Source organism: Piliocolobus tephrosceles, chromosome 9 (assembly GCF_002776525.5).
Source record: "Piliocolobus tephrosceles isolate RC106 chromosome 9, ASM277652v3, whole genome shotgun sequence".
Taxonomy (NCBI): Eukaryota; Metazoa; Chordata; class Mammalia; order Primates; family Cercopithecidae; genus Piliocolobus; species Piliocolobus tephrosceles.
Genome location: NC_045442.1, coordinates 44,805,586 through 44,877,674, shown reverse-complemented (window position 1 = coordinate 44,877,674; position 72,089 = coordinate 44,805,586). Strand labels below are relative to the sequence as shown.

Sequence of the window (72,089 nt, the reverse complement as noted above, 5' to 3'; positions counted from 1 at the left end):
CATTTGGTGGCATTTATACTGATAGAACTTTTTTTTTTAAAAAAGTTTAATTTTAATTTAAATTTATTTCAGAAAATTTATAAATTAAAGAAGCATATACAAAGGAAATTAGATCATGTGTAATCCTTCCATCCAGAGATAACTATATGTACTAACATTTTGGTGTATTTATTCCAATTTTCTCAGTATTATATCACTTTTACACAACTTTTAATCCTTCTATTTTACTTAAGCTATAGTAAGAGATGACTAACATTACTGAGGGGTTTTTAAATATATTTTTAATGGCTACATAATAATAGAAATTGTTTCATAAAAATCTTTACAGCATAAATGAATATACACTTTTTAATGCCAACAGAAAAATTAGAATTCCACATGAAAGTTGACTAAGTATTACCCAACATTGAAGACTTGGATCATAAGGCATCTTTTTACATATAGCTTTAAGACATAAAAATATGTAGACTCGTTTAGCACTGTACTTTTAATTAATCCTGTCACCACTTTTCTATTCTCATAGCCAGGGGCTTGGCTTATAAGTATGAACTAAACAAATTAAATTGTTTTAAGTATTTTCCCAGGCTATCATATTTTAAGCTATTTACTAGTGCAACTATAGATCAATTATTAATAAGTTGTTTCTGAGGATCAAAACAATCAGACTAATCAATTTCTCAGTAATGAATTGGTCTGTTAGAGGAATAATTCTACCAATCCTTAAAACCACTACAAGAGATAGACCATGTATATTTTATTTTTAAAAATCACTTGAAGACATGATTTACATATAATAACATTACCAATTTTATGTGTCCCATTTAATGAGTTTTGACAAATATATCTATTTGTGTAACCACACCACAATCTAAATATAGGACATTTCTATCACCCCTAAAAGTTTTTTCCCTGCTGCTGACACTATTTTTAGACACAAATGCATGTATTTGCAAATGCTTAGAAAAGGTCTAGAAAAAAAAATAAATGTTAAAGTCGTTATCTTCAGAGAGGAAGAAAGAAGAAAAGAAGTGGATGGACATGAAACAGTAAGGGACTCTCATTTTGGACTTCACATATGTCTGTTTTCTTCCATTATTTTTAATAAACATGTTATATTTATAAATTGTTTACATTTACAAGAAACTGAAACAAAATAAACACACATATTCAAGATCATTATGGTCAAGTACTAAAGTATGTGTGAGTGTTAATGTCCTTAGAATTTATCCACAGTTAGCTGGTCCTGCTCTGCTCCAAGCCAGTCCTATTTTGTGAATTAATCTTAGTTGATGCCGATTTTTATTACATTCCCTCCAAAAAACTAGTCTCAACAGTTTGCTCTGTCCTCAAGTTCACAGCATTATCTCTGTTCCCACAGTGGTGTCTGACTTTTCCTTCTGTTTGTGATTGTTGCCTTTGTCCCAAGCACTGGCTACTCCTCCTCTCACCACTCTGAAATGATTAGCATTCCCGGAGGATTCTTCAAAACTCTCTTTCCTCCTTGGAGAAGTCAGCCATCCCAATAGCTTTAATTTGGACCATTTCTACTACTCATCTAGATTTTTTTCAGGACTTGCCTTCAACCTGTTCTTTCTTTAGGTGATTCCATTAACTGTTGCCCACACGGTAGTCTGAAGACAGACCTCTGAGAAATGACCCTACCTTGTCTCCAAAACTTCCAAAATATGTCTAAATTTCCTAGCCTGACATTCAGACCTTGACTATCTGCCTCCAAGTTTATGTCCTATCATATCCCCTTACATATTCTGTTCTCCAGGTACATTGGGAATCTTGCCATTCCTGATCATAGCCTACAAACTCTTCCTGCCTCCCACCCACCCTCATCTCTGCTGTCAAAATGCAACCTTCCCTCAAGAGTCATTTCACAGGACCCCTCTTTTTATGAAGCCCTCAAGTGGAAATAGTTTTTTGTCTTTACTTCCATTTTATTTTGGGAGTGTTTATGGCATTTAACATACCTTACTTTGTATACAAATATTTGCTTAGCTATCTTGCCTTTCTCCCTCTTTGGCAAATTTCTTGAAGGTAGAGACCATTGTATGTTTTCTTCCTATGTCACTGGTGCCTAACACAACTATGGCCATCGTCCATATTCATTTAGCAGGCTTTGTAGTTATTGCTTTGAGGAGCTTCCTCTCATGAATGCCCTTGCTTTCTCTCCCACAGACTCATCCGCCTATATATGACCTGACTGCCATGAAAGTGCCTACTGCTATTTGGGCTGGTGGACATGATGTCCTTGTAACACCCCAGGATGTGGCCAGGATACTCCCTCAAATCAAGAGTCTTCGTTACTTTAAGCTATTGCCAGATTGGAACCACTTTGATTTTGTCTGGGGCCTCGATGCCCCTCAACGGATGTACAGTGAAATCATAGCTTTAATGAAGGCATATTCTTAAATGCAGTGCATTTACTTTTCAGTTACAAGTTACTTCCAAGCCCATAAGGGACTTTAGAAAAAAATAGTAACCAACAATGATGTTGTCCCCCAGCACCCTGGGGAAGATGCACAATGGAGTCTGTTTTCCAAGTTAATTGTGTTAGTGTTATTGATGTTTAGAGACATCTTTGCATGGGACCATCTACAGGTCCTTATAAACAATGAGGTAGATTGGGCAAAAAAATAAATAAGTTGCTACTCTGATATTTAAGTCTAATTAAATTGTAATTTTTAGGGCATACCATGAAGTATGGAAATGTCTAAAGCTTCAGAGGAACAGTGAAATTCCTTTAAGGTCCTATATGGAAACCTCTATTGTCATTTTATTTATATGGGTTGCTATGGCAATGGACAGAGTGTGGGATTAGGAGGAGGGCCTGTAACTTCTTTATAAAAGTTTCTTAGCTATCCTGAAGATATACTAGACATTTTTACTTTTTAGGTATTTTCAACATCAGAAATTCAAAAAAGTCCCCAAAGATTCTTCCAGAGAAGCCATTTCCTCTTATAATCTTATCCCTGGCTATCTGGGTAAATGGAATCTTGAACCCATAATAGGATACATGCATAAAATCTTTCTTATTTAAGCAGAAATAAATTCTACAGCATCGATATCATTTTATAATCATAGGGAGGCTTCTTTGTTTAGCATGTAATGCCCCCTTTACAGGCTTTTTGTTCTTTGAGGGGTTTGAACATTCCATGAAAAACTGACAGATAGGAAACTGACAATAAAAAATTAAGCTAAAGATAGAAGCAGAAACTACTAGGCTAGTTAGTCTCTAAACATTAAGCATTTTCTTCCTCCATATTAAAGGCAATGAGAAGCCACCAAAATATTTTACCTAACGGAAACCTGATCGCCATATTTTTGTAACGATCACTTTGGCTGCTGCATAGAAAATGGATTAGAAGATGCCAAAAAAGACTCTGAGCAAGTTTGTAAATCTGATCAAGTGTTCTGATGCAGGCCGATATCCTTCTTCTGTGCTCTCTAACAGAGATGATCCTTGGAAAATCCAGAGCCAGCTCCATAATACTGCCCTGCTCTGCTGGCAAATCCACAAGCTGCTGGCCCCTGGAGCCATTCTTCTCTCAAAACTAGCATTCATCAATTTAATGTATATGTATTGATGGGGAATAATGGTCACTATGAAAACCATGTGATAATATGGAAAAATACCCATGATATAATGTTATGTGTGAAGAGAAGAAAATGAAACTGGTAGAACTATGTGATTGCAAATATATACAAATATTAAAACAATTATATGTCTTTATAAAATATTTGTATATAATGAAAACTGAAGCAATATAAAAAATAAAATTAGTTGTGTCAGGGTAGTAACATGAGTGATTTATTTATACTTTTTAATTTTTAATATAGTAATGATATAATGTTACAACTTGTCTAAATCTCACAAATGTAATATTCAGTAAAGGAAGATAAACATAAAAGAATACATATTTTATTATACATTTTTATGTAGGCTAAATAATTGATGGCTCTCGAAGCCTTAAAAGGCTTACTTTCAGGAGGAGAATCATGACTTGGAGGACTCCAGGGTGCAGAAAATGTCCTAATACTAGAGCTAGGTGCAGTCAGATTAATTATAATACATTTCATTATTTTGTCCAGAATACCAAGATAACTTCCAAGCAGGAATGGAGTCTAGCAACACTTTACTGATGGGGAACTTGGCCACAGACTTGTAATACAAATTTTTAGATATGTTGACAATGTTTCTCCTTATTTTTCTTACTTATACAAACCAAGAAATTTGGCTCACAACCTTGAAACAGACTCACCAGGTTACTCTAGTTTCCCAAGCCTCAATATCCCATTGCATTTTTAATAGAACAAGGTAAATAATAACATTAATGTCATTCAACACAAATTTATGTCAAATGTAAATTCTGACTCTGAACTTTGGTGAATTTCTTGCAAACGGTATAATCAGTTTCAGAGAGGCAAAGTCTTGCTCAAGTGACGGCCTTTCTGAGACTCATTAACCAAAGAACAAGGCACATGTTTCACCATCAGGGCTTTGTTCAACTTTGATCACCCACAATACCACCATTTCTGAAATGTTTTCCGTGAACTATATGCCCTAGAATTACCGTTCCTTCTTCTAAATCACTTGGGTTTGTTGTTGTTTGTTTGTTTGTTTGTTTGTTTTTGAGATGGGGTTTCACTCTTGTTGCCCAGGCTGGAGTGTAATGGTGCAATCTCAGCTCGCTGCAACTTCCGCCTCCTAGGTTAAAGCAATTCTCCTGCCTCAGCCTCCCGAGTAGCTGGGATTACAGGTACCCATCACCATGGCCAGCTACTTTTTTGCATTTTTAGTAGAGACGGGGTTTCACTATGTTGGCCAGGCTGATCTCAAACTCCTGACCTCAGGCAATCCACCTTGCCTCGGCCTCCCAAGATGCTGGGATTACAGGCACGAGCCACCACGCCCAGCCTACATCACTTTTTATTATGCTTCCAAATTATCTTTTTGGAGAGTTTTGTGTAAGTCTACCACCCTAAAACATTTTAAGTAGCTTGAAAACAGAAGCAATTAAGACATAGAATTATCCATTACCACACTAAATTCACTCTTGCTATTCCTTTATGGTCAACCACCACTACCACCATGACCAGCTCTCCTTGAACTTGATCCCTGACAACTTATCTGTTCTCCATCGCTATAATGTCTTATAAATAAAATCATGGAGTATGTGGCCTTGATATTGGCTTTTTTCACTTCGCATGATGTCCTTGAGATCTATCCAAATTGTTTCGTATATCGTTTGTTCCTCCTTATTGCTGAATAGCATTCCACGGTATGCATGCCACAGTTTGTTTAACCATTCACTCACTGAAAAACATGTGGGTTATTTCCAAGTTTTGGCTTTATCTTTTTGGCTTTTCACTGCTTAGTGACATGTCTTGAAAATAAAAAGAACACTCAGTTCAGATTCTTTAATTTGAATTAATTTCATGTCCCACTCAAAGCTAAATTTTCTGTGCTAACACATTCTGTAATCTGTACACTGCCTCAAGGGAAAATATGTTACTCAAGCCAGAGTTCCCATTGACTTGACTACACAATCCCTGATTCATATTTTAATTTGACATTTAGAGATTGCAAAACAGTGACCCGGTTCTCATTACATTTTAGAGTTCTAATGTGATTTAAGAAGTGATTTGGAGTACAGTGAAAACAGATTGCTAGTATTTATACCTTGACTGACTGCGAAGGCCTTCCTCCAGCCATTGTCAAGATGTGACATGTGACATGTCTTTAGCTCTGTCCAAACCGCCATCGGTATCATCATATCTCCCACACAACCAAACCAAATGAAAATAATCATAATCATAACAATAGTGTACCATCATTAAAAATCTATGTGAAGTATTGATATAAATAAAAGCATGAACAATTTTTAGTATACAGATATAAAAAGGTAAATTCTATAAAAACGGTGTGCTTTCTATGGAATGCACCTTCAAGAAAATTTCATCATTCTCCTGCATTCTATTTCCTATAAGATTGTCCATAAATTCCATTTATGGAGAAATTCTGGAGTCAAACCTTTCTTCTTTTTGTACCCTCTATGCATATTTGCCATTTTAGTTTGTGTGTGAATTTCTTTCCTTATCAAAGCAGTCAACTTAGCTAAGAAAGATTATTTATTTGGGATATGATGTGGTCTTAATAAGTTTAATCAAAATAAGCAGTTTTATAGTTTTTGATGGCACAACAGGATGACTATAGTCAATAGTTTAATTGTACATTTAAAAATAACTAAGAGTATAACACAAATAGTATCCTTTGTGTTACAAAAGACAAATGCTTGAGGTGATGAGTACCCTATTTACCCTTATGTGATTACTACATATTGTATGACTGTATCTAAGTATCTCATACATCCCATAAATATATACACCCACTATGTACCCCCACAAAAATTAAAAATTAAAAACAAAATAAGCACTTAAAAATATCTTCTACATCCTGCCACTCTACCCCTACCTCAAAGAAAAGATCCCTGGAAACTCTAGGTAATGAAAATCTGGTCCCAGAGTCTATGAAAATATGACATCAACAGTATGTGGTTCAAAGCATTCTGAACATTCAAAACAGAAACAAACAAATCAGTATGGGGGTGAAGCCAAGGGAAAATTACTGACCACCTACTCCACAAGAGTTGTCTCAGGTATGCATGGAACCAGAGTATGTTTAATGTTATAATGAAATATGTATTCATATCACAAAGTTACACATGTGTATTTTAATTATTATAAAATGCACATATCATAAGTATAGTGTGATACTCAGTAGCTTCAAGTGTGTTTTTTGGCATTGGCATAATACATATGTATATTTCCATAGTTATTTATCTAATTTTAAATTTGTTTTCCACTTTTTTGATATACCTGTTAGCTATTTGATATATTCAAGGAATTTTTTTAGGAAGAAATGTTTTAAATATTGTTTGCACCCTTGAATGTCTGAGAATGTTTTTTGTTGCCTTAACAGAAAAAGTTAAAACATCTTTCCACCACAAGATTCTGTAGACATTTTTCTATTTTCTTCTGGAGTTTAGCATTACAACAGAAGTGTGTAAAGTCACCTTCATTTTTATTTATTTGTAGGTAACCTGTTGTGGTTTTTTAGAAAATAATTAAATTTCTGCTTATATACTTGTTTTATATTATTATAGTTTTGTTTTCATCTGTATAATGAAATGAACTTAGCGAGCACAGTTTTGCAAAAGTATCCCCTTTAATTTTGCAGTGAACTCTTTCAATCTGCACTTACATGTTTCTTTAACCCAAGTTTTCTTCTATCATGCCTTTGAATATTGATGTGTCTATTCCTTTTAGTCCTTTGTTTTAATCTAGTCAATAATCTGTTACCTATATGTTTCTTCAATGTCTACCATCTTCTCTGTCAAAAAATTATTTTTATTTCTTTGTCTTTTTCTCTGATCTGTGGGCTTGGTAATCAAGTTTTTCTTAGGATTACTAACGTACTTCTATGGAATTCTGTGCTTTACAGTTTCCAGTGTGTTTCCATTTTTAGTTTTCTTTCAGTTTTTCTTTATCCTGTCCGTCTTTCTTTAGCCACCAAACTATTGCGTTTTTATTATGAACAATTGCAGACCTGCAAAACCGTACCGAATACACTACATTGAACATCTATATCTACTACCAGGGTTTGGAAATTAAACATTACAAATGAAGTTTGTCTTGTTGCATCAATTTTGATATATTTTTTCCAGGATATTGTTTCACCTATATTTATGTATCTTTCTATGTATGTATATTAAATATGTATTAAATCATACATATCTATGCATGTATTTCTGGATATATGTGTTTGTGTGTGCAAAATATTACATAGGAAAGCCACTTTTTTAACTTTTCCTTTTTATTTCATACAATATTCTTTTTATTTCAGTATATTCTTGTTTCTTATATTTTATTCTGAGTTTAAAAAAAAAATCTTAGCATTAGCCGTTCTAAAAAATGAAAGTACTCCCCGAAGAAGATGCAATATTTTTAACAGCTGTGATTCACATGTGGCCAGGCTTTAGTGGTAACCACATCCTTCCTGAGTGACCTTTGGAGATCATCCACCATCTATCTCACCATAGGCTGGTAACCATATTTCTCAGCTTACTCCACATGTTTTCTTCCCTTTCCAGAATGTGAAAAGCTTGTGAATGGGAGTCAGGTATCTTAATTTCTAAAACCAAGGATCTATATCTGTTTAGTTCAATTGATTTTTGGAGGATTATTTTGTTTTACCTTGAGCAAGTTACATTTTCTGGGCCTCATTGTCTTCTACCATAAGATAAAATAATTTGATTAGATGATTTTTTTCTGTTATCTGCAGATAAGCACCTTATTATCAAATAGTTCAGCATCAGAACAAGATTCCTAATTCCAAAGGAGTTTTATTTACATAATATTATATTGTGAGATACATATTAGAAGAATCTGACACTATGTTCCATTCCAGTTTCTCTTTTGCAATTGAGTGACTTGTTTTGATCTAAAAAGTATAAATTCTCATGCCTGTAATTCCAGCACTTTGGGAGGCCAAGGCAGGTGGATCACTTGAGGTCAGGAGTTCAAGATCAGCCTGGCCAACATGGTGAAACCCCGCCTCTACTAAAAATACAAAAAATTAGCCAGGCATGGTGGTGCATGCCTGTAATCCCAGATACTCAAGAGGCTACAGCTGGAGAATTTCTTGCACCTGGGAGGCAAAGGTTGCAGTGAGCCAAGATTACACTGCTGGACTCCAGCCTGGGTGACAGAGCAAGACTCTCTCTAAATAAATAAACAGTATAAATTTATCTTATTCTTATTAATGCGGCCCATGAAATGTAAGTATTAGTTCCTTTTCAGATAGTACTTTATAATTATACTAGTGCCAAATTAAAAGACCTATTTTATAGTGACGTGAAAGTCAACTGCAAGAAAAATACATAGTCATTTTCACTTACAGAGGCAAATCACTCAACATAGAGAAAAGTAAAAGACTTTATGTCAGGATGTGAGGCAGACCAGTCCAGGGATTTCATTCAGAAATAATACTTCATACTCAATAATCCCATTTGAGAATTTAATGACTCAGAGTAAACAGAAAATCAAAATTAGCACTTGAATCTTGGGTAATTTAATAGCCAAGGCCTTTTGGTGAATTGTAATTAATGCTCTAAATTAGCCACTATTTCTCAGAATCATGTACCAGAAGAATAAGAACTTCAATAATTAGAGTATTTTAGATTTACTTTGTGCAAGTTATTCCTTCATCCAGTACTCCACCACTAAAGCTATTATCTGGGCATACTGAAGATTTAGAATAAATTGAGTGCCTACTATATGCAAGGCACCATGCTGGGTACTGACAATGTGGTAGGAACAGCACTCCTTATCAGGCTGTCTATGTGGAATCAGCCAGCTGAATAACAAAATGTTTGGGCCAGAATAGCATATACTGAGACCAGGATACAAAAGGTATCCAACTTAAGTGACTCAAAAGAGGAAATGGTAAATAAGATATTTCATTTTTTTTTCCTTGACCTTAGTCACATCTGATCAGAGTATTCAATGCTTTCTACATAAACTCTGGATTTAGGCAGATGAAATTACTCACCATCATCCTTCTTTTGACAGATGCAAGTACTCAGCCAAATGTAACTCTTCAAACATAATATTAATTCAAGAGACATGATTATCTCTGACTTTTGCAGGGGAAACAGAAAGGTTCAGAAACTCCTTTTCTGAAGATGGGATCCATTTTTAAAGGCTTTAACTCTGCTTTCTTTTCTGAAAAAGTTCTTCAGGAGATCATGGTCCATTTATGCAAAACCTGAAATTTGTTACTATAGTCAGATGGTTTATGCAAAACCTGAAGCAGAATTCTTCCAAATCCCAGGCGTCATACTTCACAGCAGTCGAAAGCAGAGTGACTGCACTCTCCTTGCAGATGCCTTGATTGTTGGCAGAGCTTTCTTCAACTGATTTTCTTTATAAAATGCAACCAAATCTAGCAATCCTACTGCCTCCTCAGGAGAAAGACTGATACTGTTTTTGTACACGTATTCCAGGAAGGCCCAGTAAACAGAGTATGAAAATTCACTCATTTCTACAATATTATCCTCATTACCTTCCAACAATGAATGAACATGCTCACATACATCAAATTTTGAGAAGGACTTTATGTGCATAAATGTACTTTCCATCGACCACAAATTTCAAGACTGCAGTGTCCAGGTTGTCAAATTCCCTCTTCAGTGACTCAGCCACTGTGAGGGTGGTTATCAGGTTCCACAGAGAGGAGGCGCCACGTGATGGCAGGAGTAGCAAAGCAGGCAAATGTGTCATCAGTGCAGACGTGCAGACGTGGGTGAGGTGAGGAAGGATCACAAACTGGCCCTGGCCCCACACGTACACATGCCCACCCTGGGTCTTGGCCGCAGATGTGTGGGAAGAGTGACAGACAGCAATCTCTATAATTCTGTCCTTTTCCACAAGGACAAAGGTAGAATAGGAATGGTGGCTTTTATTGCCAGTGCCCAACTGCCCATAATTGGCACCTCAAGCATATGCTTGGCCTTCATCTGTTAATACTAATGTGTGTCTGTAGGTACAGGTAGCCTCCCCAGTGTCTACCGTCACCATGGAGCACACCTGTCCACAAGCTGTGTTCACAGCCTCTTTATTCCGTAAACAGCCAGTGACTCTCTGAGCAATTGGCTAATTAACTGTCGATCTATATCTTACATGTCTAGAGTTATTATAACCCCAGGCAAATACCTCTCCATCAGATATTAGCACCAAAGAATGGTGAGACCCATAAGCAACCTCAATGACTTGTTTGACAAATTAGTAGAGAAACCATGATTAGTTGTCCCAAAGCCCAGCTGACTGTACACATCATGGCCCCCAAGTAAAGACTTATTATTTTGTTGCAAGGAAAATGTATATACCACTCCCATAGCTGAGGCTGGCTATCTTTATGCCACTTAAAGAATGCAGTCTCCAAGGTTTGATGATGCTCTGGATGTTACCTAACCTCAAACAGCCACAGCAGTTTGTGCCAGGATATTACTGTAGGATATAAAACTTCAAGACCAGCACTGCCAAAGACACAAGACTGAGGAATTAACTGCAGTTCTTCCTCAGAAAAAAAGGTAAGAAAACTGGCCACTTTCCCACATCTAACTTATTCAAAGATGACAGAGTGGCCTGTATTGGCTTTCAGGGATTTCCTACCATTGTAACATTTTGTATGTAATAAAGTAACTTTATTGCTGATTCTGTGAATCCATTCATTTATTTTATGAAACCTTCCCACTTTCTTCCTAGAGGAGGTGAAGTTCTTCCATATGGACTCAGTCTTGGGCAGTTCCTTGGTCAACTTTTCTCTGGGACTAGAAAGTTTCAAATCATTATGAAGAGCAGGCTTCTCAATTCTCAGCTCCATTGAAGAATATGTGATCTGCTAAGCTGATAGTTACAAATGTCTGGAGCCCAGTATTTAGTAATCTTTAATCCTGTCCCTTTCAGTTCCTTCTAAAGTTGTCTTCTAGAGCAAAGTTAATGTGACTCAGGATAGCCTGAGCCATGTCCACTCTGCCTCCTAGATCACTGTTACTGCCTGGATGATTTTAACTTTAATATGATTGAGTCTAGTTATATACTGCTCTGTCCAGTAGCCACTAGCCACATGTGGCTATATTAATTTAAATTTTCATTAATTCAAATCAAATCAAATAAATTTAGTGCTCAGTCTTAGTCACATTTTATGTGCTTGATACCATGTGTAACTAGTGGTTACTGCACACATATGAAATATTTCCATCAGCGCTGTCTGTTGGACAGCTCTGGATAAAACCCTAGGAAGAAGATGCTGAGTGAGACTGCATAAGTTCTAGCTGAAGCAGGACACATGGACACAGAGCTCAATTAGTTCAATCAGTTCCAGACTGAGAGAAGCCCTTCAGACCAAAGTCGCAGAAATCAGCTTATTGCAGGGGAAGTTTATCAACACTGCAACCAGACAGCACTTGAAGAAAATGTCTGCTACTTACAGGCAATATGATCTCAGGCAAGTAACTGAGTCTCTCTGAGACTCAGTTTGCACTTCTAAAAGAAAACCAGCCTCATTGCTTTAGCATTTGTAGTATAGTAGCATATACGGAGTCCCAAGCGTAGTGTCTGGCAAGTAGTTGGTACTCAGGAAAACTTCCTAATACTGACAATATCATCAGGAAAAAAAAAAAAACGGAAGTATTGGTGATGATGAGGCCCCCACCCTAAATGCTTCTTGAGGAAATTCTTGGCAAAGTTTCTGAAGAAAAACTGTCTTCACCATGAAGTTTCCTGATCCTCCCTATTCTCACTCTTCCATCCTCTGCTTCCAACTAAAAGGATCGCCTCTCTGTCTGAACTCCACAGCACTTTATTGTTCCTTTTCCTATGGACCCATTCATTTTCTACCTTCAACTGCCCTGACTTGTAGTCCTCTACCAGAAAGGGGCTCACACCTGTAATGCAGGAACTTGCCTTTACCTCTCAGCAAACCTTGCAAGGAGATTTGCATAAACCAATGACCAATACACAATGTCCCAGAGATTTGCCATTGTCAATTTTCATTCTTCATGAATAAAATGGATAGTACCTCTCCCTGTCTTGCTTGGTCACCCACTACCCCTGGAAAGAATCAACTGTCAAAAGAAGCAGAAAGAAAATAGTGTCACATTCCTCAAGAGAGGCCTCATGCAAAGCTAAGGGAGGGAGCATACTCATCCCCAAACAACATGACCCTTCCCTAATCTTAAGTAGGGCAGTATTCTCCTATGGCAGTATTTCCCAAGCGTTAGTCATTCACATTCCTCATTCACAATGTTTGCAAAATCTGCACATTACCAATAATATTGTTTGTTTAAAAGTCTCAAAGTTGATTCACTATTTCATTTTTTAAAAGAAATTGTATGCAGCTATAGTATAAATGAGAAAAAATATAAAGTATCATTTGCCAAAACTTGAAGGTAACCATAACATAATGAAAAGTACATGACTGATAATGAAGTAGATAGATGCCATGCCTAGCCAGTACACCCCAGTTTAATATCTGCTTTCTTTTTGTTAAATGCATGCTCTTTGTTTGAAAGGGAGATTAGCAAGTGCTAGAAACAATGACATAAGCCAAAACTAGATTTTCTCCTTGATGTGCTCAGACTGAAGGAAACTTGATAGGGAGACTGTAATACGATGAATAATGGCGCCCAATGATGTCCACATTCTAATCTCAGGAGCCTGTGAATATGTTACCTTATATGGCAAAATGAACTTTGCATATGTGATTAAGTTGGGATCTTGAAGTAAGGAGTTCATCCTGGGTCATCTGGTTAGGCCCAGTGTAATCGCAAGGGTCCTTATAGCAGAGAGGCAAGTAGGCCAAAGTCAGAAAAAGGAGATGTTTTAATGGACCTGAGGTTGGAGTGATGTGCTATGGGCCAAGGAATGTAGGCAGTCTCTAGTGGCTGGAAAAGGCAAAAAGTGGGTTCTTTTCTGGTCTCCAGAGGAAAGTAGCCCTACCAACACCTTGATCTTAGAATTATGACCTCTGGAAGGTAAGAGAATAAGTTTATATGCTTTTTAAGCCACTGAGTTTGCAGAAATTTGTTACAGCAGCAAGAAGAAACTAGTACAGAGACTGACTGGCATACCATGTTATTCAAGGTCATGTAATACCGTGTTAATATATCAGCTAAAACCTTCCCTAGCCCCAGTGATGTACACCTACACATCAGGACACTGCCTAATGATTCCCACTAGGCAGACAGGGAAAATGGTATCTATAAATTAAAGCAGCTACAGAATAATTTAGGCCTGAGGCAGCGAAGCTGGTTGCTAAGGTGATGGCTGATTATAGGGAAAGCTCTGCATGGTCAACGTCCTGTTTCCTCCACTACTTTGGCTTTCCTTTATAATATAGCATCTGACCTGAAGAAAAGTCGTTCCAGAATCAGCCCTCCTTCAACAAATGGACTCTGCATTTAGGTAGGTCATGCCTACGGCTCTTTCCACTCCTAAATTGAACTATTGTTTTCTTAGATTTAAATAGACTTGGCAATACTTTCTTAAATTAAAAAAAAACTTACTGTATTTATCTAATTATAAAAATAAAATGTGTTTATTATAGCCATTTTAGAAAATAGAAACTAACAAAAATAATAAGTTAATTTCCTTTTCACCCAGAGAAACCTACTTGGTTAGTATTCTGATAGATTTCTCTCTGGTCCCATTTCTGTTCATGTCCATTGATAATTGGAAAAGTATTCAATAAGTATTATTTAGCAGACTTTGTTTTCTCTGTTAAAACATATTATGAGCACTTTTGCACTACCTATAATATACCTCTATAATATTTTTGTAATGACTGAATATTTTGTTGTAAACATGAATTATAATTTCTGTAACCAGTTCACTCACATGACTATTTATGCTACTTTCAATTTTTCACTATTTTCTTATAAATATTTTGGTTCTCCACAGATGGCTCCTAAAAATAAATTTATGAGTTAGGAGTATTTAAATTTTTTACACAAATTGCCAAATTTCCCATCAGGGAGTTACACAAATTTATCTATAAAAAAGAATAACTTTAAAGGGAATTAATTGCAAATTTGAGTAAATATGAAAGAAGGAAATAAGTGGTAAGCATTTTGGGGGGAAAGAAAGAAACCCTTTTATTTTGTATTCATGTGTTAAGCAAGAGAATCTGCTTACCTTCCTCTTAACCTAACAATCTACTGGAGAAACAGGGAAGAAGGAGATGCGTAGAAATGGAGTAACTTCTTAAAGGGGAAAAAATAAGGGAGCAATTTTTTTCCTAGAACAGTCAGATGAATTTAAAAACACTGTTAGGGCCAGGCACGGTGGCTCACACCTGAAATCGCAGCACTGTGGAAGGCCAAGGCGGGCAGATCGCACGAGCCCAGGAGTTTGAGACCAGCCTCCTGGGTTCAAGGAGCAACATGGCAAAACCTGTCTCTGCAAAAAAACACAAAAATTAGCCAGGCATGGTGTCATGCACCTGCAGTCCTAGCTACTTGGAAGGCTGAAGTGGAAGGATCACATGAATGTGGGAGATTGAGGCTGTAGTGAGCCGTGATCACACCACTACACTCCAGCCTGTACAGCAGAGGAAGACCCTGTCTCAAAAAATAAAAATTAAAAAATACAGTAAAATAAAAACAAAAACACTAGTAGTATCACTGTTTGGGGGTGTCAGAAAGGTTTTGTGGATGGATAAACCTCATTATGGCAAAACGTAGAAAGTCTTTTAGGCCTGCCTATTTCAAAATTCTCTTGGTACATAGCCAACCAACGATAGATCTGATGATTTAATCAATACAGAGAATCAATCTGTATAGCCTTAAAGTACATTTCTGCTTTGGCTGTCTACCCAGATTACTACATGGAGAACATTCAAATTCCTCACTTGCTAAGTATTGATGTGGCAAAGCCCATGGCCTCCACAGTAGCTGAATACTAGGCCAGCTTGAGCTAAACCCAGCCCAGTATACTGTAATTACTATAGAGCATGGTCTATTGTTGAGATTGCCTGTTCCGGGTTTCTTATATATTAATATTTTAACTGAAAAATGAGATAGAAGATTTCTAAGTAATCAGCTTCACTTCTAATTTTTTCTATCTCAAGCCGACAAACTGATATTCATCCTAATAATGGCAACAACATCTTAAGTAGCTTCTGTACGCCAGTCACTATGCTATGCACCTCCCACATATATTTTACCCAGGCTTCACAACAGTGCTGTGAGAAAGATGCTGTTATTATTAGCCATTTATGAGTGAGCAATCTGAAAATCAGAAATGTGCCCAAGGGCCCATAGCTGGTGAGAGGCAGAGCTGGAATTTGAATCCAGGTCTGTTGAATTCCACTCTTCTCTACTGTATCTTCTAAGTGAGACTCCCCGCTAGGTGACCCTGTGACTTCAGGCTTCATCTGGGACTCCCAGGCCCCAAACCAAATCTGTGCATCTTTGTGCCTGCCCCTCTAGTGGCCCTGGGGAAAAAGTTTTAAAGAAATCCAACGACAGCTTGAGTCTTTTCTGATCCCTGATTGTCCCATCTTTCAGTAGGTATATTACAGGTTTGAAGGGGTGGGAGAGGGGGAAACAATTTTCTTCTATATCTTTAAGGGCAATGTTTTTTAAATTGTCTATAAAGTTTCCGGATTCTTTTTGTTGTGTGTTTTGATTATTTTGTTTGGTATGTATTAATATGATTAAGAATAGGCTCCATTTCCTCTGTTGGAAAGATATGCCAGACATCACAATCAAATAAATACTCTAGGTCAGGAACCTTTGGGAGAAAGCTTTTGGGAATGGTATATGTCAACATTAGTGACAGTTCAAGGTAGGCAACATGCTGATATGTTCTGGAAATGGAGCTGAGAATCCTAAGGCCTCAATCCAAAAGCCAGAATGCATAAGGAGAGGCTATCTCTGAATACAGAGACACTTATCATTTATTTCTTTTAAAGTGCTGGGCTGTCTCCTGAATGCTATGAGGTGCTTAAAACGGCCTCTTCTTACCCTACTTGCTCTCTCTCCTCTCTTCATTTCCTTCTGCCTCTTGCTTGCCTTAGTCTCCATCATGCTGAAGCTGATCTTAAACATTTGGACAAGTTGTTTTCCTTTCCTTGGCATGAGTTTACTCATCTGATCTGCCAGGGATTTGTCAGCCTCAACACTGCATAGTCCTCTAACGTGATCACTTTAAAAATCAAAGCCGGACAACAGCAGAGTTGCACAATCTTGCCCTTCTGCCCCACACCAGCCAGGGAAACCGTAACGCCTGCCACTTCAGTGTCTGGATGATTCTCCCATTGTATAGTTCCCCTCTTCCTCCATAAAGGTTTATGGTGCTTTGTGCTGCTTGCTGGCGGATCCTAAACCCTAAATTTGAAAGCTGCACAAGGCTGACTCCCCTCTAAGTGTCTCAGGACTAAAATAATTCCCAGCCATTTATCTACTTCCTACTTCAAATTCGCAAAGGCTGAAAATATAAGTAGACATTTTCTAATTTTTTAAAAAGATCTAGATATAATGTCAGAGGAGAGGAGGATTATAGAAACCAACTCACCCAGGGACATATTTAGAAGCAAAAAATCTTTTCAAACAAAAAATGTTGGAGAGGCTTCAACACACATAAAGTAAATGAGTAGCAGTAGTATACATTTATCATATAAAATTCAAATTTATGACCTTCACATATCATGAAGTACAGTGATAAGGGTGACACTACTTCAGTGATCCCCAAAATTAGAAATGGGATTACAAAGAACAGAACTTTGGTTATATCCACCTAGATTTACACCATAGTGCTTTGTTTTATTTGGCTATATGATATGATAGAATCTGCACAGATAAGTAGTTGAAGTCATAGTTGGTTTTAAACAAACATTTCAAACAACTTCAATTATCTTGTATAAGATAGCAAAGGAAGTTTTACTTGAAAGTTCTGGCGAAAGTTAGTAAATGTGTGGCCACTGATGTTTTGCAATTTGATAACATACCTTTTCGGGATTAAAAGTGAAGCAAAAATGCATCCATGTGCAACATTAGGTGATTCACAGCATTTTCCAATTGGAATTCTGCAGATCAAATCCATGTGATCCTATTCTCTAGGCTTTGCTATATTTGTTAAATGCAAGCTGGTTTTATGATGCTTAATTAGTATTTAAACCCACTTTGAGATGAAAGAAAATGGAACCAACATAAATTATCATTAGAAACAAGTAACTGGCATGGCTATGTCTTCAATCTCGGTAGTTTCTCCTTCCACATTTTAAAACCTCAAAGAGGTCACGGTTAGTATGAGTCACCATTTTACTATATTTTTGATGCGGTGAATATAGGAAAATCTTTAACCCTAAAAAAACTAGTCTTCTTTCACTTATTTTTATTTTTAATTTCTTCAATATCCTATTGCAGACATGAATCGTTCAGTTTCTGAGACCAAATTCCTCTCTGGGGACAGGAGCCGAGCTAGGAGAATTTGTAGTACGGGGATTAGAGCATCTCTTCCTGCAGGTAGCATGCCTGTGAGTGCGGCACAGCACTGGCTCCCAAACTCAGCTCACCCTCAGAATCATTTGGTTCACCTGATGAAAATAGAAAGTCCTGGGCCCCAAACCTGGAGTCTCTGCTTCAGTGGGTCTGGAGTGGGACCTGAAATCATTACCATTAATTTGGTGCTTCTGATGATTCTGTGTCTGATTTTTTAATATGAAAGGTAAAGTCATGGTTGAAAATTTGTTTCCACTTGGCATGATTAAAACCAGTGCTTTGAAAAGAACACACAATTATGATATGCAGTTGCTATCCAGAGGATTCAATGTCTGTTCTAGAGTTGGTGAGAATGAAAAATTCCAGTGTCATGAAGAACAGGCAGCATCGTATAGAAATGAAGTAACATTGCTCCTGAGACAATGAGAAAAGCTCACATCTTTTTCTCACCTGGAAAATGGACGTCTACTAACTCACAATGGCAAGCTTATATGCAAACAACTCTTGGAAGATTTATCAACAGATACCAAAAGCTAATAATTTTAAATACCTTAAAACACATGTTTGTATACCTTTATTAAGTAAATTTTTTAAGACCAGTATTTATATACTGTGATGAGTCCAAGATTTCTCAACCTCAGCGCGATTGGCATTTTAGGACAGATAATTTCTTGTGGGGGGGCCTGTCTCGTGCATTTTAGGATGTTTAACAACATCCCTGGCTTCTACCACTAGATGCCAGCAGCACTCTCCTAGTAATTACAACCAGAAGTTTCTCCAGACATTGCCAAATATTCTGTGGCAGGGCAGGCTTGCTCCCAGTTGTAAAGCATCCCTCTAGAAAAATCACATAATCTCTCTTGGGCTTCAGATTTCTATAATGTAAGATCAGGGAGTAAAGCAGTATTCATAGCAGTAGAATCAGAAAAGACTAATACAGGTAAAATTAAATAACTGGTTAGGAAAAGAATAATTCAGACTTAATGTCAACCCACACTGAAGAATAAATCTCAAATGGTCTTGAATTTCAAATGAACAAAGAAGTTAAATATTGAGAAAATACAAAGAATATATTTTACAGCCTTAGGGTAAAGACTTGCCTAAGAAAAACAGAAAACGTGGAAGCTAAAATTGAAAACCCCCAAAGACTGAACTCTATTAACATTTTACCACTTCTCTGTGATGAAATAATAACTAAAGAAAGGCAAAACATGTAAACTTTTAAAAATGGAAAAAGAAAAATATATTTGTTACATTTATAACAAACTGAAGATCAATATTCATAATAAAGAAAAAACCCAAGCAAATCATTAAAAGATTTAAAAAGAAACAGAAAACAGGTTAACAATTTGAAAAAGCAATTCATAACTAAAAATTAAATAGCCAAAATACATAAAAAATTTCAGTCTCATTGTAACTCAGAAAAATACAAACTAAAACTACAATGAGATATCATTTTGATCCTATCATATTGGCAAAGTTAAAAATACTTGTGAAAATTAAAAAGAATTGATGAAAGAAGGCAGAAGAAACAGCCATTTTCATGCCCTATTATGTTACATTGGTTCAATCTTTTAAGGGTTGATTTTGCAGTAGCTGTCAAAATGTAGACTGCATGACCTTTCACCTAGTGTTCTACCTCGATACATCTAGACCATAAAAAAAAGTTTCATACTAGGATTTCTTGCTACAATATCGCTTTTAATAGCTAAATATTGCAAGTCATATAAGGGCTATGACTGATACATCATCATATAGTGATACATTCATATAAGGTAGCTTTATGCAGTAGTTAAATAAGCCATATTTAAAATATTGAAAGGAAAAGGACTTTTGGATGACAATGTTTCAGAACTGTATATAAATATGTAAATATAGACATATTTTAACAATCTATTTATATAAAGTTATATGTGTTTGTATATATAAAATGTATATATCTATGCACACAAAAATCTCTTGAAGCATTCACATCAAACTGTTAATAGAAATTAATTTCAGGGAGAAAAGTATGTCCATATAATTGTATGTATTTTATAGTGTTTGAAGTTTTACCACAAACATGTATTTTATAATTTTTAATTATATAATTTTAAAATAAATAAATGAGGATATTGAATTAAATGATTTCTGAAATCTATGACTTCAGCCCTAACACACTGTGATTTAATTAATTTTGGCTTAGAAATAAATGGAAAATTTAGGTTGGGCACAGAGGCTCACACCTATAATCCCAACACTTTGGGAGGCTGAAGCAGGAGGATTGCTTGAGCTCAAGAGTTTGAGACCAGCCTGGACAACATGGTAAAACCCTGTCTTTACATAAAATACAAAAATCAGCTGGGCATGGTGGTGTGTGCCTGTGGTCCCAGATACTTCGGTGGCTGAGGTGGGAGGATTGCTTGAGCCCAGTAGGTTGAGGCTGCAATGAGCCATGATGGTGCCATCGCACTCCAGATTGGACGACACAATGAAACAGTCTCTTAAGAAAAGAAAAGAAAATTTAAGCTACCAAAGTTGTATTCATACCACAAATTCCTTTAAGAAGGAAAAGAAAAGGGGAAAGGTATTACAATTCTTTAAGCCCCTGCTATATGCTTGTCCATGTGGTGTAGATTTTTGCACTGATCCTCACAGCACCTTATTTTCATGTTAGATTAACTAAGGCTCGGAGAGTGGCCTGACCAAGATCATTGGCTCAGAAAGGGAAGGAGCCAGGATTCACACTTGAATCAGTCTGTGGGAAAGATTATTGCTGCTCTCTACAGCAGATGTTTTGTAGTTTCATGAGCTGATGGAGAAACTCTGCTTTACCTTATAAACTTCAAGGCAGACAGCAAGAGGCCATGGTGGAGGAGCAACTGTCCAGTAGCATAACCATCATAACCCTGCAGGAAGTAAAATTGCTGAGATGTGTTGGATGCTTATTCTGCACCAGGTCCTGCATTCATATCACACTTAACCCTCACAGCAACCTTAAGAGGGAGGTACCATATTGTTACCATCTTGCAAATGAGGATGCAGGCTCAGCAAAGATAGAAAAGTTGCCCAAAGTCACATATACAGAAAGCAGTGGAGCTATCGGTCTGACTCCTCATCCTATGTTAATTACTGTATACATAGACTAGTGTAGAAATTATTTGCTACTAGCTGGACTTTGAAAAAAGAACCTTAAAACTGTAAGATGGTAGGTGTTTAAGCAATTCATAGGCTAATGCTCAGAGTCAGAGATAGGGTTGTTTGCTTACTTTGATACGGAATGGTTTGCAAAATTTCAACACTGGAGTATAGTATATGAAGAACAATCACATGTCAATTGATGTAACTAAGATACTAATTAAAGTCTAAATGCACATGCAGGCATGCCTGACAAACTGGGAGGGCAAGTAATCCAAACACACTGAAGACCATTTGCCTGAAGATCTCAGGGTATCTCATGAGATAACTCATGTTAAGAAAAGGAATGGGACATAAGCTTGACTCAGTATAACAATTTTAGTCATTACTATAGACTGGTTCTCAAAAAAGCATTGACTGACTTTCAGATTGGTTCCATGGCACAGCCCCGCACTAGACTGAAGGGTGTAGTTTTCAAAACCTGAAAGAATCGTTTAATAAAACTCAGTAACTCAGTTCAACACTGGGGTAGAACACCACTATCCTGCAAGCCCTCTAACCTGTAACTCAAACAGAAAACATTCCGCTGCCAGTTTCTTTACTAAAACATAGCAAGAGTCCAGCTTCCAACAAGTTCCTCATCTCCATCTGAGACCACCTCAGCCTGGATTTCATTGTGCGTATCATGATTAGCCTTTTGGTCAAAGCCATTCAACAAGTCTCTAGGAAGTTCCATAATTTCCCACATTTTCCTGTCTTCTGAGCCCTCCAAACTGTTCCAACCTCTGCCTGTTATCTGGTTCCAAAGTTGCTTCCACATTTTCAGGTATCTTTTCAGCAGTGCCCCAATCTACTGGTGCCAATTTACTGTATTAGTTCATTTTCACGCTGCTGATAAAGACATACCCAAGAATGGGCAACTTACAAAAGAAAGAGGTTTATTGGATTTACAGTTCCACATGGCTTGGGAGGCCTGAAAGGCTGTCTCAAATGGCGGCAGAAAAGAGAAGAGAGCTTGCCCAGGGAAACTTCCGTTTTTAAAACCATCAGACCTCATGAGACTTATTCACTATCATGAGAACAGCATGGGAAAGACCTGCCCCCATGATTCAATTACCTCCCACCAGATTCCTCCAATGACACGTGGGAATTGTGGGAGCTATAATGCAAGATGAGATTTGGGTGAGGACACAGCCAAACCACATCAAAGTCCAAGGGCTCTACAGAAGAAATGCAAGAGACCATGCGTCCCTTGAAAAGTTACGAAATTTTGCACGGATAGGCAAATGTACATATTTCTGAGGAGACAGTCTTGTTTTTGTCAGCTTCTTAAAACATTAGGTAACTTAAAAATGTTTAGAAACAATTGTTGAAATTTTGATCTTTATGTATTCTAAAGCCAAATAAATGTGAGGAAAAATATATTTCAGTGCATACATATTACCAGGGATACTCACAAACTGTACTGTGGGCATAAATTGGGTCACATTACTAGTACATCCTGACCCTTGAATCCTCACTTGAACCAGGATTGTAGAAGCTCTAAAGTTTTTTTTTTTTTTTACTATTTCATTAATTTTTGAGAGGAATAATTTCTCATGTGCAAATGGAGTTAATCCTTAATAGTTTGACCTCATATCTAAAAAAGGAAGGAAAATGTTATTGTTTTACACCTCATGGTTCAAATGAAATGTAAAAGGAACTTACTTACTAAGTCAATTTGAGGTGAGCTTTACTGGGTACCTTGTATAAAGGGTGGAAGTTTCTGAGGCTGATCTTGACACGTATTCTTTTCTCCCACCTCTTTCCTTCAGGTTAGGGAATGTTTTTGTTTTTGAAGTTTCAGGCTTTTTTTTTTTTTTTTCCTTATTCTTGTGTTATTGTTTTTGTTTTGTACCATTTTATTTGTTTGGTTGGCTTTTTAGCTGTTTTGGTTTTACAGTTTTTACCACAGTATACAAATGTGTAGGGCCACAGGTTGACTTTCATTCACTTTTTTATTAGAAAGCTTTTTCTTAATGTTTATTCTATTTGACCTGTTGCTTTTCTGTATTTTGATATTTAATTTATAGATAGTATACATTAAGGGAGATCCATTTTCTTCATTTTAAGAAGTCCAGATACTTTAGATCCTACTTCTTTATGTATTCAGATGACAAAAACCCATTTCCTAGGGTCACAGAGTTCCTGGAAAGAAGCCTCTAAAGAGAAGTCTCTCAAGATCAGCACCTTGAAGTGGGAGGACACACTGGCACACCTGGACTCCCATCTCTCTCTCTCTCTTTTTTTTTTTTCTTGAGACGGAGTTTCGCTCTTGTTGCCAGGCTGGAGTGCAGTGGTGCAATCTTGGCTCACTGCAACCTCCGCCTTCTGGTTTCAAGCGATTCTCCTGCCTCAGCCTCCCGAGTAGCTGGAATTTTAGGCCCCCTCCACCACACATGGCTAATTTTTGTATTTTTAGTAGAGACGGGGTTTCACCACGTTGGCCAGGCTGGTCTCAAACTCCTGACCTCATGATCCGCTGCGTCGGCCTCTCAAAGTGCTGGGATTACAGGTATGAGCCACCGTGCCCGGCCCCCTCCCATCTCTTTTATAATGTTTCCGATGCTTTCCATGGGCTAGGGATTGCTAAGGTGGTAAGGATGTTGTAAAATTCTGCAGTGTGGGAGAACTGCACTTATTTAATATTTGCTCAAAATGTTGCTCTTTGAGCTGACTTGGGATGTGAGTTTGCCTTCTTCCAAAATGACAGTTATGACCTTATAAAGTTACCCAGGAATTTGAGAGCCAAACTTAATTCTATTTTCTCTGCAATATATTCAGTACCCAAGGAGGCTGGCCACAGCTGCAGAAAGCTAAACAATAAAAAGGAATGGGTGGGGTTTGGGTCGGGGATTGAACCAATCAGTTTATTGCCATAAACTCTCTCCTAAAAAAGTCTCTACAGTATTCACAAGCATATTAATCTAATGTGGGAGTTGATCTTACCTGAACATATTACAGCAAAGTTGAGTAGATGGTATCTGCCAAACTCATAATGACATCATTGGGAGTTACTCTGAATTTTAAATCCAGAAGATAACTTTTTTAAAAGACAGTTCACAGAGATTGATGTAATTGCTTCCTGATAGTAGGTTAGGCTTCATCTTTGATGGAGAAGAGGACATCGAAGTGTTACATATTTTCCCAAGTAGTCATGACACTAAACAGCAAATTAAAATATCTGAATCTCAGTTCTGGCCTCGCCACAATCTAGCTAGGCAAAACAAGTCATTTAACGTGTCTTCATATTTCTGAAAATGAAAGCTGAATGATATCTTTTTTTCTGGCTATATAACATTTACAAATCCTAAAATGTCAGTGATGGGAGCTCACATTCTTTTCTGAAATCTCATCTTGCCTACCTTGAGGGAGAACTCATGGGGTGCTGAAGACACAGGGCTCCGCAGAGTGTTGAACAAGTGTTTTCTCTGCTCTTCTAATTAGGTCAAATGGCTCCTCTAGCAGGCATCAGACTGTGTTAGTGACGTTCACACTGGTCCAGATAAGGATGCAGGCTTACCTCTTCACACCCATGCAACCAGCCCAGGGTGGAGGAGGCTGAGTCATGTAGGAAGATATGTTCTCATAGACTCATCTTTCCGGTTTCAGCATCTGGCTCCTTCACCCACCACATTCCAAAGTCTGCATATTGGTGTGGCTGCTGTTAGCTCAGCCCTGAAGAATTGATGTAATAGAGAAGTATTTCATTTTAAGTAATTTTTTTTTAACTTTTAACACATTCTTTACTTAAAATGACAAATAAATCAACCCTCCTGGCCTACTCAATCATTAGTAGGCTAAGGAATTGCTCACATTTGCCTCACAGTCAGTTGAACTGGGACATTTAGTTCATGAAAATAACTAGGCTGCAACCCATTATTTTAAACAATAGCTGACAATGTATTTACTAGATAATCCATCCAATCAATATCCCAGCAATTAACTCGTGATTACAACTTAAAATAAAAATTTTGTGTGTATCTATTTAATTGAAATAGACAGAAATGGGCTAAACATGGAAGATTCGTTTTCTTATAATAATGTCCTCACCCATCCCTACAAATGGAAAATGTCCATAAAATTTTAGATATTTTAAATAAAAGTACTTATCACAACACTTATCTTAACCAAATAACAGTGATCATTGAAGACCCAGAATATGACTATAGAAACTTTCAGTGCTTTCTGTAGATTCTATCTTTTGTTATCAAAGAAAGATAAAAGCTAGGAGTGGAAGGAAAGAAGTTCCCTATAGTCCTTATTACCTGGTGATAAAGTACAGGGATTTTAATGGACTGTACCAAACGCACAAAACTCCAGGTCACATCAAAGAAAGTTCTACACACCTGGAAGTTGAAGGATCAGGGATTACAAGTTGTGTGAGGGAAAAATGGGAGGAGCCAGATAGTATTGGGACATCCTAGGCAATGTTTCCAGCCCACTTTGTGTTCTCCCTTCCCTATCAACTAAGCTTGCTTAATTTGCTTCAGAATTGGAAGAAAGAATCTCAGCAGAAAAATAGGTGAAAAAGTTTTTAAACCTACAGATTCTTCTTACTTTAGAATTAGTTGTTACATTGGCAGGAAAAAATAAATGCAGATGTTGGACCATGTTGGAAACCTTGTCAAGAAAGTGGATTGTCTCACACAGAATGGAGATGTGGCTTCTGATTCTGGTGGCGTATATGTTCCAGAGAAATGTGAATTCAGTACATATGCCAACTAAAGCTGTGGACCCAGAAGCATTCATGAATATTGTAAGTTGGGATTTTTGGGAAATGAGATACTTAACATGTTAACGTTTGTATCTGTGTATCATTTACATTATGTATTATATTTATACATGGTGGTGATTCATACTAGAAGAGCATAGTGATGAAGTAGCAAATCGTACTGGCAAGAATGCTAAACTGGATGTCGGTAGACCTGGGGTCTCCTCAAACAAATTTAGTAAACTTGGGCAAATGACTTAATCCCTTTGGGCTTCAAACACAATTTAACTTTTCCTTGAACACTTTGGTTCATTCTATGAGTGGAGAAACAATTAAGGCCTTTTAAGTTAACCCCAGTCCCTTGATTATTTCCATTTTGTCTGTATTTTTTATTCTTTTTTTTTTTTTTCCATATTGTTAAGGTGTCAGCCTTTGCTTCTTGCTATCAGGGCACCCACTTCTAGTAGCATCTTATACCATTCTAATCTACTCTTTTTATCCTGTTTCTGGACTGGTACTTTGCTGAATAGCAATAAAAGGACCCTGAGTTAGTGCTACAGAGAACCTCCTACAAGTAAAATGCATAAATAACAATACTTCTCTTTAGGTTTCCCAGGATTTTTTTTTTTTTTTTTTTTTTTTTTTTTTTTTTTTTTTTGTAACTTTTCAAATTCTAAGCTGGGTTTTCGTAATGGTCACCCTATGGTAACACTTATCCCATAGCAGGGATTGTGACACAAGGTGCAGAGAGACTGTTCTACTTCAATTTTACTGCCCTGTGCAGTAGATAGGATCATTCACATATTTCAAATCCAGATACTGAAATTAAAGAGGTTAAACAAGTTGAACAAGGCCACAGCAATGTAATAGCATAGCTACTATTTAAATTCGGGACTGCCTAAACACAAAGTTTATAATTATAAATACTATGCAATAAATCCTTCCAGGTGAGAAAGAGGAGAGGCTGCCTCCAGATGAGTAAAATGATCTTGTGCAATGTCCATGTTCCACAGATTTATCTAACAAACTCTCAGGAAATGGAACTTTAACATATATTTATACTGATTTAAGACCCTTTCTACAGAAGCTTCCTTACATGGGTGCAAAAACTGACAGGCCATAGAAATATTCTGTATCTTTATGGTGCTGAATATCAGGTTTCTTTTGACCATTCCAATGATTAGGTGGTTTGTCTAGGTAGTTAGCACATTGGTGTCAGTCCTCAGGAGTCATCCTTCTGGCCCTGAGACTGTCCCACTTGAATTCCTCTGGTTTGGAGGTGAGGGAAATCTCTATAGTGGCAGAGACAGATGATCTCCCTGGGCTCCACCCACTGGGTGTAACCAGCACCTACACACTATTGGGGCTTCAGGAGTCTGTAGACTAAAGCCCATTGAATTAGGCTCTGCCATTAAGCAACTATGCCTGGAAAAAACAAAGTAAAATAGAAAATTCACATGATTGGTATAAATTCAACAAAACAGAATAAAAGTAGTTGCGAGTTTGAACTGGTTCTGAGGTGGGAGACGGGCAGGACTTACTTTCTGGTCCCAACAGGACACAGCGAATAAACAAGCACAAACTAGCAGGTGGTGAAAAAAACCAGCAAGAACCAGCAGGTGGCCTGGAAGGCATCTTCTAGTTGCCCTGGCTGCTCATTAGCATGAGACACTCCCACCAGCACCGACAGTTTACAAATGTCATAGCAATGACCCACAAGTTACTACCCCTTTCCATGGCAACGGCCCAGAAGTTACTGCCCCTTTTCTAGAAATTTCTGAATAACCTACCCCTTAATTTGCATGAAATTAAAAGTAGTTATAAGTGGGCATAACTACAGTTGCCAATAGCCCATGCACTACTGACTCTGGGAGCACCGCCTATGATTTAGCCCTGCTTTTCAAGGAGCAGTATCATTCAGTAAAAGATTACTGTCTAATATTACCAGCTTGACCTTGAATTCTTTCCTGGGCAAAGCCAAGAGCCTTCCCAGAGTAAGCCCCAATTTTGGAGCTCGCCTGTCCTGCATAGATTTGACTCTGTATACTCATGTAATATGGATTATGGTCTATCTTATACTTTGATAAATAACTGGCTTTATGCATGTATTTTTTAAGCAAGTGTTTACTGAGTACCTACTAGGTCCATGACATTGTGCTATGCACTAAGGTTAGAGAGATTTAAGAATATTAAAAGCCCTGACTTTATGGAGCTTATAGTCCAGCAGGAAGGACAGATCCTCAATTAATCATTATAAGAGCAATGAGATAGAAGAAGAAAACATAAAATAAGGGGAACTAAGGCAGAAAGCTTAGGAAAGCTTTGCTGAAGAAAGGTTTCAAAGCCTGAAATCTGAAACATAAATAGCTGTTACTTGAGAGGGTGGTAGCAACAAGATCAGCACATAGGACAGCTAGAGCAGCTAAGAACATGCCAGATTCAAGGAGCTGAAAGCAACCTATATCTGGATGGTCTTTTAAACATTGACTTTTTTATACTATTACAAAAGCAGTATATGCTCATTATAGAAAATTTAAAAAATACAAAAGAAGGCAATAGTCACCAATGTACTCTGCACCCAGAAATGCTTTGTCACGCCTTTATCTTCATTCTAAGTCTGTGAGGTTTTGTTTTCTTAAAAAGAAATGTCACGTACAATTTACTATTTTCCAACATTTTTTTCTACTTAACAGTGTATATCATGAAGAATTTCCCAACGTTTTAAATATCCTTCCACAACATCATTTCACCTTGCTGCATTATGTTCCATTTATTGAATAAATATTTGCCCCAGGTTGGATTCTCTGGGGGACAGACTCTGAGGCAGAATTCATACAAAAATGTTTTTTAAGGAGAATCATCATCCTCACCTGTGGAAAGGAAGTAGCGAATCAGGAGTAAGGAAAGAAAGAAATCAAATTGTGATACGGACTTCAAAACAGCCTCACTGAGCTCCATTGGGAGCTCTGGAGCTAAAACTGCTCTTCAGAGATGTCCTACGTTGGGCTGAGACGATCAGGCCGTTAGACCATAAACAGGTCAGTCACTGGATGTGGCAGGAAGGGATGTGAATTTGGAGGAAGTGGCTTTCTACAGCTGAGGCCATTCCTACAGAAGATGACAGCCAAGTGTTATCTGCTGACAGCACTTCTGGTGCATGAGACCAGTCATTTATTGTCCTGCACAAACTTTCCTGCCAAGTATAGAATGTGGACCGTCTTGCCACCTATAGACAACATTTGCAGCATTTGTAGTTCCTTTTCTTCTCAGATGTCCATGTCCCGATCCCTACCTCCTTGGCTCTTTTGAGCAACTTCTATTCAACCTCAAGGCCCAGTCAAATTCTTCCTTCACAAGACCTTGCCTGTCCAGCCCTGCTCATTTTGCTCCTCCTGCTCAGAATTCCTTTGCTCCTTCCTCCACTCTCATCCTTCACCCCTCATCTGATACATTACACATACCCTGTCAATAACGACTTGTCAGATTTCCTCCAGTCTCATGTTTTCATATTATATTTATCTTATCTCCCCAAATAGTTGACAACAGTGGTTCCTGAAGGATAGTTGTCAAATCAGCAGCATCTGCTTTGCCTGGGAACTTGTATGTCAATTTTTTGGGTTCAACCCAGACCTGCTATATCAGACTGTGAGTGGGGTCCCGCAATTTGTGCTTTAACAAACCCTGTAAGTAATTCTGATGCATGCCAAAATTTGAGATACTTCTACAATTTTTTTTTTTCTTTGAAATGGAGTCTCACTCTGTCGCCAGTCTGAAGTGCGGTGGCATGATCTCAGCTCACTGTAACCTCCGCCTCCCAGGTTCAAGCAATAAGCAATTCCTCTTCCTCAGTCTCTCAAGTAGCTAGGATTACAGGCATGCACCACTACGTCCTTTTTTTTTTTTTTTTTTTTTTTTTTTTTTTTAGTAGGGATGGTGTTTCACCACATTGGTCAGAATGATCTCAATCTCCTGACCTCGTGATGCACCCACCTCAGCTTCCCAAAGTGCTGGGATTACAGGTGTGAGCCACCACGCCTGGCCTATAAAATGTTAATGTAAGTAGACAATAGTGTCTCACATATATACATGCACACATATACACTGCATTCCATAATGCTTGGTTAATTGAGTTTTAATTGTAGTGGTAGTTAATGCTTATTGAGTTCCTACTATGTCCTGGGGATTACAGTTAGTGTTATGTGTGCATTATCTTTTTGCATTTATTACAACAGTCCCATGGACTATGAACCATTAGAATTCCTAATTTACAGATGAGTGAACTGAAGCATAGGAACAGTTTAACTAAATTTCTCAAGATTATACAGCTAGCTCATATATTAGTGTTAGAACCAGGGTTAAAACTCAGACAGCGGGACCCGGGAGCTTTCTCCTAATGACTATGCTTTTTTGGCCCTATATTCTACCTAGGCATGTGATGCCTGGCCTTCTTTTCTCTTGCTCTTTTTTAAAGCAGCCCCTAATGCAAATGGTTCTTTCCTTCTCTGCGTTATAACAATGAGCAAGAACAGTGAGGATGCTTAGAAGATATTTGCAGCTGCAAATTTTCCAGAGTGTCTACATGTAACTACCATGTAGAATAAGGATTCTTAACCAGGGGTTCATATATAGGCAACAAGATATCTGAAACTCCTGAAATTGAATGCAAAACCATGTTTTTGTATCTATTGTATATCCATTTTTATAGTTCTCCTCGAATTCACAGAGGGAACTTTAACCTGAAAATGTTAGGAATCAATGCTCTTGAGTCTGTGATTTTAGAACTGGAAAGAACCTTAGGAAATACATGACCCAGGAAGGCTCATAAGTTGTCCTGGAACAGGTGTCCCACCAGCTGCTTTAGAACCACCTGATCTGTAACCTGAAGTGGGCTCAAGACTCTGTATATTGCAATGCCCAGATGATTCTGATGCACAACAAGGTTTTGGAATCAGGGTCCTGGTCCAGTGGTTCTCAAACATTAGGGTACATCACAATTCCCTAAAGAGCTTGAGACACAAAATGCTGGGTCCAGTCCTCCGAGTTCCTGATTCAGTAGGTTTGGTTGGAACCTGATAATTTGCATATCTAACAGATTAGTCCATGTGATGCTGATGCCTTTGTCCCAGGGCCCATACTTTGAGAACCACAATTCTAGTCCAGTTTCCATATTAATACAAAGAAAGTAAGGACTAGAGAGGGTTGGCAGATTTTTCTAAGGTAACATGATTAACTTGGGAAAAGCAAGGACTTTGTGTTTTACAGCATCAAGGAATCTACTCTTACTTTTGGATCACTGAGAACATAGCCACAGAGAACTGAACTCAAAAGAAATTGTGCTTTTTCCATAGAGTGAAATCATCCAACATCAAGGCTATCCCTGTGAGGAATATGAAGTCACAACTGAAGATGGGTATATCCTTTCTGTTAACCGGATTCCTCGAGGCCTAGCGCAACCTAAGAAGACAGGTATGGGTCATGCCATGTCACTGCAACACAGCACTCTTCTCCGCAGTCACGACTTCCTTGTGATTTGAATGTAGAAGAGAGCCTGCGTTCTTAGTGCAGACTGATGTCCATTGTTCAGGTCAAAGGATGGTGTCAGTTCCCCCATAGTCTCCATCACCACCACCATATCCCTCCCCACTGCCACTAATTATCTCAATTAAACATAGTGTTTGCTTTTCAAAACACACCTTCAAGAAAAGTTCATTTCTTGACTTATTTTAGCACTTAACCCATTCCCCAAAACCCCTCCTATGTAGACATTCTAGAATATTTACTGACATTTCCTTGAACAGACCATACCAACCTGTTTATGAAGAATTCAAGCTTTATTATGGCACCTGGTTCCCACTCCTATACTCTGTATTCCTCATCTAAAGAGCACTTAAAATATTTAAGATGTTGCCTAGCTTTTTACTAAGGGCTTTTGAAAAACAAAAGTTCTATATGTACATTTTATTTTATTTTATTATTTTATTTTATTTTGAGGTGGAGTTTCACTCTCGTTGCCTAGGCTGGAGTGCAGTGGTGCGATCTCGGCTTACCGCAACCTCTGCCTCCCAGGTTCAAGCAATTCTCCTGCTTCAGTCTCCCAGTAGCTGCGATTACAGGCATGCGCCACCACGCCCAGCTAAGTTCTGTATTTTTAGTAGAGACAGGGTTTCTCCATGTTGGTCAGGCTGGTCCCGAAATCTCGACCTCAGGTGGTCTGCCTGCCTCAGCCTCCCAAAGTGCTGGGATTACAGGCATGAGCTACCGCACCTGGCCTATATTTACATTTTGAATGTTTGATATGTTTCCATAGTTCATACAATTCCACCCTTTTGTATGTGGGATTTTCAGCTATTGTTATCTTTTTAAACATTTGTCTTCATTTCTAAAATATGAATATTTTTCATTCTATTTGGCTGGATTCTTTTTAATACTCTAGCAGTAGGTTTATAGTAGCAACTATATTGTCTTTTATGTGTACAGATAATATAATTTCTTGTGTTATTTTGATATGCCAGATATACTGATAAGTGCTTTATTTGTATTAGTCTCATTTAATTTTCACAATTACGCTAAGAAACTGCTACTCATATATGTTAAGTAACTTACCCAAAAAGTCTGTGCTAAGTGCTTGCTAGTGAGGTGTAAAACCTGCACTCAAAATCTGTCTCTCTGCCATTATAGCCCATGTTCTTAACTAGGACCAGAAAATGCTGGACAAATGCTATTGGGCTTTGGTGTAAAGAAATTTTGGGGTTCTGTTTTACTCTAATTTGTACTTGTGTAGCTTTTTGAAAACCATCTTTTTTTTTTTTTTTTACTAGTTGCACAGCTGTGCCTTATACATGTCTAGCATGTGTCTTAAGCATCTTTGAACTTAAATTTCTCCCTCTGGACCACTGTTTCACCAGATGTCTATGCAGTTTGCTTTGGCCCTTCTTTCGGCCTACTTTATCAGAGTTCTTCCTTGGCCACCCTATTCAAAATTGCAGCTCTTTGCTACCTATTGAGTTCTAGCCCCTTACCCTGTTTACTTTTCCATATCGCACTTACCATCACCTGATATAATAGATATTTTCATGTTTGTATATCATCTGTCTCCCCCCAATCAAAGGGTAAACTCAATGAGAGCAGAGACATCATTTGCTTTGCTCAAGGCTAGAACCAGTAACTAAATGAGTGCTGAGCACATTCTGGTGCTAATAAATATTTGTGGGATGAATTATAGATTTTGTATAAGTAAATGAAGAGCCTGGGGACATGGCCCCACGAATCCCAGGGGAGTGGGCAAAGCACAGTTCTTCCAAGCAATCAAGTGACTTAGCAATTATTAGGCATGGGGGTCATCTGCAGCCTCTATTCATGGATAGAATTTGTTTTCTTACATCCTGTTGATTCAGACTGTTCACACATTGCCCAGGTGTTTGAGGTTCAAGGAATCTGGCTCCTTGGTCCAGCTGGTGCAGAACACTTCTCACTAGTGGCCAGTGTTGCTGGCATGTGCCTCTTCAGAGGCAATCTACCGTATCAAAAAAAAAAGATTTTTTCACCAACTTTTCAAAAAGAGAGCCAATGAAATTCATACTGAAAACAACTGAAAAATGTTTACTGAAAAGCTTATAGCTTGTGGAAGTGGCCTTTTTATCTTTATCAAAGGATCTTAGTTGGCTTCAATATCGAGAAAGAAAATAGGCTGGGCCATCCTCAGAAATGACAGCTGTGTAGCCCTTACATACTCACCTGCTGGCTGTAATTTAAATAGAAGACCTAGGGGATGTTTGAAATGATATAAATGAGCCAGTCCTCTTGTTAGGGGAATCACAAGAACAAACTATATGGCTAAGTACAACCAAGGAGACCGTAACCATGGGAAATGCCCTAAAGACCCTCACGGGGAGCATTGATCACCTTGGTTTGAGTGTCCTGTGTTAACACAGCTGAGGTCACCTCCCTGAGAGCTAAGAGGATGAACTAAACGACCAGACATCAAGGAAAACCTAAAATAACACCGAGTTCCTTTCTCCTGGCCCTTCACTAACAGTCCACAGTGACCTACACATTCTCTCCCTTGAGAGATAAAATGAGGCAGATTGGAATTCATGAAGACTGTTAAGATGCTGGATAAGTTTGGTGTAGAAGGGCTTTTGTCCTACAGGGAGACTGCAAGTGTGTTTGGTACCCCTTTACAGCAATAATAACTAGAGCTACCCATCTGATCTGAGGTCGGGCAGCATGCTGAGTGCTTAATGCACAGTACCTCATTTACCCCTCCCCTGCCAAAATCCTGTGAGGTGGGCAATTGTCCTCATTTTGCTAATGAGGATGCTGAAGCTCAGAAAGTCACTTGCTTTAGAGAATTATAACAATAATAATGAAAGCAATAAAGCTGTTTTTTACTACAGGTGTTTTCTAAGCCATACTGTGGTGTGGATATTGCACTCATGATTTGATTTAATTCACACAAGTCCCGTTAAGGGCATGATGTATTTTTTCCTCCTAATAGGGCAGCACTTTATAAATCTTTCAGTCAAATGTGCTAATGACAAAATTATATACATGCCTTAATTTATTGAACACGTTAGAATTCTTAAAACCCTTCATCCTTCTCTATTCTCTACTGATATTCTTGTAATTCTTTATTTTGATGTAATTTCCAGTTTATGGAGAAGTTCTGGGAATAGTACAAGGGACTTCCATATACCGTTTGCCCTAATTTACCAAGTGTTTACAGTTTTACCTCATTTATTTTATCATTATCTCTCCCCCATCTCTTACGTGTATCTTAATGCTTTTTCCAAAACCTTTGATGGTAAATTTGAGACATACATCATGCCTATTTGCCCCTAAGTAACTTCAGCGAGTATTTTCTAAGAACAAGAGTATTCTCTTCTATAACTGCAATACATTTATCAAAGTTAGAAAACAAACATTGATTGACATTAGTATTTAATTCATAGTCTATATTCAAATTTTGTCAATTGTCCCAAAGTCCTTTATAGCTGTTTTCTCTCCTCCTGTCCATAATCTAATCCAGGATCATTTACTACATTTGGCCATCAAGTCTGTCTCCTTCATAAAACAATTCCTAAGGTTTTGTCTTTTTGACTTTTCCATTTTTGAAGAGTTTTGGACAGGGATTTAATTTGCTTTATCTGATGTTTCTTCATGGTGTGTGTGATTCAAGTTATATGTTTTTGGCAGGAATAACACAAAAGTGAAGTCAGATCTTTCTTGGTTCATCATATTATGAAGCAAATAATATTGGCTTGTTCCAATACTGATAATAACTAACGACTTTGTTAAGGTGGTATCTGCCAGGTTTTTCTAAAGTTAGTATTTTTCCTTTTGTAATTAACAAACAAGTCATGGGAAGATATTTTCAGGATATGTAATATTCTGTCTTTAAACTTTTACTCACTAATTTTAACATTCACTGATAATTTCAATCTTTCTGAATTTGTTAGTTGGTATTTTACTGTAAATCAATGTTTTGTATTTACTAAATGGCATATATTTACTAAATGACATTCTGTAAATAAGAGCTTTTCCTTCCAATTATTTAGTTGTTCATTTATTTATTGGTCTGTACATGGACTCGAGCATTCTTATTCAATGGGATATAATTCTTTACTATAATTATTTATTTTGATGCTCAATATTTTTGTATTTGAACAGTGGGAGCTCCTTCAAGCTGGCTTGTGGGTCCTTTTGACAAGGTCTCTTAATCACTAAACCATTTATATATAGATAGATATAGATATAGATATAGATGTAGTGTGTGTATATATATGGTGTGTGTATATGTTATATATATATGGTGTGTGTATATATATGGTGTATATATACACCTTAATAATCATACTATACCATCTACTGGGGCACTTTCAATATTTCTGAAGAGCCCAGACAAGTCTGATAATAATTATACAAAACTAACAACAGAAGTCAAACTTTATAGATTCTTTTTCTGCCTGGCAACATGCCATCTGTTCCTTATGCTCTATTTTATTAAAGCATAGCACAAATCTTATTTTACTGATGAAGAAATCAAAACACACAACAAAGGTTAAGTAATTGGCCAATATAACTAAGCTAGCAAGCAAGCAGCTGAATCAAGATCTGAACACAGATTTGTTTGATCTGAAAGCTCTTATTACTGGATAACAAGAAAGGGAGAGAACATTTCACACAGTTGAAATTGTCTCTTTTTGCAGGTTCCAGGCCTGTGGTGTTACTGCAGCATGGTCTAGTTGGAGGCGCTAGCAACTGGATTTCCAACCTGCCCAATAATAGCCTGGGCTTCATTCTGGCAGATGCTGGTTTTGACGTGTGGATGGGGAACAGCAGGGGAAATGCCTGGTCTCGAAAACACAAGACCCTCTCCATAGACCAAGATGAGTTCTGGGCTTTCAGGTACATGAAAATCTTGAGAATGGAGGTAGACATGTCTGCCTTTCAAAAAAATGGGTAAAAAATTATGGCTTCTAGTATTTGGTTGATTTATTTTGGTTAAGTCATCATTATCTTAACATGATATCCCCCAATTTTCTTGATTAACTAGTGATTCCTTGGTTGAAGTAGTGAGGAATGCTGAGTTTCCCATGTAGAAGGTTGGGTCTAGCTAATAGGGTGAGAATGGTGATTGGTGTCAGGTGATTGAGATTGGAATGAGAGACGTGTAGATCCATTTCCTTGTAGGGGGGTAATAGTATAACAGCACTCCAGAAGGAGAAGAGACCAGGCAGCATTAAAAAAAAGAAAGGAAATTATTAAGCCTACTGTGTTAGTCCATTTTCACACTGCTGTAAAGAACTGCCCGAGACTGGGTAATTTATAAAGTAAAGAGTTTTAATTTACTCACCGTTTAGCATGGTTGGGGAAAGCCTCAGGAAACTTACGATCGTGGTAGAAGGTGAAGGGGAAGCAAGGCACCCTTTTCACAAGGCTGCAGCAAGAAGTGCTGAGCAAAAGGGGGAAGAGCCCTTTATAAAACCATCAGATCTTATGAGCACTCACTCACTATCACGAGAACAGCTTGGGGGAAACCACACCCGTGATTCAACTACCTCCACCTGGTCTCTCCCTTGACATGTGGGGATTACGGGGATTATGGGGATTACAATTCAAGATGAGATTTGAGTGGGAACACAAAACCTAACCATATCACCTAGGGACCATTGATTTGACTTACACATCTCTCATGCTCATACAAAAGATGTTTAATGCTTTTATTTAAATTACCTATTGATGTTCAACTCACTTTTTATACCTATCAGAGAAGGGCCACTTCAACATCTTTATAACTATTCCTGTAAATGAATCTGCATAGCCCTGTGCTGTTCTGCTTAACAGTAGAACAGGACACTTCCACTAGGAGTTGGGTTATGTGCTCAGTAAATATTAGCTGAAGATGATTATTGCTGTATGACATCTTGAGAAAACAGCAGTTCGCTGACAGCCTGTAACTCCAGAGACACCCATGTACCACAGGTTTGAAAGAAGTCCATTCTGAGTGTTGTGAGGGACACAGTAACAAGCATTCAGGGTTGATAACTCAAGGGCTTATTTGTAAACCCAGTGGCGGGGGGGTGGGGGTGCTTTTGTTTGTTTCTGATTATAACTTTTCATATAACTTTGTCTTTTCCCCTTGTAGTTATGATGAGATGGCTAGGTTTGACCTTCCTGCAGTGATAAACTTTATTTTGCAGAAAACAGGCCAGGAAAAGATCTATTATGTCGGCTATTCACAGGGCACCACCATGGGTAGGTTCAAAGAGAAGCAGGTTTGTATACTCAGAAGAAATGTGAGCATACGACGTGAGCTATCCCTGAAATCAGTCACCTTGTGCTTCCTTCAGACCTGGTCTTGTCATCTTCAGATTCATGTAGTCCCCAGCAATGTGTCTAGCATATACATACATGCGCTAGATATAGCATATCTCTGTGCTATATGTGTCTAGATATAGCATATCTCTCAATATAAACATTTTCTCAAAGCCAACATCATTATATTCAATTATTTATTTAACTCATTGAGCACCTACTACTTGAAAGCAAATATGCTGGTGTCATAAGGACCTTATAATTTTATAGGAGAGGTAAGATATAATCAAATACATAATTATTGAAATATCATAATTATATGAAATATTTCATAATTATTGAAATAAAGCAAAATAAACATTTTATGAGTTCTAAAAATATTCAGTATTCATGTTGACATATTTCTTCTTTTGTAGGCTTTATTGCATTTTCCACCATGCCAGAGCTGGCTCAGAAAATCAAAATGTATTTTGCTTTAGCACCCGTAGCCACTCTTAAGCATGCAAAAAGCCCTGGGACCAAATTTTTGTTGCTGCCAGATATGATGATCAAGGTATGTGACTCCTCAGAAAATTTCCTGTGTATGTAGGAAAATCTTCTAGCCCAATTTCCTAAAACAGAAACTTTTTAAATTACAGTCACATCTTTTCTATCTGTCATGTAATGACTACTATGTCACTTCATATTTTTACAGGGATTGTTTGGCAAAAAAGAATTTCTGTATCAGACCAGATTTCTCAGACAGCTTGTTATTTACCTTTGTGGCCAGGTGATTCTTGATCAGATTTGTAGTAATGTCATGTTACTTCTGGGTGGATTCAACACCAACAATATGAATATGGTAAGTGGGAGCCTAGTAAATTCCCAGAGTCCCAGCATAAAGCTGGGAGGCATATGGTTCACCCCTGGAGAGAGAGCTAATGCCAGTGAAGACTCATAGTAATGATATATTCCCAATAACTCAGTTCTCTCCAAACTGTAAAGAAATAAGGGAAATGCTTCAGTATGGACTGAAACAAGGTTAACATAAGGGCATTGCTAGATATTAAATCACAGATTATAGATGGAAGAGGTCTGAAAGCAGCTTTACTACAGTGAATTAAATTAAAAAGCGTGATTAGCACGTGTTAGATAACAGAGAGAACTGTCATGCATCATCTATCTCTACCCTCCACCGGGGTCCTGTAGGTTTGTAGTTTAAGTTCTTTGATGGACTTCATTTTGGCTTAGGCTACCAGTTGGTATCACTGGGTGGATTCCCTAGGGAGCATACTCTGAAATGGAGATTAATGTGAGCAATGATTTGGGTTCTGCTCTAGGGATAATACCTAGAGAAGGAAAAGAAACAGGATTAGGTAGATGAAAAAGTCAAGTAGTGATGCAGTCTCAATAGGAGCCTTCATTGATCCTGCAGGGATTCGTGAAGATAGGATGACCCTTCAGAACCATCTCAAGTTAGGAAGAGAGGGCTGAGTCTTTATACACCATGTCAATCAGTCATTTAATGTTGCCACACCAGTAACAGGGGAGCACTGGGCAATGTATCTCCCTATAATTGGAGCAATCCTCAAAGCAGGCTGAGAGTGGAGGGCTGTTCGCCAGCAGCACTGCCAGCAGCTGGGGCAACATTTCTTTAAATCTGGAGATTTTTTCTTCTTTTTTAAGATTAATAATTTGATTTATAGTAACCATTTGATAAGCATATATTACATACTAGGTTAATTTGTAACCTATACCAAGCCTATGAGTGTTATTAACATCCCCACTTTGCAGATTAGTGTACTAAGATTTAGTGGATTAAATGACTCACCCAGATTCACCTAAAAATTAAACTGCAGAGCTAGGATTTGAATACAGGCCCAATACCAGAGCCCTCATCCTAAATATCACTAGTAAATTTTTTTTTAAGTAGAGGCCAGATCTCTGATAAGAAGCTATTCTCAGATGAAAAATGCCAGTGTCTGGCAATACATTTAGTGACATTTTATTTATGTGCATGTGCATATTTTTGTTTCATAGATAATTGCTGATAATTTAATAATGTTCCCATTTCTTGGTCTGACACCCAGGAGATTTGGTCTTGACAGGATATACATCTTGTGAGTTTTTCTATGTCCCCCAAAATACTCATGCTTTGTTACAGAGCCGAGCAAATGTATATGTTGCCCACACTCTTGCTGGAATATCTGTGCAAAATATTCTACACTGGAGCCAGGTAAGAATGTTGAATTTGCAGTCTTTGCTAAATGTCCTTTCATATTTTGTATAGAATAGTCAAAGGACACCCTTTAGATAGCCCAGGGATTATTTCACACTTATTCTAAGATGAAATGAAATATTGTCGATGCTATTTTGATGGAAAATTTGATCTAGATCACTGAAACTTTTCAAGAAATGGGAAGAAAGGACAGAAGTAGCCTAAGGACTTCTTTAGATCTTAAAAGTATGAATTTAGATGATCCAAGTGAGACTTCTCTCTATCTTTAGACACGTCAAAGATGTGGCTGGACAGAATTATGTTTCTACATCTTCTCTTCAGCTCCTCCAACAATACAGTCAACTAGAAACAAAAATGCTAATGTGGGGTCTGTCAAAAGAGATATTCACAGGAGTCCTTCACACTGCAAACTTTACCTGCAATTACAGGAAACACACGCTTCTGTGTGTCTACGTGGTGTGTGTGACAGAGAGAGGGACGGGGGAAGGAAAAAGTTCTCTCTGTTGAAGGGTGGAGAGAGAGACGGAGGGGGGAGAGAGAGAAAGAGAGAGAGAGAGAGAGAGCGCGCGCAATTGTACCTTCAAAACCAGAGAAGAATTCTAAGTTGGATTAAATTTTGGTTGCTATCTTCCAGGATCACTACATTGCACAATTCCAGGGCACAATGCCCCATTGTAGCCCACAGAGTTGTGGAGGATACCCACTCACATTAACTACAATGAGTATGCACTTCCTGGAGTTGATAATGCAATGATTAAGAATTTATGTAGTCCCTCTTTCTTCTCAAAAGGCCTCATTCTTGTCTTACCGTTTTCCTGAGACGCTTATCCCAATGTTGAACGGAAGAGCAGCTCAGCCTTTGCTCTCTGCTTCCCTCACGAGTGGACACTGGGTAGCACATTTCCACCACCCCACTCGCTTATCCACTGAGACATTGGAATACCTTGCAAATTTTTGTTTCCTTTTAGACAGTGAATTCTGGTGAACTCCGGGCATTTGACTGGGGGAGCGAGACCAAAAATCTGGAAAAATGCAATCAGGTAAGAGAATCAAATAGACCATCTGCTGAAAATATATACATTGGAAATGTATGACAGGGAAGTTATAATGACAGTTTATTCTAGATACGGGAATAAAATGTGAAAATTTAAGCAGAAAATAATAGTTCATGTTTGACTCCATTTGAAAATGGTTAAGTTCACAGTTTAGCCAAGAAAACTCTCTGCTTTTACAATGGAGTAGGAGGCCTTTTTTGCTGAGGCTGTCTCCCTGAACAAGGTACTGGGCTTCTCAGGAGCAAGATGAAGTAGATTTAGTCAAGAGAAGAGTGCAGTCTATGGTAGACACTAGAAGTATTATTTTAGAATAAAACAAATGGGATGATGGCAGTAAGTTTGTTTTACAGCACAGTAAAAAGAACATTAAATGGCAAGTCAGGATTGCTGTATAAGTTTTGCTTCTGCACTATAAACTTCTGTAACAGGAGCTAGGCTGCTTTAATTTTTTAGGCTTCGATTTCTTTACCTTTAAAATAAAAATTTTGGGCTTAGAAAACCCATAAGCATTCTCCCTGGTTATACTTTCAATGAATCTGTAATTTGCAAGTTAAATTTTTTAAATGTTATTACATTACCCAAGAAAATATGTAGCTAATGCTGTGAACTAAAATTAGATATCAAAGTGTGGAGCTTCAGAATTGTGTAGGTATGCCCTTTAGAACATAAAATCTTCTGAAGATTTTTGGTAATCATGTGTGTGAATGTAAATAAGTATTTACCATAGAAACAGAGCTGGAAGGGGCAGATTAGACACAGTTTAGTGTTTCTTTGAAAGCCTCACATCATAATTAACATCCACTACCATACATCGATCTAGATGTAAAATGCTAGGAAACTGGACAAACTGTGCAGTGCCCCTGGATAGCGAGCTCTCAGTCTCTGGTATCAGCTGCTTCTCTTGAAGTCCTTCTTCACCGTGTCCCATAATATGTCTTTAGGGAAAGTATTCCTGTTCAAAGATTTTTTTTTACATTTATTTATTTATTTATTTAAATAACTCCTGACCTCAAGTGATCCACCCACCTCGGCCTCCCAAAGTGCTGGGATTACAGACATGAGCCACTGTGCCCGGCCCTAAGATGGTTTTAATTTATCAACATTTAATGGACTGAGTTCTAGAGAAATTGATTCATGCAGAATAAGCACCAGAAAATGGGAGTGGAGGGGAAGAGAAAAGAAACACATAAAAAAGTATCACAGAATCACAGAAACTCAGAGCGAGACATGACATTTAGTTCAATCTTTTCACCTGTGAGATGACAAAAAATATTACTAACCCCATAGAAGTTTTCAACCTTCCTTATCCAAATTGGGCCATAGCTCTAAATTCTTAGGGAGCCACAAAGAGAAACCAGAGCATCTAGGATTGGAGCCAAGACTCCATGGTGGATTTCCTGAGTAAGAAATGGGCCTTACCACTTCTGAGGAAAGTTCTAGATGCTGATTAATCTCAAGGGCTCAGCCAGTTCAGCTAATTCTACGAACAGTGCATGAATACAGAAAGTTCCTAGGAATTAGGAATACTAATTGGTATATTTGGTGGGGAAGGGTGAGGAATAAGGGTTGGAGCAGGTATTTAACTTTTACTTCCCTTTAGCTCAAATTACCTGTGTGCCATAGGCCATGGTCTTGGCAAATGCAGTCAAGCTGGGCCTGCCTCAAAGGCTGCCTGGGATCACATAAAGACTGTGAAGATGCAGAGCCCTTCCCAGCAGGTTCCTTGCTTTTCTCTGTGGAATATAATTCTTGTCTCATGAAATGTTTGTGAAATTATCTTTTAAAAGAACAGGAGAATTATTTTTAAAAACAATTTATTTACAAAATATTTAATAGGAAGAAAAAATAAGTACAAGACATTAAGTGTTTTTTTGTGTTTTCTCATTTGATCTAGCAAGTTATTACAGATATTATCCCCAGTAACAGAGGAAGAAACTGAGGTTCAATAATGTTAAGTAATTTTACCTTGAAGTAAGGACAGCAACAGAAATTCTTAACAGAGTTGTGTGACTCGAACACCCATGTACCCTTCACCACAACAGATGGCATGTTTATTATGTCTATTTGAAACATAAATTATGAGTCTGAAAGTCCAAATGTTGCCTACAGTTAAGAACTATTCATTTTCTCTAGCCAACTCCTGTAAGGTACAGAGTCAGAGATATGACGGTCCCTACAGCAATGTGGACAGGAGGTCAGGACTGGATTTCAAATCCAGAAGACGTGAAAATGCTGCTCTCCGAGGTGACCAACCTCATCTACCATAAGAATATTCCTGAATGGGCTCACGTGGATTTCATCTGGGGTTTGGATGCTCCTCGCCGTATGTACAATGAAATCATCCATCTGATGCAGCAGGAGGAGACCAACCTTTCCTAGGGACGGTGTGAGGCCGTGTTGTGAAGCATCCGACACTGACAAGCTTAGGACAGCCTCATGAGGGATGGGGCTAGGACCCATGAAGGCAGAATTACAGAGGACAGAGACCTAGTATACATTTTTCAGATTCCCTGCACTTGGCACTAAATCTGACACTTATGTTTACATTATTTTTCAGTAAATTAGTCCTTATTGGGTAAATAGAGGCTTCACATGCTATTATATATTCTACCATCTTGAAGGGTAGTTTTAACTGACAGCCAGAAAGTATCTAGACATTCTCTATATCATTCAGGTAAATCTCTTTAAAACACTTATTTTTTTCTATAAGCCATATTTTTGGAGCACTAAAGTAAAATGACAAATTGGGACAGAACTTGAGGTCTGGAGTCTCTTGATTATTGTTGACTTTGACAAAATAAGCTAGACATTTTCACCTTGTTGTCATAGAGACATAACACTACCTCAGGAAGCTGAGCTGCTTTAACAACAACAACAACAAAATCAATGTTATAGTATGGATGAAATATGTGTTAAGCATTCTCAGAATAAGGCCAAGTTTTATAGTTGGATCTCAGGGAAGAAAATTTTATGGGATGTTTATGAGTTCTCCAATAAATGCACTCTGCATTACATAAAGCATGTATGTGCATTTCAGTGTCTAGATTCTAGTCCAAGCTTGTTGGAGGCTTTACAGCTTGTTGCTAGGAGACCTAATGGCTAGAAATTTCTGGCTCAATTTTCTGCCTCCAAAAATTAAAAGCTAGGGAGAAAATTGCATAATGTCATGAGCTTGATTAAACAAATTATCACACATTTTATCCTTTAATCTTGACAAAGTTAATGTCAGACAGTCACCACAACTCATTCACAAACCACAATTTATTTCTTCAGAAAATTATTCCACTTTTACACAATTTCAAAGATGACAGTTGTAAATAACATTGGTACTATTTTGCAAAATCTCTGAAACAAAATCAAAGGTTTGTGTGTGTCAAAAGTATATTGTTGAAAGTATACTGGTGTGTGAAATTCACTTGTGTGGTTTTATTTGTCCCCAAGAGTCACCTGGTAGCTCAGCTCAATTCTAGTGAATCTTAATTTATTAAGACACATTTAAAGACTTCAGAATCTATATCTACACACTACTACTTCCTTCATAAAATAAGTTTCTTAAAGCCGTGTACACAGTTGAATATATATTGCTGGATTCGGTTTTCATTAGAGCTTTCAAGGATAGTAAATCTTTCATTCTTAGACTGTACTTGTTACCACATACCGAGAAGCTGGCTTAGTCCCTGTCTGCAGCTATGTGAGATTCAGTCTTGATTTTCAAAATTCAATCATATTTTTAAGTGAGTTTATTTCTACTCTGTCTCATTCACAGAGGAAGTGAGACAGATATTTTGATATTCACAATCTCTCACTTAGACAAATAATCCAGATCCTACCTCATTATATAGCTCTGTTTCTTTTGAAGAACTTTATCCAAATAAGTTACAATAATGTTTTACATTTATCAATAAAAGAAACAAAACTAACAAGTTTAGTAACCACCTTGTATTTACAAAAGGATCATGAAGATTTTTTTTAAACGAACATTTGCATAGATAGTTGCATAGTCTTGCTCAAACCAAGATGGCTTTTATTTGTAAACCAAAATCTCTAGTGGTATGCTAGTAAACGAACTTTATGGAAAGCAAAAACAAACAAACAAAAACTCTGATTTGTCAATTTGCCAGTTTCTGTGGTGTAAACACACTCACCACTGACACTTGATAGATGTTTTTATTGAAATTGCTTCATCAAAGGAATATTTACACATGAATCTCTAAGCCCACACACATACACATACCATTCTATACAAACATACATATTTAATAATTTGATTCCTCTGCTCAGTACTCAAAGGGGGCTGGGAGGAACAGTTTGTCTCCTAGGGCATGACACAGACTGGACAGTCTTTTTATAAGAGTGATGCAACTGGGAAGAGAGAACGCTGTTTCAGAAGATAACTCTGATCCTCTTCTTCAGGAAAGACTGAGTTTGGAACACCAGGGCTTTTTTTTTTTTTTTTTTTTTTTTTTTGAGAGAGGGTCTTGCTGTGTTGCCCTGTTGCCCTGGCTGCTCTCAAACTGCTGAGTTCAAGTGATCCTCGCACCTCAGCCTCCCAAGTAGCTGGGGTTACAGGTATGTACCACTGTGCGTAGCTGAAACATCAGTTTCTGACTGAAGTGCAGACCACAACAACTTTGGTGTTTCCCTTAGAAGGATTATGGCCATGGTGAACTTGACTGAGTAAACAATGCTATAAATAAAAAGCTCTTCCAAAACATTAACCATGGTAAGCATCATTTTCCCCATAAAAATGGTGGCATCCAGGTTGAGTGGTCCACAGATCAACAATCTAAAATGAAGATAGAATCCAGTCTTTAACTTTTTCTGTATCTCCATCAGTGTGGTCACAAGGATTACCATGCTTTCCTTAGCATTAATTCAATCTGGGAAAATTTTAATCTCCGTGCAATATCCAGTGAGCTCTCACCATGCTGAGGGGGGGAAAAAACAGTTATTTCCAATAGAGTGCCCAAGATCTCATAAATAGCTTAGACTGATTGACTCTCTGGGTTGGCAAGGACTTTAAAAGGTAGTCAGTCCTAATAGTAATAGGACAACTTCATTCCTTAATGAAGATGATTAATTTTACTGTTATTTACATTAGAGGCAAATAATTTACTTCAACATAAGGCCTAGATTAGAAGATGCTGCTGCTAGAGGAACCTAAGACCACGGTCCACAGACCCTTACCTTATTCTTTATTGTGGGGTCTGCACGGGCTTCCAAGAGCAGAGGGATAAGAGACTGGTTTTTCATTTCACAGGCATAATGTAACGCAGTACAGCCATACTGAAACACAAAGGGCCAAAACTTCAGCTCATAAGTTGGGCTTTCCATGGACCATAGCATGTGGCTTCATTGGCAAATCCTTTTTGACACTTTGTAGCATACAACTAAGCAGAAAAACAGTCTGCAAACCATTGATAGACAACTATTTCTAGTACTTAGAAAATTTTCTTCTCTGCCTCAATATATATGTATGTGCCATATAAGCCATCAATCTCTGCCTTTTTGTTTTTCATTTTCTGTTCTAAACTAAAGAATGCAACTTATAAAAAGCTGATGCTGAATTGTGCCAAGGTTTCTTTGTAGTGTGCTATATGCCTCGGTGATCATCACCTTGATCATGTCACCATCTTTTCCCCTAAAGAGTCTCCACATGGATCTTTACATAAATATTATCCTCTATGGTTTTGATGATGATTCCTACTGAAGAAGTCGGGTGCTCTTGCTGCTGCAGGACACCTATAAGATCAGTGCAGTTCTACAGAGATGTCTCCCAAATGTGATTTGTTACAGCTTTTATTATGTGTTATATGCTAGTGCATCTACTCTGTTGGTACTAATTTAAAACACTACAGGTCAAAAAAATAATAACTAGGGCATTAGTGTCCAAACTTTGGCCTTTGGAAAAGTAGCCAAGCAACCATGGTGTTAATAAGTGAAGAAATAATATCTTTGGCTATCAAAACTAACAGAGTTAGCTCTGGATCCTATTACCTACAAACACCTCTAAAATTATAGATCATGTTGCAATTATGTATTTTTATTAAGCGGTAGCATGACAAAAGGAAGTTCTGGCTCTGAATTTTTTCATGTGAAATAGAGTCTAATTACCCCAAAATACAAAACACTATTTTACCTAGAAAGTAGATTTTAATATTCAGATAGTTTTTGAAAAATTTTTGGTATTAGAAGTGACGTCTGTGTGTGTACATGCATGTGTCTCAAACTCCTGAGTTCAAGTGATCCTCCCAGCTCAGCCTTCCAAGTAGCTGGGACTACAGGCGAGTGCCACTGCGCCTAGCTGAAGGAATGCAATATCTCTATCTAGAGAGAGATACACATAAACAGCTGGGAAAATATCCTAGAGAAATTTTGGTCACAGGCACGAATTTTAAATCTATTGAATTTAAATGAAAAGACCCAGAAAAACCTTCAACAAACTTTTAACTTCATCTTTAATAATCTCTTACTTAATATATTTCAAAGTTATCTAAAGAAATGGTAATGCACAGTAGCTGTCAATACAAATTTATCCAAAAGTTCTATATGAAATAAAAGGAAAATACATATTTCATGAAGTTATTTTTCTTGTGCTCTTTCTCTGTCTCTCTCTCTCTCTCTCACACACACACACACACACACACACACACACACACACCTGCCTGCATTTAAACATGATACCAGCATAGGTAAAACCGAAATGATGTAAATAATTGATAGAAACAGGAATGGGGCCATGTTCTCTATTATAAAACAATGGTAATACACAGATGTGCACACACATAAAATATGTTAGGCATCACAAATAGAATGTTAGTATTTTGGAATCAAATTTCCACTTGCCTACTTTTTCAATAAGGAACTGGGACTCCAAAATTTTATGCAATCACCATAAGCAAAACACCATAGAAATAAACTTGTCTTCCTGTGATCATTGAGTAAGGAAGACGGGTGCAAGAGCACAGAGGTGAAAGCGAAAACAAGACCTTATGCTTATAAACAGGAAGAAGTGAGCGGATGCTGCTACTGTTGTTATCACTGCTCTTACCATCACTGGGATTTTTCTTTGACCTTTGTCTTATCTATCTTTAGTTTACACATGGGGCCTCGCATCAGTGGGTTGGGATTTTGGCTACAGCGGCAGTTGTTGCCATTTAATGAGCACTTACTACATTCCAAGCATGTGCGAAGTGCTTTACATGAACAAGCCCGTTAAGATAAGTATTATCCATATCCCCATTTTACTGATGTGGATACTGAGAGTAAAATAAATGTACAACTTGCTCAAACTCATAGAAGTAAAAAGTGGCAAGCCCAGACTTACTCATGGGCTTTCTCACTCCAGCTTCTTAACTACTATGGCTGGTATTTTGTTATCAGAGCCTTCGTTTTCCTTAATATCTCAACAACATTAAAGCCAATTCTTTTAAAAATGCTTTATAATCAATAGAGGTATTATTCCCATGAATTCAGCAGAATATAAATAACCTCACAGTTGCCTGTCAGTGGGAAAAAAAGGAGAAAATAAAAGAAAACTAAATGTAAAATTGACTAGGAAAATAAAGCAAGCAACTGTACAGATGACAAATATACTACCTACAAATACCATTTTGAATATTTTTTCAAAATGGCTAAAAGTATAAACTTACACAATCTGTAGCATTAACTTCGACACCAGCATCAAGTAGCATTCGTACAAGAGCCTCATTCTGCTTTGTCTTTGATACCTATTACAAATGGTAATTATAAGAAAAGTTTATTTACAAATAGTTTCTCCAATTTATGCCTGAGCCTATTTAATCAATAGACTTCATTTTAATCCCAACACTCCTATGCATGCATACACCTTTCCTAAAATTTCCCCCAGCTTCTCACCCACCCCAATATCAATTAATTAAATCCAGGTTCTCAGACTGTGGTCCTGAAGTAGCGGCATTGGCACCTAAGAACCTTAGAAATGTACTTCTCAGGTCCCATCCCAAACCTACCTAATTCCACTGAGGATGGAACCTAGTACCTGTCTTTCCCTTCCTGGCTCAAAGCTCTGCAATTACTTCCCATTGCTCTGAGAACAAAAGTAAACTCTTCAGCATGACCTACAAAGCCCCGTGTGTTTTGGCTCCACGTATGGCCCTGCCCTGGGCTCTCTCACTCTGCACCTCCTGGCTCACTCTGTTTGAGTTACATTGGCCTTTATTAGTCTTTCATTCCCACCAGGGTCTCTCTTGCCAGAGAATCATTGCACAGGAAGTTCCTTCTGCCTAGAAGTCTCCTCCCTCCCTTCTTTGCCTGGCATGTTCACCTTTCATTCATCAGCCCAAGTCCCTCTTTCTCCAAGAAGTTTCCCTGACCCACCTGACCAGGTGAAATCCCTCCTTCTTAGCTATCCTAACACCAGTTGCCTTTCTCTATCACCTGCTTCATGGTAATTTTACATGTGTTTGTGCCATTTGATTAATGACTCTCCCCACCACCCTCTAACTCTCATGGGATCAAGAACTATGCCTATTTTGTTCATCATTGTGTCCCTAACAGCTAGCACAGCATCTGGCACATAGGAGGTCCGTAATAAACATGTGTTAAAGAATTGAACAAATTAATGAAATGAACTAGGGCTCCTCAGAAATTCACTTTTCCTTCCCAGTCCCCTGAGATTCTGACCACAAGCCTGTTGGAGTCTTCCCCAACTTCCAGTCTCCTGAAGAAGCAAAGCTCTCCCTGCTTATCTGGGTATAGCCCTGGAGTTCAACCCTGCATTCAGTTATCTCTCCTTAGGCTTCCCTCTTGTGTCACCTCCTAAATGACCTTTCTCAGCCTACTTTTCTCTGAAATAACCTAATGCTTTCTTGTCTCCTCCCCTATCATTTCCTCTCATGTCACTTATTTTTTAATTCATCACAAATTTACAACTTTAGGCCCCATTAATAAATTGCATATACATGAAATTAGAGCTGAGCTATTCATTACAATTAGTATTTTTGCCCAGGCCTCCAGCCTCTAAACATGGAACCACCTTAGAAGGTAGAGTATGTGTCAACACATTCTGAGTGAGCCTTCTAATCACAGTTGTAATTTTTATCTTTAGAATCTCTAAAAATGTTTGTAAATAAATGACAGATTCTCCCTGCTCCCAAACTACATATATTTAAATGCTATGTGCTAAATACACAATGAATTTTTAAAGAATTATTTGAGGATATGAGCAGATTATATTTTTATCAGTGAATTAAAGTTCTTTTCTCTCTCCTATAAATCCAAATATAAAAATCAACATTATCATGTTTAATTATAGTTCCTCAAATTCTGTAGCATTTAAATACCCAATGAATTGATGGGTGCTGACGAGTTGATGGGTGCAGCACACCAACATGGCACAAGTATACATATGTAACAAACCTGCACGTTATGCACATGTACCCTAGAACTTAAAGTATAATAAAAAAATAAAATAAAAATAAAAATAAAATACCCAATGAAATAATAACATTTTTGATTGGCAGACTTATTCTGTGGCTTATGTTAACAGGTGTAACCAATATTCGCAGTTTATCAGCTACAACAAGGAGGGAGCTTGGTCATTTAATTAGAGTAAATTATGTATCTCCTGAGTCATGTCTGAGAGGTGGAACTGGGCACAAAGGAAACCAGATGGATAAAAGTGAGTAAGTCAGTGCAGATCTGTTATCCTATTGGGAAAACTAAAACGAAAACCAGCTCAAGCTTCATCTTCTACTCCTTATATGACTGAATGCCGATACCAACTACATCTTTCTTTATTCAAGAAAATTGCTGTCTGCCAAGATTCATCCAAGCATGAAGAAATTCATCAAGGTGAAAATGGGCTTAAATTCTCAACAAGTATCTTCTGTGTGTGTCAACTTCTGGATGCAAACTCTTAGGATCTGTTTTTCAACACACCACCAGAGGAGTACTTAAAAATCAGAAAGTCAGATAGATAAATCCAAAAACACAAACTCTTCTTTTAAAAAAAAAAGGAGAAAAAAATATTAGAAGGGGTGTTTTTTAATATTCAGATTTTTTTTGCTCCCTTCAGAAAAGTCTTAGTTAAGATTAAATTATTTTTCTAAATCGACATTGAATGGATTACGTTACCATTGATTAACTATTTTTGCTACCTTTCTTCTTGCTGTACTTCAATTACAGCACTGGATGTATATTGAACATGTTAATTACAGAATACAAACCAAAGGCTTGTTTTGTTATTATTTCCTTTCAACATCTCACTGGCCTGGCAAGGGTCAATGAGTCACAACATTGATCTCCACATTTACCCTTTGCTCTAACAATTGTACTCACCATGAGGAAATACCCAATAAGCAGAACAGGCATTAAGAGGATGATTAGTAGATAATCAATGAAGGTAAATTTTTTCTTCACAGCATAATGCAAGCAGGTTCTCTCTTTCTAAAAATTAAGAAAAGGATTATTTACTAATAAAGCATTTCAAATCAAAATTTATTCAGATGGCCATCTCAAAAAGTTTAGTTTGTGCTTTTTATTTTTCCGGTAGCCATGGCATCTTTTCCTGTGGGATACATCTGATTAATGAATGCATGTTTCCATGGAGCAGAAGAGGGAACTTGGTCCAGTGTAAAGGAAAAGCTAGGGAAGGGCTCCTGGAAGACAACAAAGGTGAAATGTACACAGTAGAGCTCATCGCAAGACAGATTCTCACACCCATTTGGTTTCTGGAAAAAAGATACACTGAGATATAAACTTAGGACTGAATTTACTATGAAAATTGATAGTTATCCTTTAATCATCTACCATGTATACGATTATCCATTTTGTGGTTTGTTCATAGGAAAACTCTTAACTACATGGCTATTTTTCATGTTACTTCATGTGCGTAGTCTAGAAGAATGCATATAACTCAATTTTATTCTTCAAATATGTGAATATTTGTCAGGTAATAGATGTAAGCTTCCAAGGGTTGTGGGAGATGTGCTCTTAGGGCCTCATAATCAAAGATGGACAAAAGCATGCACAAATAAATATAAGGCAAAACAGAAGGTGATAATTGGAATACCAACCAAATCAGTAAGAGGAGAGGGAGCGCAAGAGAAAGAAAGGAGGTTAGTTTCCACTTATGTGAGGCACTGTACCTAAATAAGAACACTTTTTGTTTTTCTAATATGAAAGCATTTATATTTTCTGTAAAAAATTTTAGAAACTAGAGAAGAATATAACAATAGAATTTTAAAGTGCCCATTATTAAATGGCCCAGAATTAACTGTTGACATTTTGTCATATTTTCTTCCAGTCTTTTTAAATGCATAAATGTGGAATTTTGAAATGTAGAATTATATTGCATATGTAATATCATATCTTGCTTTTTTCAGTTAGAAGTGTATATTTAGAATATGTACATTTTTCCATGCAATTCAATATTTTTAAACATATGATTGTAATGGCTGCATGGCTTAGTATTGAGTGGAACTACTCTAATTTATTTAGTCAAGCTCTGCCTTTTGAACATTTCAAGGTTTTTGAGGGGTTTTTTTTTTTTGTTTTTATTTTTCTGTGAGACAGGATTTTGTTCTGTCACCTAGGCGGGAGTGCAGTGGCACAGTCCTAGCTCACTACAGTCTCTACTTCCTGGGCTCAAGCGAACCTTCAACTTCAGCCTCCAAAGTAGCCAGGACTACAAGCATGTGCCAACACACCTGGATAATTTTTTACTTGTTATTATTTTGTGTAAAGATGGGGGGGGGTCTTGCTATGTTGTTTACACTGGTCTTGAACTCCTGATCTCAAATTATCCTTCCACCTTGGCCTCCCAAAGTGCTGGGATTCCAGACATGAGCCACTGCACATGGCCCGTTTCAAGTTCTTAACCTTTCATTGTTATAAATAATATTGCCTGAACCTGCTCATTCATAAAGTTTTGTCAACATTTCCAAATCTGTCCTTTGCATACATTTCTAAAAATAGAATTTCCGGCATAAAAGGTTTCTTTTTTTTTTTTTTTTGAGGCGGAGTCTCGCTCTGTCGCCCAGGCTGGAGTGCAGTGGCCAGATCTCGGCTCACTGCAAGCTCCGCCTCCCGGGTTTACGCCATTTTCCTGCCTCAGCCTCCCGAGTAGCTGGGACTACAGGTGCCCGCCACCTCACCTGGCTAGTTTTTTTTGTATTTTTTAGTAGAGACGGCGTTTCACTGTGTTAGCCAGGATGGTCTCGATCTCCTGACCTCGTGATCCGCCCGTCTCGGCCTCCCAAAGTCCTGGGATGCTTTTCATATTGTGCTACCAAATTGTGTTCTAACAAGACAATAATAATTTAAACTTTCTGATCAACATTTGTTTTCTTTTTTAATCTTGGTCATTTTGACAGACAAAAACAAGGATCTTTATGTTTTAATTTAATTGCTATGAATAGAATCCATGTTTTCTATAGGCTAGTGCTTCTAAACCACCAGCAGAGCTTTTTGTTTGTTTTTAAGGCCTTTGTTTAGTGCTTCTGGAAATAATTTATAAACAGATTTTAGACATGAGAAATCACCAGTTGAAATTATTAATGTACAAAAATTAATATTTGGAGAAAATAAAAATATTAAATGCTAACACATTAGAAACATTTGAAAGTGGAAAATGCAAACTGAAAACTTAATGTATCCACTAAAGTCTTTTTCATGGTTTTTATGATACCAGAAAATCCCAGAAGGCTAGCTGAGGCCCTCCTCTTCTGCAAAGCAGAGACAAAAGAGTCTCCTCAGCCTTGCCCACGGGCTAATATCTCCTTCCTCCATTTTCTAATGAGCGCATCTCTTAAAAGAGCACAGGAACCCACAGACGTCTGTCCTCTGGCACTACCACTCACCGCAACTCCACATATCTGGTTTCACAGCAGTGATCTACAGAGATCCTATTATACTCTACAATGTCGTATATCTGTTCAATTCAGCACAGTCATGACTTGCTTTTAATCCCAACCAAATGTAAAATAGTAAGCACAAATAAAAATGTCCAATAGTGATCAGTTTTCTGGTAGTACATCATTACTCCCAATGAGCTAGTCTCCAAATGACTTAGAAGAGTCAAGGGGGGAATTCCAGTGTTTTCTCACCTTGAATGCGTATGAGTGGGTACAGGACAGTCATAATGATTGCAAAAAAATGACTTTTAATATTTATTCAGTGTAATTTAAACATTGCCTTTACTACGATGCAAATGCTAGATGTTCAGAAAGGAAAGGGCTCCACAAGGATTTTCACAGCAATACACACATAATCTTCTCTTCCTTGGTCCTGAAGCCTCCAAAGTAGCTAATACTGCATCTTTAAATATATTATTTACACCTTTTTTGTGTGACTTCAAGTAACCTCTGGTTCATGAGCTTATTTGTCCTTGGTAAATTTCTCAATAGTACTCTTTCATTCTACAAGCAAACTATAGGATCCTCTGGAGATCAGGACATTAATACAGCAGGTAAAAATCTACCTAATGAAACAGTATTTCTTTTCCAAGAAATCTTTGCCATTGCTTCTGTGTTAGTGACAAGAAAGAGAGGAGGGGGAGAAAGAGGAGGATGAAGAGAGGAAGAAGGAAAAGAAAGAAGCTCTATCTAGCCAAATGAGTGAACCAGAGGTAAAAAGACATAATTTATCACAAATTATGCCTGCTGATTGAACTATGTTTTATTTTGCTGTTTAGTCTAATAAAATGTCCTTGCTATGTGTCAGTCTCTCTAAAGTAAAGCTAAGATAATTGTTGGTATTAGGAGCTATAAGCAATTTTAAAAATAACATGCACCACTTCTAGTGATTCAAGGAGAAAATAATGACCATGAACAATTACACTCTCCTTTTGTGTCATGACCTCACCTGGTTTTTGAGGTTGACATTAGCATTTCTTCTTAAAAGGAAGGAAACGATTCTCACATGCCCTCGCCTGCAAGCACAGATCAGGGGAGTGTCTCCGTTAAAGCCATCTTGAACGTTGGCATAGCTGCTGTCTTCTTTCACCCACCGCCACACTTGACCAAAGTCATTCTGATAGGCCGCTTGGCAGATGGGCTGAGTCAGGAAAAACAAAAGCAGGTTTTGAAATACTGGCATAATTAAACCACAAAAAGGAAAAAAAAAAAAGTCATAACCCAATACATTAACATTTAAATGTTTTAAAATTGTAATATATTGTTTTGTAGGTAAGATTTTTTGGTCTCGGTTATGCCAAGCCTTAAGTCTAGATCAAGAATTAGCCCATGAGGAATCTCCTACATTTTCCTAAGTTTTCTTGGCACACACTTATGCCCATCAAATAGACAAATGGATGGATAAATAATGAAATACTACAAATTCAACTCAGTAAGGAAACTATGTATAGTGCTTACAGGTAGGTGGGCCTGTCAGAAAAGCAGACATTTTCTTTACTAAAGATAAAATACCTTTATCTTTATCTTTACTAAAGATAAAATAGAAAACAAGCATATGGGGAGGAGTTTAGGGCAGCACTAGTGGTGAAGTAAGACCTACGTCGCACCCTGTATTCAAAGAGCTCAACAGAGCAGAAAAGAGTTTTTTAAGGCAAATAATATACAAATAACAAATTATATGATTAACTACACTTGATTAGATGCTGTTTATAAAAACCATTATGCAGAGCTTCACAAGGCACCATGGGAGTTTAGTAACAAGACTTCAGGTAGCATTATCTTGTCCTCTTTCCCTCCTCTGCTCCAGCCTTCCTCGACTTCTGCTATTCAAAGTTTGGTTGAACCAAAACATGTTTGGTACCTTCCGTCTGGGCCTCTGCCCTGAATACTTCCTCTGCATAAAACATACCCCCTGCCCTTCATCTGAATAATACCTAGCTCACCCTTCGTGTCATAACTTAATTTTCATTTTATCCAACAAGTCTTTTCTTACTCCCAACATTCAGTATCTCTCCCTTACAGCAACTGACATAACCGTAACTCTTTTCTTAATTATGTACAATCATGTATTTCAGGCTAGCATGAATCAGGAGAGTTCTGAGGCAGTGCTGAGAAGGAAGGCACTGAAGTTCAGGCTGTAAACCCCATTTGATTCACCGCTGTTTCCCCAGCATTCACCACAGCACTCGGCACATGGGAGGCAAACACTAAATATTTTTAGATTAATCTTCTTTACATGATGTTTTTCAAAAAGGATTTAGAGTAATACCTGGCATACGGATGGTGCTTAATGTATGAAAGTTATCATTATTGCTACTGTCGTTCTTTAATAATCAAGTCAAATCCCTACTGTGTGCCAGTCACAGGTACCAGAGAATAAAGAGTATAAAAAACGTCATCTTACCCATGTAAAATGTATACATCAAGTGGGGAAATAGGACAGAGACACTCACATGCAGAGTAAATGACAACAAAAAAAAACTTTTGGTACGGGTAGGTACGTAAGCACCTGTGGAAATTGGGACATATCAAGGGGAAAGTCAAGTGGGTGTATTTGCTAATAAACTGAGGTTCTAACATAGCCAAGTATCACAATAAGTGGACTATAATATACTTTTAAACCTAAACGCCTACTCATGAAAGAAACATCCTAACAGAAAATTAACTCAGCAGCAATTAAAGGCAAACTTCTGTACCTTAAAAAATGAAATGAACATGATACATGGGCTTTAAGTTTCAATAGAAATGCACAATTACACAAATCCCCTGTTCTGTCATCCTGAAGTCTTCCCTTTACTAAGCTTTCCAACAGGTGGGCACTTCAGTGTCTCAGCATACTGTGTGGCTGATGTAAAAAGGACTGGGGCAGTTGAAACACTTGTCTTGTGTGGGGAAAAGAGAGATCAGCCTGTTACTGTGTCTATATAGAAGGAAGTAGACATAAGAGACTCCATTTAGTTCTGTATTTGAGATGCTGTTAATCTGTGACCCTACCCCCAACTTTGTCCTTGCAAGAGACTTGTGGTGTGGTGACTCAAGGTTTAATGGATATTGGGCTGTGCCGGATGAGTCTTTGTTAAACAAGTACCTGAAGGCAGCTTGCTGATTAAGAATCTTGCCCCTCCCTGGGCAATGGAACATCTCCGGGTAAAACCCATTGTGTGCTTTGTTTACTGAGTAAGGAGAAGACCGCCTTAAGAATAAGGTGGGGCTTGCTGGAGCAATACTGCTAAAAGGTTTATGGAGATGTTCGCATATGCATCTCAAGGCACAGCATTTTCCTTTGAACTTATTCATGTTACAGGGATTTTTGTTCTTATGTCTTACTGCTGATTTCCTCCCTACAATGATCCTATTTTCTAGCTACTCCCCTATCTTTTAGATGGTAAAGATAATTATCAATAAATACTAAGGGAACTCAGAGGCCGGTGCCAGTGTGGGTCCTCTGAAAACACAGCACTGGCCCCCTGGACCCCGCTTTTCTTTCTCTATACCTTGTCTCTGTGTCTTTATTTCTTTTCTCAAGTCTCTCGTCCCACCTAACGAGAAGCACCCACAGGTGTGGAGGGGCAGGCCACCCCTTCAGTCTTGTGTCAGAAAAACAAGATGTAATTGCGGCTCTGTTACTACCTCCCCCGGTGACTGTGGACAATTCACTTCCCTACTCTGTCTCAGTGTCCTCGGTCATTAAATGAAGGAATAAGGCAGAAGTTCCCTTGGGTTTTCATATTCTATTATTTCTGGGACCCTAGTCTCAACCAACAAATCTTCCACATCACTGCTGGAGTCTAGCGTTATGTCAACACAACAGTGCTTTAATAAAACCGTCAGTGACTTGCCATTGTCATAGCAACAATGCCCAGTCATTTGGATTTCAAAAATAAGTGAAACAAAACTAAATGTAACAAGACAGTGTTAAGTCACCAACTCTTAATTTTTCCAATTAAATGTATTTAAAACAATATTTTTATTTCATAAAAGATATTTGAACAAATACAAAGATCAATGAAGGAGATTTTAACAAAATATGTAAGAATATAATCACCAGAGGGGAAAACAATTCTTTATATTGGATAGATTTAGTTAGCTTTATAGAAAAATTCATTTTATTATCCTTTTAAAAGATTTTACCATAAACTAGTGAAAATTCAATAATGGAGTGATTAGCAGTGGCCGCTACTCATGAAGCATTTGAAAATTGATGGTCTACCATGAAGAGCTTGAAAACAAGTGGCATTAGAGCTCTCATTCTCTTTTCTCAAATATTTAAATTACTTAACAACATTTAAAAAACTAGAATATTTCATGTAGTAATCTGGCTTTCCAGCTTCTCTTTAAAAATGGAAACTTTTGGGTGGGCGCAATGGCTCACGCCTGCAATCCTAGCACTTTGGGAGGCCGAGATGGGTGGATCACCTGAGGTCAGGAGTTCAAGATCAGCCTGGTCAACATGGAGAAAACCCATCCCTACTAAAAATCCAAAAAAAAAAAAAAAAAATAGCAGGGTGTGGTGGCTGGTGCCTATAATTCCAGCTACTCGGGAGGCTGAGGCAGGAGAATCACTTGATTTGGCAGTGATCCGAGATCGTGCCACTTCACTCCAGCCTGGGCGAAAGAGCAAAACTCTGTCTCAAAAAAAAAAAAGAAGAAAGAAAGAAAAAAGAAAGTTTTGCTAACATTGGACCCGTATTCCTGTAGGACACCAAATAACTGATGCTTAGTGGAGGTGACTCCAGTTCTCCATAGTCCCCTCCACTCGCCTTCACATTACACTGGCTCACTTCACTCATCTATGTTACCCACCTGGTAACATAGACCTCCAGGAGCTCTCTGCTTAGGCTTCTCAAAGTCTTTACTAAGAGCTAACTAAAAAGAAGAAGAGAAAAAGATGGGGAGTTGTTCTGCAAGAGTCACTCGGTGCTTTTGAGGGCTTTCTCAACCCAATTTGAGCAATATTACATAAAATACTAACCCTATCTCATCTTTAGTCTTTCTTAGGCTTCCTAGATCCAAGACACAGAGTTACCAGGAAGCTAAGTGTCTTCCTTCTCGGTTGAGATGTACAAATACAGTCATGCTTCACTTCACAACAGGGATACGTTCTGAGAAATGTGTTGTTAGGTGATTTTGTTATTGTGGGAACATCATAGGGTGTACTTACACAAACCTAGATGGTAGAGCCTATTACTAATATGGTATACCCTGTGGCTCCTAGGCTAAAAACCTATACAGCATGTTACTCTACAGAATACGGTAGGCAGTTGTAACACAATTCTAAGTATTTGTGCATCTAAACATAGGTGAACATATAAAAATATACAGTAAAATTATAGTGTAAAAGATAAAATGGTACACCTGTATGGAGCAGCTCCATTATAATCTTACAGGAACACCGCTGTATATGCTGTTCATCACTGACTGTGAGCTCATGTGGTACATGACTATAATTTAATGTGAGAGTTGCACTAACAGCTGAAAAGACTCCATGCTGTTATGAACTTTTGGTTTCCACTAGGGAGCAGCACAGCGTAAGAAAAGCACTGACAGCGGACAGAAGGGAAGTCCAATAGAAAGTGCTGGTTGACAAGCCAGGAATGAAAAAGAGAAGTGACTGTCCATTTGGGTTGCTGGAAAAGCTATCATAAACCCCTTTTAACCCCTTAAGCTCTGGAATTTGGGGGCACCCAGGGTGTTGAAGAAACACACTTGGGAAATTATTATAACTCTATCCCCTAATAGTCTCAGAACCCTTCTCTCCATCCTCACTGCTAAAGTGCTACTTTAGATCTTCATCATTCTCACCAAGACTATTGCACACATTTCTTTCAATCTCAAGTATCCTATATGCCATTTTTCCAGCTTCATCTCCTACCACTGTCTTATCCACACCCTTGATCTAAATAAAGGTATGTGTGTTATTAACAACCATCTCCCCAGCTAGACTGTAAGCTATATAAGGGCACTGTGGCTACATGAGGCTACATTGTGTCTGTACTGATTCATCATTGTACCCCCAGTATCTAACATAGTGCGTGACGCATGGTAGGCATTCAATATGTACCTGGTAAGTAAATAAGAGAAGGAAGAAATTACAAGATGAGTTAACAGTTATTGAGTAGCTCATTTATTCTACTTTAATCCTCACAACAACCCTATAAAGTAGTGTTAATATACCTATTTTGCACAGATGAAACTAAGGGAAATTGTCTTCCTTGCCCAAAGTGACCTAGTTCACAACTGGCATGGCCAAGAGTCAAATCAAGGGGAATGACTGCAGGATGCATACGTTCTATCTCCAATTACTTCAGTCTTGAAAATAAGCCTTCAAAATGTCTTCTGGCTACAAAACTTCACATTTGAGATTTGTGTCCAAAGTAAGCTACAGTCTATACTCAAGATATTGATCTGTACACTTGTGGCATTGGCTTGCTGGTGCTTAGTTATAATCCAGACTCCTTCTCCCACCTGATTTGAATCAGCAATATCCACCAAGAGATAAGAAATGTCATCAGAGAGCCTGCAGGAGAAACCAGAAAAAGATAAGACCCAAAGGCAAAGGAGTGAAAGTTTCAAGAAGGAAGACAGAAAGATGTGATCATTAGCAGCCATGCAGAGGCCAATTTTCATACAGTGATGGGGCTGAAGGAAGAATACAGAGGCCTGAGCACATTGTCTATGAAGAATTAGAGGATGCAATTGGAGAGGAATTGTGGTCAGTTTGGCAGTGAAAAAGCTGTTAGTGAAAGCTAGAGACTTCAAAGAGGTGGGTAGCAGTGTCCAGCCAATGTTCCACACGTTTGTAGGCAAAGTGGTGTCATCAAGTGGTTACAGATCCAGACTCTGGAAACAAACTCTCTGTGTTCCAATCTCAACTCTGTGACTTAAGAGCTGTGCTATTTGGACAACTTACCTAAACTTTTCATGCTAAGTTTTCTTCTGTTTTTGATAATCATGCCTTCTTTATTAAGTTTCAGAAAGAATTAAATGTAACTGTGTAGATGAAGCCCTTAGCTCAGATCTGAGTCACAGTAAACCCTCAATTAATGTTAGCTACTCTTATAATTATTAAAGCATAAGGAGTCAATGAAGATGGACAGAAGTGGTTACGAGAGGGTAGATAATTGCTCAAAGAGAGTGAAGAGATGATAGGATAGAGAGCATTAAGATGGAAGCATTAAGAAGGAAAATTCTGGCTCTAAGGCCAAAGCAAGGGAGAAAAGAGAGCTATATGGATGGAAAGAACTGTAGACCGACTGAAATTTTTTGCCAGAAAGTCAGAGGTTTGATCTTCATTCATTATACTACTATATATTTGTCATAAATAAATAGATATAGCTAGATAACTGATATGGTTTGGCTGTGTCTCCACCCAAATCTCATCTTGAATTGTAGCTCCCATAATTCCCACATGTCATGGGAGGGACCCAATGGGAGGCAATTGAATCACAGGAGTAGGTCTTTCCTGTGCTGTTCTCATGATAGTGAATAAGTCTCACTAGATCTGATAGTTTTATACAGTGGAGTTCCCCTACACAAGCTCTCTCTTGCCAGCTGCCATGATTGACTTTGCTTCTCATTTGCTTTTTGCCAGATTGTGAGGCCTTCCCAGCCATGAGGAACTGTGAGTCAATTAAACTTCTTCCTTTATAAATTATCCAGTCTTGGGTATATCTTTATTAGCAGCATGAGAACAGACTAATCCAATAACTAAATAAATAGCATTAACATTTAAATAGATGAATGGATTAATGACAGCAGACGTGATTGAGACAAGGGTAGATGAGGCTTTTGAGCATGATGGGGAAGATTTTGGCCCATCATAATTAAAACTGTCTACATGAAATGAATACAAATATAAAATGGCATTGAAAACCAGGTTGTAGAAACATAGTAAGAAGATGCAGTTGACTGAGCTTGCCATGTAAGTTTGTGATTTTCTCCAGCAAACCTAGATGAGGGAAGAGTACAGAAAGTGAAGAGGCCAAGAGTAAGGATTAGGAAACATGTCTGATAGGAAGAGAAATGAGAGGAGAGTGGTTTAGCATTAAATTCAGACTGAATGAGCATCATATGTAAGCCAGATAAAGACAAATGAACTTGCAAAAAGAGAGAGAGAAGCAAATAGAAACACAGAGAAGGATCAGGGCACAGTTCATACATGTGGTCTATTAGAAAAGTAACCAGTTAAGAAGTTATCATGAGAGATGTTACAGATAAACTGTCTAGGAATGAGAAGTCAAGTGTGGCCTTGTTGGGTATCTGATTTGGAGTAGAAACACAGGTCAAGAAGGGAGAATGAAGCTTGTGGATGTTGAGGTCACTGAGGATGACCCTGGGGGACAGAAAGAAATGGGAACTTGTGCTCCAGGGAGGTGCAAGTGGGTCCTGGAATACAGTGGACAGAAGTGAGAATATAGAGAAAGGGCCATAAGCAAAGATTTCAAGTAAGAAATTGAACCATGGTCAAAAAATGACAATGGTGACCAAGAAGTAGACTGAATCAGCAGCCGCCATAAGAGAGGGTGTCATAATGCCCAGGAAAAGCCACATTTCAGTGAAGGCACAGAGGAAAACAGACTAGTAGGTGAGGAGGAGATTGAAGAGAAACAGTATTTACCAGCAGGGTGCATGAGTTCCCATGGGTTAGCTGTTCCCTGTGAACAGCACTCCCTAGAACTATGCTCTGGCCAACCTGAAAAGCTAAGACACAGTATTAACAGGGTCCACTGACTAACTTTTCTCTTCAGCCTCATCTATCAGTCTCCCTTTTGCTCACAACTTTGTGGTGATTTCTGGGGCATTCCAGGTTCATTTCTGTTTTCTGGCCTTGACACTTGCATGTGACCTACATGGTGGGCTTCCTGCTAGACCAGATCAAGTATCAGCCCATGAATCACCTCCTCAGAGAGGCCTTCCCTGACCACTCAGCCTCCCAGCCCAGGAACTTTCTCTCTCTCACATCATCCTGTTTTATCTTTTTAAATTGGACTAATTGGTATTGAAATGGGGTGTAATGTGCCCAATTTCCTACAGAGTGAGGTATCTATGACTTTTACCTGGTTTTTAAAGTGCCCCTCAGTGTGCCAACTGTGTATAAACCACTGCTGTTCTGCAAGCTCTCCCATCTCTGGTCAGGCCAATTTCCTCACTTCTACGTTTGGGCTACCTTCTTGCCACCCTTACCTTTTAAACTGTGCTATCTATTCTTCAAGGCCCATTTCATGGTTCATCTCCAAGAAATCTCTTTCATCTTTCTTACCTGCAGCAGGGAATATACAGAACCTCAAGCAGCTCATTGGCCTTAAATGAGCTAGTGGATTAAATTTAGTCTCCTTAACTAGACTGTAACCCTCCTGAAGTTAGGCTTCCATAAGGTCAAGCACCCAGAACATGGATAAAAGTCATTTGTCGGTTGACACACTGATTCATCCAACCTGGCTGGGAATGAGGCTAGGAAAGGGGTTGATGTTTAGAAGGTAATAGATCATGTAAGGACCAGGACAATATTTTGCCTCACTGGTTCTCAACCTTGGCTAAGTATTGCAGTCATGTTTGCACCAACCTAATATTTAAAACATGACCCAGGCCTCACTATTGACCAATTAAATAAGAATCTGTAAGAATAGGATTGGGGCATTAGTGCTCTTTAAATTTCCCTGGTGATTCTGATGGACAGTGACGGTTGAGAATATCTGCAAAGGTAAAAGAAACAAGCCCCCCATAATGGAAGTAAAAATTTAATGTAATATCATAGCTTTTAAACTCATGTTAGCTAAGAAGCATTCAAAACTCTGGAATAATGGAATATTAGGAAAAATCTCATGTGTCCTTTTGCCTTCCCACATGTCTGTCTTTAAAAGTAGCCAAGAATTTGGAGGTAAAGTTTCACTCTGTCCACTTTCCATCTTACTTGCCCAGGCACTAAAATTTAAGAAGTGTCCATGGGTAGAGTATGACGCACCTGGTATGTGGATGATTAACTAAAATAATCAGCATGTTGATGATTAACTGTATGTATTACTTAATAATGTTTTGCACTGCTCTAAGTATAATAGATATCACAACTGAAGAAATACTTGGTATTATCTTAATGGTGTAGAAACATCTGAACAACTTGTACCATTATGGATGTCTTTAAAAGCAAAGCTTCCCCCAAATTACCCCCACTTTTTGATGCTGTTTCCCTAAACTATAATGGAGCTTCTGTAATCCCCAATCTAAGGAAAGACCATGTGGAACTTTGCCTGTGGCTCAGAGGAATTGGTTCGCTGCTTATTAGCCATCTCTATGCTACAAGCTCCCCTCACTGAAAATGTACCATAAAAATTTCTGAGAAAGATTTGTAGGTTTTGGAGCAAAATGATTCCAGTAAAGAGCCTTGTGATTCATGAAATGTCTTCTCAGAAAAGGAAGGAAGATATTTTTCCTTCTTTTCAAATTAAAAAACCTTGAAGAATGATAATAAGCACTAATTTGATTTCTACAATTAATCCCAAGCCTTTGTTTCTGATGACTCATTCTTCACATACTGTATTTTACAAATTCCTTAGTAAATTTCTTCTTTCAGACAAATAAAACAGGCACAATAATTTTTTTAAAGGCTGTTCTAGGCCCACTCATGTCCAATTCATGAATCAGTATTTGCTCAAACTCTTTTGAGCTTAACTGTGCCTCAGTTTACCTTTTGACATCCCAAGACTTTTCTACACTGTCTTATTCGTAACGTAGAAGACAGTTTGACTGGGGAAGGGCCCAGGATTTGAACTCTCAGAAGCCAATGTCTCTAAACATTTAATGGACCCAAACAGGTATTTTAGCATTAAATCTCTAAATGTAAGTCTCCTTTGGGAAAAAATAAAAAATAACATGTTTCTTGAGTGTTACAAGCTCTAAGGGTGCTCAAAGGAGGTTGTCCTTTAATATTGCCTTCCTTCTCTGGCAAAACCACGCCTTCTTATAATGACCTGGTATCCTTTGCTATCTCTACATTCTTTCCATATCTAAACTCATCCCTTCTCTTGGCGTTAAATACCACGTATATGCAGACAAGTCCTAAATTATTATCTCTTGACCCAGCCTCTCCTTAAAGGTACATTTCCTGTATTCATCTTCCATCCCCACCTAGATGTCTCACGGGTATCACTAAGGTATCATGTCCAAATAGAACCCTGAAACACATCCTTCCTTCTGCCCCTCTCTGAGTGTTCCCATCTCATCAGCACCACCAAGTGCTGGCTGGTCTAAGGCAGAATCCTGAATATCAACTTTAATTTCTGGCTTTCTTTCACTGCCAACCTACAAACCAGGAAATCTTTCAGTTAAAAACTTATCTAAAATTCATCCATTAGTCTAATGCAACCATCATTATCACTCCATAAACTACTGTAACAGCTTCCTTCCAGGATCCAGCTTTGCCTCTGGCATCTCTCCAATTTATTTTCCCGTGCTATCAGAGTGGCCTTTTAAAACCCTAATGGTCATATTATTCCTCTCTTAAGATCCTTTACTCACTTTCCATTGTGTTTTGCATAAAATCTAAATTTCTCATTTTGGCCTACAAGACCTGCCTGATCTGGCCCCTGACACCCTCTTTACAGTGTTAACCACCATCCTCATTGTCACTATTATCACAATCACCTTGAACCATTTCAGCTATTTCACCATTGGTTAATAAATGAACAACTGGAGCCTCATTATCAGTGTTTAAAAAAAGCTACAAATGAAGCTTTGTGGAGTGTTTTTTTGTTTGTTTTTTTGTTTTTTTTTTTTTAATTTTTCATTAACTTCAACATAGGACTTCAACAGTTTATCCTTCTGTTTCTTTGAGTCATATATGGCGGTCATTTTAACACCATACTCTTTTTTCATGGTTTCTTTTTTTGAGATGGAGACTCACTCTGTTGCCCAGGTTGGAGTGCAGTGATGTGATCTCAGCTCACTGCAATCTGTGCCTCCCAGGTTCAAGTGATTTTCCTGCCTCAGCCTACCAAGTAGCTGGGATTACAGGCATGTGCCTCCACACCCAGCTAATTTTTCTATTTTTAGTAGAGACAGGGTTTCACCTGGTTGGCCAGGCTGATCGCAAACTCCCAACCTCAGGTGATCCACCTGCTTCAGCTTCCCAAAGTGCTGGAATTACAGGCATGAACCATTGCACCTGACCTCAACACCATACTCTTCTATAAGACATTTTATACCTATACCACTGTCCAATTTATCCAAAAGCTTGACTTTCTGTCTTTTAAGTATACATAAATGCTTCCTTTTTTTTCTTATAACTGTTACCCATAACTATCTGCAGCCTTTTTGATATTTTTAGTAGTATATTTACATCACAGAGTAGAGAAAAAAAAAACAACAACAGAAAAAAAACCACACACATAGAGAAATACACATAAATCTTGGCCCCATTAAGGCAGAGTGGAGAATCTGCTGTAGGCTCATTCATCCTGCACAGGTGCCATTTTTTACCCTTTGTGGACTTGTTTTTTGGGATTTTATGGGAAATTTATGGGAAAATCTGGGTGTGCAAGAGAAAGATAACACAGCTGAAAGGGGCTGGGAAAATCTTTTTTCTCTTGTTAATGCTGAGAATTATTCCTCTCTTAAGATCCTTTACTCACTTTCCATTGTGTTTTGCATAAAATCTAAATTTCTCATCTTGGCCTACAAGACCTGCCTGATCTGGCCCCTGACACCCTCTTTACAGTGTTAACCACCATCCTCATTGTCACTATTATCACAATCACCTTGAACCATTTCAGCTATTTCACCATTGGTTAATAAATGAACAACTGGAGCCTCATTATCAGTGTTATGCACAGTTAAAACTGTTAAAACTGTTAAAACAGTTAAAACTGTTATGCACAGTGTTATGCACAGTTAAAACTGTGCATTGTGCACCTGCATTTTGACTGTGACCCTCATGATCACATGAGGTCAAATAGGAAATGTTCTACTTGTTTCATGTTTGTGCTAAAAAATTTGGGGTTTTGGAGCACTTCCACTCAAATTTTCAGATTAGGGATGCCCAACATACATATATATTCCAGGAACTAGCAGATGCCTGAAATATAGTATGTACTCAATAAATATGGTCGATTAAACAAATGGATGAGTTAATGACTAAATTAAAAAATGTATACAAATTTTCAATCCTGGTGTCTTTTCATATGTGAAGGTTATCATTTTCTTTCTGAACTGTTGTGACTTAGCACAATATTATAATTTGTAAAATTGCTTTCAATATACAAGGAAAGAAGTAGAAAACCAGTTGGGATGAAAATACCTGATGCTCTTCTTGCATATGTTGTTGAATACCAAAATCCTTCTAGGAATTCATACATAAACAAAGTAGATGGAGAGAGTTGGGAAGATTATGAGAATGCAATTTTTCCCCATTGTCTCTGCCTTGCCTTTCTCATATCACAGAATGACACGATGTTAAATGTTAAACCAGATCTCATTAAGCTCTCTTGCTTTATAATATTAAAACTGTGACTCAGAGAGGTTAAATAACTTCCTCTCAAGTCCCATGAAGTTCTTGGCACAATCAGGACTAAAATATAGGTTTTCTTGACTTTCAGTCCAATGGCCATTCAATTAGTCACATCTCTATTCCTGTACCCCCGACTTCTCCTCAACGATACCAGCTTTTCCAATAAAACTTTCTTGACCTAAATTGCTCTCCCTAGACATTGTATATTTCAAGACAATCTTTCTATCTTTTGAACTATATTTCCTTTTCCTGGAGTAACATCAGCTTCTCTGAAAAACATATCTATTGCCAAGGGATTAATTTTAAGTTTGTGTGTGTATATGCGTGTGTGTGTGTGTGTGTGTGCATCCTTTTACTCACTGCCTTATAATGAAATCTTCCCAATGTTTAAAGGAATACATCATTTAAGATATGATTTTCAAGAAACACTTTTTGGCGCCTATGTCTGCAGTTGACAGAATCAAAAGTCTAGAAAAGATTCTTTAAGTCTTCTAAGTATTAGTTCCTGAACTCTTTTAAGTTCTCAGCATTTTTCTTCTTTCCAATTTTTGTACTACTTCACAATGCAACAGTTCTCTGTTGCAAGGTAGGAGTAGAATGTACCTCGTTGGGCCTGGATTTAGTTTACCCACTCTTACCACTAAGGGAACAGGGCACCATCCTAGTTAGAACAGTGGCCGAACAGCAGAGTGGTTAAGATCAGCTCTCTTACGGAGCATGACATATCTGTTGAAATAACAGGTAGTAAAAGAATTTAGTAGTTCAGCAGTGATGTAAGAAGAATCTCTTTGAATGAGTAAACACAGGACTCATCCTAGCCACTAATCTCCAGCCAATAAGCACTTTTCAACTGTATAACTATGAGCCAGTGACTGTCTTTTCCTCAGTTTCTTCATTTGTAAAATAAGGATACTAAAAGTGACTCTTGTAAGATTGCTGTATTAAATGAGTTAATACATACAAAGTGCTTAAAATAGGGCCTGATATATAAGAAGCCCTAAATAAATGTTTGTTTCTATTGTAAATATTATGAACAAATACATTTGATAAGGGTTTAAATGAATCAGCCTTGTTTAAAAGTCCATCTTACGCAGTTGGAGTTACTTATTCAAAATTAGGGCCTCTCCCTGAGCTCTAAGTTTATCGTCTAGTGCAGATTTCAGGACCAACTCTCTGGGATCCTCCCTCATTCTCTCCTTCTTTCTTAAAAATATATATTGTGGCCAGGCGCGGTGCCTCACTCCTATAATCCCAGCACTTTGGGAGGCTGAGACTGGCAGATAACGAGGTCAGGAGATCGAGACCATCCTGGCTAACATGGTGAAACCCCATCTCTACTGAAAAATACAAAAAATTTGTTGAGCATGGTGGCGGGTGCCTGTAGTCCCAGCTACTAGGGAGGCTGAGGCAGGAGAATGGCGTGAACCCAGGAGGCTGAGCTTGCAGTGAGCCGAGATTGCGCCACTGCACTCCAACCTGGGCGACAGAGCGAGACTCTGTCTAAAAAAAAAAATATATATATATATATATATATATTGCATAACTATTAGCACTGCAAAGCTCTAAGGAAGAAATGGTAATCCTATGTCCCCAATCTAAAGGAGCTTCCCACACTCAAATTGGGGGAAGTTTTTTTAAAAAAATAGATTCTTCCAGGCAACATAGGACCAGGGATACAGCAGGCTTTTTCTTGTCCTTAATGAGTAGCTCAGTCTTTATTCTTAGGAAACACAGAGCAAATGGTGTATAACAAATGAGTAGGCTATGTTTAAATATTTAAGAGATCTAAGAGATTACTATTTAAAGGTCCTACTTCCAACTTTCTACATCAGAAAGTTGAATGAAAGGTCCTACTTCCAACTTTCTATATCAGAATACCTGAGGATGAGACTAGGCTTTTTTTTTTTTTTTTGGTTTCTTTTTCCAGATCATATATAATTCCCACATGCAATCCGAAAAAGCAACCAAAATGCAGAATCTTAGGTCCCAGATCTACAGACTAAAAATCTGCATTTAAACAAGACCTTCAGAAGATCTGTATGCACATTAAAATTGGAAAAGCACTGGCCTGTGGTAGTCCTTCTTTCTCAGGATAGTGGTAAACAGATCACCCCTGTGTCAGAACCACCTGGGATGCTCCTTCTAGAAAGTATACTTTTGTGTCCCGCCACAGACTGAGTGAAACAGACTCTCTGGGTTGGAGTCCCTTGAAACAGCATTTCGACAAACTTCTTTCCCTGACACTTGGGCAATCTAAAGTTTGAGTGTTACCAGAGTAGCCTTTAACAGCACTACATGTTTTGTCATTTTCATATATATGGTCTCTTTATGACACTAAAATCACTGAGCAAGACATACCTAGAGTTATAAACCAATCAAACAGTATGTTTGCACACACAGAGAGATATACACACACAACATTAGAAATAACTGCAAATAAACTGTCTTTAATACTGGGAGATCAAAACTATCCAAGGAGGTTCCCCTGAGCATCTGCAATGAAATGCAGATTAACCAGTTAATTGTGTCAGAGAGGAGAGGTTGTAAATTACATATAATGACATCATTACACCTCTTGTACTCTTGTCTAAATATTCCTTGCTTGTACTTTCTTGAAACATTATTAAAAATCCATTTGATTCTAATAAGTTACTTCCGATACAAGTAAAAGTATAGTATCAGATGTGAATATAAAATAATCAGATTATCAAAATATATTGTTCTTATTCCTCTTCTTCATAGTGATGGTCTTTACTAATAATTACTAAGGGTGAGTTTCCCTTCAAATACCAAGCTGAAAGGCATTACTCTGGTCATGTGGTTCCATAAAACAGGCAGTCAATCTTTTGGATATTTAGAAAATCCAATTGGGTAAAATTTTCTCTTTTTCTCTGAGCGTTTGTCATGAGAAAAGCACAACTGAAACTCAATTTTGTCCAAATTATCCCTACAAACATCCGGACACTATGAAATATGTATTATAATCATCTCAACTTAGATCTAGCTAATATTTTAGAATTACAAAATACTTTGTCTTAAACTATTAAGAATATCAAAAAGAAGAACACATAGGACTTTATTTTTTCTGACTTAATACTCCCCCAGGGAGTTGAACAGACAAAACAGAAATATATTAACAGGGATAGACAATTGCATTTGAAAAGCATGAGCAACTTTTAACATCTTTGGAACTCTACTTTCAGAAAGGTGATGTACCTCAGAGTATAGGATTCCCATGCTGGTCCTTCACAGGCTTACTTCACCTCTACAGCTTCTTGAATCTTCCAGAGGTATTTCTGATGAATATCAAAATCCTTCCTGGCTGAGAGGAAAGTCCCTAGAAGTCCAAGCTGGTGGCAAGGCTCAGGAGTGCTTTTCTAGCAAACACCTGTGAGTGCTTTTCCAACAGCTCAGGCAGCAGCACACATTCCAGGGAGCCCAGCCCAATGAAACAAAGGCACTGGTGTCATGTGTAATGACCCAAGCCTGTATCATCTAATGTTACAACCCTGAGGAGCCGGTTTCTGAGTCATATTTGCTCTGCCAGTGGTAACATACAGGAAAGAAGGAAGCAAAGTTAAGGGAGGAAGAAACGTTCTTACACTGGCAGGAAGGACTCAGGGTTCAAACCAAGGTACTGTATTTCACACATTTCCTAATCAAAATCTGGTTTTCAGCGGCCATTGAGAAAGTCCAGAGACCAACAAACTTACTTGTGAGAGCCATATGTGTCTGACAAAGAGCTTGAAATATAATCTTCAAAATTCTCAGCCTAACAATTAACAGTTTTCCAGCTATTTATACAGTTTTGTAAACTAATAAATTTACTAACATAATAAGTTGTTTTAAATATTCTAATACCATTAACACATTTAGCCAAATTACTTTATAATATTCAATTTAAAATCATAAGTCTAAAATCAAATACTCTATGATGCATTTTAAATTGCAATTAATGTATCAAACATGCTAGTATGCCAAATCTCTTAAATATTGTAAACATTTTATATGCTACATATAATATTAATTATTCACACACTTTCTCTGAACTGAATACAATCACATCAAACTTTCCTAGAACTGAAACACCCAACCGTCCACACACCCATTATAATCATGGGAGCAGCCCAAACGCACCCTACTTTGTTGATAACAAATGTCAAGTTACTTTGTAGCTATAACAGAGTTGAAAACTGTAAGTCATTTAGCCTAGGCACACACAATTAAAATACTTTTGCCTCTAACAGCACCTAGAACCAATGATCCCTTCTCTGGGAACCAAGAAGACAAGGACATAATGGGAACCTAATGTAGGAACTCTTTCAGAAGCTGGGGGCTCATTGGCCCAGAAGATCCAGGACTGAAATCTGCTTCAACATACCTTTCCTTAAATGGTCAAATTTGAAGCCCTTCAATCAGTCTCCCTGCCAAGCCAACATTCCTAAATCCTTTCCCTTGCCCTCTAAGCCATACATTTTCTTGGATTCCAAATTGGGGAGGCAGATTTGAACCCACCTCCTGTCTCTTAATAAAGTATTTCTTTCCTCAAAACCCAGTGTTCTGAGTATTGGCTTCTGTGAGCACAGGGCAGCAAGTCTATTTGCTCAATAATATCGTGGAAGAAATAGTTCAACCATCTCAGACAAATCGATGTGGTTTTC

General features: G+C 37.9%; 3 protein-coding genes and 1 pseudogene across 4 annotated transcripts in view; 2 read left to right on the top strand and 2 right to left on the bottom strand.

Moving 5' to 3' along the window:
• LIPN (lipase family member N) overlaps window positions 1-3,065 on the top strand; it is an 18,190-nt gene extending 15,125 nt beyond the window's left edge. For both annotated transcript variants that reach the window (XM_023225222.1, XM_023225221.1), the window contains one exon: window positions 2,188-3,065. In XM_023225222.1, coding sequence (XP_023080990.1) covers window positions 2,188-2,421 — 234 coding nt within the window. In that variant the 3' untranslated portion in view covers window positions 2,422-3,065. The remainder of the gene's footprint in view (window positions 1-2,187) is intronic.
• LOC111551334 overlaps window positions 1-11,455 on the bottom strand; it is a 12,035-nt pseudogene extending 580 nt beyond the window's left edge.
• Window positions 11,456-25,842: 14,387 nt separating this feature from the next.
• LIPM (lipase family member M) lies at window positions 25,843-44,954 on the top strand. Its single transcript, XM_023225223.3, has 9 exons — window positions 25,843-25,989; window positions 31,293-31,410; window positions 36,153-36,351; window positions 37,592-37,701; window positions 38,178-38,314; window positions 38,456-38,602; window positions 39,905-39,976; window positions 40,948-41,019; window positions 43,168-44,954. The coding sequence occupies exons 1-9, from the start codon at window positions 25,843-25,845 to the stop codon at window positions 43,411-43,413; spliced, it is 1,248 nt and encodes a 415-aa protein (XP_023080991.1). The 3' UTR covers window positions 43,414-44,954.
• ANKRD22 (ankyrin repeat domain 22) lies at window positions 42,832-71,031 on the bottom strand. Its single transcript, XM_023225224.1, has 6 exons — window positions 70,645-71,031; window positions 54,880-55,071; window positions 51,355-51,462; window positions 48,687-48,764; window positions 46,222-46,320; window positions 42,832-45,962 (listed from the first exon to the last, which is right to left on the bottom strand). Exons 1-6 carry the CDS (start codon window positions 70,663-70,665, stop codon window positions 45,885-45,887), a joined length of 576 nt encoding a protein of 191 aa, XP_023080992.1. The 5' UTR covers window positions 70,666-71,031; the 3' UTR covers window positions 42,832-45,884.
• Window positions 71,032-72,089: the final 1,058 nt, after the last annotated feature.

What these genes read in the sequence shown, in the direction of transcription:
- ANKRD22 (XM_023225224.1), bottom strand. Translation starts at nt 70,665, where the DNA reads ATGGGAATCCTATACTCTGAG. An exon ending in ATGTCAACCTCAAAAACCAG is followed by an intron (nt 51,463 to 54,879) that starts GTGAGGTCATGA and finishes CTTAATTTTTAG; the next exon opens with AAAGAGAGAACCTGCTTGCA. An exon ending in AAGTTAATGCTACAGATTGT is followed by an intron (nt 46,321 to 48,686) that starts GTAAGTTTATAC and finishes TTTGTGTTTCAG; the next exon opens with TATGGCTGTACTGCGTTACA.
- LIPM (XM_023225223.3), top strand. Translation starts at nt 25,843, where the DNA reads ATGTTGGAAACCTTGTCAAGAAAGTGGATTGTCTCACACAGAATGGAG. An exon ending in CAGAAGCATTCATGAATATT is followed by an intron (nt 25,990 to 31,292) that starts GTAAGTTGGGAT and finishes CTTTTTCCATAG; the next exon opens with AGTGAAATCATCCAACATCA. An exon ending in ACACCAACAATATGAATATG is followed by an intron (nt 38,603 to 39,904) that starts GTAAGTGGGAGC and finishes GCTTTGTTACAG; the next exon opens with AGCCGAGCAAATGTATATGT.